The 72089-nt window shown below is 40.8% G+C and overlaps 4 protein-coding genes across 4 annotated transcripts in view; all 4 read right to left on the bottom strand.

The window, feature by feature from the left end:
• Positions 1 to 19522: 19522 nt before the first annotated feature.
• LOC145659193 (polymeric immunoglobulin receptor-like) lies at positions 19523 to 21195 on the bottom strand. The gene is made up of 3 exons (XM_081720338.1): positions 20889 to 21195; positions 20471 to 20779; positions 19523 to 19935 (listed from the first exon to the last, which is right to left on the bottom strand). The coding sequence occupies exons 1-3, from the start codon at positions 21193 to 21195 to the stop codon at positions 19523 to 19525; spliced, it is 1029 nt and encodes a 342-aa protein (XP_081576464.1).
• A 5556-nt stretch (positions 21196 to 26751) lies between these two features.
• LOC145659192 (protein NDRG1-like) lies at positions 26752 to 30917 on the bottom strand. The gene is made up of 12 exons (XM_081720337.1): positions 30813 to 30917; positions 30581 to 30701; positions 30092 to 30154; positions 29918 to 29978; positions 29478 to 29564; positions 28913 to 28969; positions 28270 to 28365; positions 27954 to 28001; positions 27781 to 27828; positions 27569 to 27604; positions 27429 to 27480; positions 26752 to 27196 (listed from the first exon to the last, which is right to left on the bottom strand). The coding sequence occupies exons 1-12, from the start codon at positions 30874 to 30876 to the stop codon at positions 27081 to 27083; spliced, it is 849 nt and encodes a 282-aa protein (XP_081576463.1). The 5' UTR covers positions 30877 to 30917; the 3' UTR covers positions 26752 to 27080.
• Positions 30918 to 37005: 6088 nt separating this feature from the next.
• On the bottom strand, positions 37006 to 41595 carry LOC145659191 (homeodomain-interacting protein kinase 1-like). The gene is made up of 10 exons (XM_081720336.1): positions 41547 to 41595; positions 40716 to 41188; positions 40012 to 40385; positions 39229 to 39352; positions 38682 to 38801; positions 38475 to 38561; positions 37993 to 38174; positions 37615 to 37845; positions 37232 to 37358; positions 37006 to 37104 (listed from the first exon to the last, which is right to left on the bottom strand). The coding sequence occupies exons 1-10, from the start codon at positions 41593 to 41595 to the stop codon at positions 37006 to 37008; spliced, it is 1866 nt and encodes a 621-aa protein (XP_081576462.1).
• Positions 41596 to 69260: 27665 nt separating this feature from the next.
• Positions 69261 to 72089, bottom strand: part of LOC145659190 (homeodomain-interacting protein kinase 1-like) — an 8421-nt gene continuing 5592 nt past the window's right edge. The window contains exon 9 of the mRNA XM_081720335.1: positions 69261 to 69539. Coding sequence (XP_081576461.1) covers positions 69334 to 69539 — 206 coding nt within the window. The 3' untranslated portion in view covers positions 69261 to 69333. The remainder of the gene's footprint in view (positions 69540 to 72089) is intronic.

The raw sequence follows: 72089 nt of genomic DNA, 5'->3' as shown, positions 1-72089 counted from the left end.
GTTTGTTTGTTTTTTTTCTGTGTACTTAGGGACAAGATTAGGACCTCTAGAAAGTTAGACTAGATATTAATTGCTTTTTTTTCCTCTTAAAATTGTCATTATTGTGGTGACCATTGTTGGCCAGAGAAGCATGGGCCCCCCTTTGAGTCTTGGTTCCTCTCAAGGTTTCTTCCTCATGTTCTAGGGAGTTTTTCCTTGCCACTGTTGCCCTTGTCTTGCTCACTGGAGGCTTGGACTTGGACATTTGTAAAGCTGCTTTGTGACAACTGTTGTAAAAAGTGCTATACAAATAAATTTTGATTTTGATTTGATTGACTTAGTTGAAGTGATATAGAAGTTGATAGGAAAGAGGATAAGCTATTGCACCACTAAACTATTTTCTGTAAAGAGAACCATGTTTACATGTGGAGTGACACAGAAGTAAGTGGCATATTTACTGATAGCATATGAGAATACTTCAGTGTAGTAGCCCAGTGATAACCAGTCAGAAGAGAATCTGCCACACTGAAGTGTCGTTAGAAGAACTTCAGGTAAAGCCAACATGTTAGAACTAAAAAAATGAAATACATGTGTTTTGAAAGCCAGTTTGCTCTGAGCAAAGCAGTAAGGGTACAACCTGTACTGTCTACCACAAAAAAAAAACAAAAAAACCCAGATTAATTATTAGAAAATTATTGTAATTATGGGCACAGGAAAATTCAAAAGGCTAAAACCTTGGCATTCACACACCCCTGTTGACCCTGACTATCCTGACCCAGAGAAGTCACCACTGCACTGGTACACTCATGTCCATGTCCAGAATTAAGCTTCCAGCAAGACAGTAAAGGGGAGTTTACACAGAAAAAAAGTAATATTGTCTGAAATTAAGTGCGACAATAGACAGCAGTGGTGGGTGTTATAACATAAAATGTCTCACCAACAGCAGCTGACACAACTAGTGTGTGCAATATTTTAATTTATTACCTCGCTATATGGGGGGCATTTTGAGCATATCTGAATATCTGGGGGTAATGTGTCTCTCACAATATAGACTGTGCCTATAGTCTAACATTAGTTTCTTTGCTATAATACGCTCGCCGTGATAGCAGCTAATTAGCGTGCAGACTCGCCCCCATTAAACGAGCCACAGAAACCAGCTAGCTAGCAAGCTAAAGAGTAAACCTAGCTAGCTAGTTCTGCTTCATACTGGCTCATTTGACATACGAGTTTATCTTTCGCTCATAATTCATTAATGACATTTACCATCTCCAGTTAACAATTTACTTCAGGTTTTGGTCTTTTTACACAGGTTTTTACCATAGCGTTTGTGTACTCAGTTTCGTCGAATAGTTAGCTAGCTAACCTAGTGCCTGTGTGTGTGATAGGTAGGACAATTCTTGATTTCTTCGATATCAAAGGTAGACCTAAAATTCTTCTTTATGTCTTTCTGTGTGCATCTATGTTTGTATGTATCTATCGCTCTATAGGTATGTATTGTTATGTATGTATCTGTTTATCCATCTACAGGTATGTATCAGTAACGTACCGATGGATAGACAGTGAGGGAAGCACATTGTAGGTATGTGACCTACAACCTTCACTTGTCTGTCTTTAAGTGGGTTTCCCCTAAGGCTGGATTTGAAGGCCCTGTTTTGGGTCTACACTGAACACCATCAGTCCATCCAACAGTCCATCATCTTAGCCATTCATCTCCCCACCTCTGCCCTGAAGTCATTCCCCTCAGTCCTAGCTTAGCTAGGTCCTCCCTCCTTGTTTGATCAATCTCCCTCTCTTTTTCTGTCTAGCTCTTTGTTTTTTCACATTGCACAAGAAACGTTTGTGCGCAATTAGACACGCACGCACGCACAAACACTCACGCACACACACTCGTGCTCACACGCACACACTCGCGCGCACACACACACATGCACATGTGTACACACACACACACATATGCTGTACTGACTCTGTAGTCTAACTCAGAGCATTTTAAATTTAAAAAATTCCATTGAGATTAAGCTGCAAAACCACATCTTTAATTTGAGAAATTAACATCAATAATGGATGAACTATACAGTAATAACTGCTCAGTTTGTTCTGAATCCTCTTATTTAACGGGACCATGAGTAACTGGCCCCATGGCTGCTTGTTTCTCAGCCAGCTGTTTGTCATTACGTTATTAGATCCTGCACTAGAGAGCTAGCAAAGGTCTAGAACAAACCCATTTAATACACAAAAAGGTCTGGAGTAAACGCCTTCACATCACTTAGAGTGTGGCCTCCTTACAGACTGTCTCGTAGGTGTAGTGATGGATGGAGAGAGAGTACCATCTCCCTCTCATTGACTGTAAACCTGGAATATATTTATGATGGCCAGTAACCTGAATTTCCAACACCCTAGACAATGCAGACTCAGTACGGTATGCTGCCTTCTCTATTCAATTGCCGTTAAGGGTTCTTATTGATGGGTTGGGATTATAGAATTATGGTGTATTAACAGATTATTGCTTCTGTGTGCTTTGGATGACATGCCCAAATCCACCTGAATATGTCAAAGCCAATCCAGGTGGTGTTTATATGAGTAAGGTTTATATGAGTAATCTTCGTCACTGCCCACTGGTTCTCTGGCAGCTCCAAGCGCAGACATGACGAGCGTGAAGAAGTGGGCGCCTTCGCCTCTCTGGGTCCTACACCTGTCCGCCAGGCTCTTCTCACACCCACGCGCTTCCAGTCAGTGGGGGCGGCCTCCCACGACCCCCGCCCACAGCACTTCTCGCGGACGTGCAATGCTGTGCACTTCCTGTGTCAAATGTATGGGTTCGGCGTGCCACTCTACAACGTGCGCTATCATACCAACACCAATGGCTTACTCTGTGTCAACTACAGCGTGCTGGTACCAGGGTTATCCGAATCGTTCTGCGGTGCTGCCGAAGTTCTCCCCTGCCCCAACAACAACAACATGGAGGAGGAGGCCCACCACACCGCTGCCGAACAGGTCCTCAAGGCCGTGGGTCATGCCTAGAGTTACTGCTGTTACTTTTCAATTTGAATAAGCTTGGTTCATTTTGTTGTTTGAATTCTCATATTTACCGATGTTTTATGTTTTATGTTATGTTTTTTCTTAAGTTGTATAATGTTTTAATTATGCAGTAAGAGTTTCCAGTTTGTAAATGCTTTTTGTGGTTTTTGCATGTAGATGAGTTCACAATTTTGACTGTGTTGCACATTAAAAAAGAAAGTTGTTGGATACATTTCTCCCTCTTTTCCCACAGATATTAAAAATGTTCTCATTGACTGGGGGGGGTTACACCTGTTAAAGCGTAATACAGGTGTCCTAATGTGAGCTCGGGCAGGACAGAAACCTCCCATGGAGCAGAACAGCAAAAACTCGTTTAATTTTCATTTTCAGTAGGTATACAGACCGTGAAAGTGAGGCTTCTGGCTTTTTGGGTTTTAAGCAGGAAGTGTCAGAAAAGTTACCACAGGGATAACTGACTTGTGGCGGCCAAGCGTTCATAGCGACGTCGCTTTTTGATCCTTCGATGTCGGCTCTTCCCATCATTGTGAAGCAGAATTCACCAAGCGTTGGATTGTTCACTCACTAACAGGGAACGTGAGGTGGGTTTAGACCGTCATGAGACAGGTTAGTTTTACCCTACTGATGATGTGGTGTTGCAACAGTAATCCTGCTCAGTATGAGAGGAACCGCAGGTTCAGACATTTGGTGCCTGTGGGATTATGACTGAACGCTTCCAAATCAGAATCCTCCCGGACCCCAGTGAGCAAAGACACGTGTGAACGGACCAGGGATTCAGCTGCAAAGCATGTTTGTGGAGAACCTGGTGCTAATTGACCTTAAATGACCTGATTCTGGGCCAGGTTCTTGTGAGTGGCAGAGCAGCTACGTTGCTGCGATCCATTGAAAATTAGCCCTTGATCCAATCTAAGAGGTTTAGCCCAAGGAGGGGGGCTTAAGTGTGGTCCCTAAAGGGTCGGCTGGTGCGCTGCAATCCTGGAGGTCTGGAGCTCCGGAATGTAGAGTGGGATATGGTGAGGAGTGTGTCCAGGTGAGTATGTGCTGTGCTGGGTATGAGTGATGGAGTGTAGCGCCCTGGAGGTATGGATGTTCCATAAGGGGAAATGATGCGGAGTGTGCCCAGGTGAGGATGCACTTAGTCAAAGCTTTCTCTCTCCTCCTGCCGTATACTCCCCAACTCGTTGCAGGGCCGACGTAGAGCATGTGGCCGCGCGTTTGCTTGCAGCGTCCAGTATTAGTATATCCTATACACACAAACCCCATTCAACCGCCCAGCACGGCTGTCAGAGGGGGTGTGTGACTGTCGATCTACAACAGGTGGTAGTAACACTGAAAGAACTTTTTTAAAGCCAGAATTTACCGAATTTATTTTTCACATTACATTCTATATTACATAAAGTCATTTACTTCAGATCTCAAGGCAGAGTTGTAATGGCAAATAGTAAATTGTTAATACAGATTTTTTTTTTGTATTATTAATAGGTTAATAATATTAGTTTATTCGATCAAGTAGGCTAACGCTGGGTATTGTTAAAACTATCAACTACAATGTGTTTATTTACTTACCTTTATTTACATTCTGAGTGTAAAATCTCATATTTACGTAAACATTCACATAAAAGATTCACAATCTTTTCATCATGACTGGGCATACAGAGAAACCGCTTTCCCAACGCCTCAGTCCGGCGGGATTCCAGAGTTTAGAGCATGGACCCCTTCAGTGCACTGGTAGCCTTTACCAGAGCTGGGTTGAGCTCCGGTCCTGGTGACCAGAACAATTTAATCAAATGTGTTGTGTTTTTTGTTCCTCTCCAAGATGTTTCAGATGCCGATATTCAGATTTGAGTCTGAGCAAGTTGAGAAACCCACTATGAGGGTTTCTGGGTGCTCTGGAGGAGCATTCAGAAGTACTTGTGACTAGAGAAACACAGCCAATCACATAAACAAGAAATAATGTCAGTAATGTTTGCAGCAGGTGTTTCAAATGTGCCCAGACTCATATTCAAAAATATCCATGTTTCAACAGTTTGAAGGTGGCCATGATGCTAACAGTCTGGTGGAAATTCCACAATATATCAAACTCCACACTCACACAAACTAGTCATTCTCCCATTTGGAACAATCCAGACTTTACCATGAACAAAAATATTAAACTTTACCTCTTGGATAGAAAAAGGCATTACACACCTTAAACATATTTATCATAAGACTTCTTTCATGTCACGCCCACAACTAGCCCCAAAATATGGTATAGAAAGCCCCTAGTTCCTACAATACCATCAGCTAAGATCACCTATGTGTTCAAAAATCAATTCCGATACCTACATCCATATCAGATTTTATAAACAAACATTCTTAATACAAAAAACCTATTATCTAAGATATACAAAACAATAGTGAAATCAAATCTCACAGTTACTCTCCCATCGAGACAATGGGAGGAAGATTTATTACTAGCCCCCGATACCACAGTTTGGATTAAAATGTGTAATAATAATTACCACATGACAGCAACACTAACCTACAATGCATTCAGTACAAAATAATACAGAGTACATTATACTACACATTGGATGTTTAAAATTGGTTTCACAAGCTCAGCAATCTGTACATATTTTACTCAAAACACAGCTGACGATTACATTCACGCCACGTGGCAGAGCACACCTATCAAGCAATTTTGGCAAGTCATCATCACCAACATATCCCATGCTTTAAATAACCATAGCCATCCAACACCATCTTTATTTCTCCTAGGAGACATATCATCAACCAATATGACAGGATACTATGTATAACATTATTATATTGATATAATAAAAATATTATTGCAAAAAAACAACAAACAAAAAAAACATACTCATGAACTGGAAAACAAAAAATAATATTAGTGTCACCCAATAGAAAAATCTATTGATAGACTATATATCAATAGAATAATTCTATTAATTATTAATCAATAACAGAACCAATCATCTAGACTGGAGACCATTGATAAAATCCATACAGAGCCAATCCATAAACGATAAATATCACACTCTAATACGTGTACATATACAATCCAACATACATGTACTCGCACGTAACCATATATATATATATATATATATATATATATATATATATATATATATATATATATACATACATACATACATACATAAACACACACACACACACACACACACACACATATCATTCCTATAATGGTGGAGATGGCGAATACTTAAAAATATTCTATAAACATTTTGCATTTTTCTGTTCATCTGTCTGTCTTTTTTTAATAATAAAGCTCTAAAGGTCCTCTAGGCTAGGTTTACATTCCAGGTGATTATTTTAGAATTCAAGGGGAGGAGCTGCAGGAGTTGGAAGAATGAATTAGGAAAAAATAAGTTATCAGAGCAATAGAGGAATGAAACCCACGCAAGAATCCTAGAGCCGATGGTTTACCTGCTGAATTTCATAAGGTGTGCGTTAGTGAAATTGCTGATCTTCTAGCTGATGTTTTTAATGAAGCATTAGATGGGGGGCAATTGCATGATTCATTTTATCATAGTGTGATATCATTAATATATAAAAAAAGGAGATCCTTGTAAGTTGGATAATTGGAGACAGGTCAGCCTATTAAACTTGGAGTACAAAAATTGTGCAAAAATAATTGTTAATAGGATGTCAGAAATATTGAATGATATCATAGAGTTGGAACAGATATGTGTGATAAGAGTAAGATACATGTGGGATAGTTTAGGGGTAATAAGGAGTTTGGTTATTGAAGGGTCTGAGAGGGATTTTTATATAATTGGACTGGATCAGAAAAAGGCCTTTGATTATATTTCTAGAGACTACTTATGGTGTACATTGGAACATTATGGATTTCCAGAGAGGTTTGTAAATATGATTAAATTATTGTATAGTAAATCAAAAGTCCAAATTAATGTTAATGGTGTGTTAACTGAAGATTTTGAAATACATAGAGGGGTTAAACAAGGATGCCCATTGAGTGCTGCATTATATGTCATCGCTATTAGCCCACTATTATATAAAATTAATAATGATCAGCAATTACAAGGTGTTCACATGTTAGGTATGGAAAGATGGAAAATATCTGCGTACGCAGATGATGTGACGGCTTATGTCAAGAATCAAAATGAGTTTCATATAGTTAAGAGGCACTTTGAAATGTATGAAGTTGTGGCTGGAGCAAAATTAAATGAAAGTAAAAGTGAAGGGGTATGGATAGGAGATGGGCAACCTGTACCAATAGATGTAGAAATAAAAACTGAAATAAAAATATTAGGTTTGATGGTAGTAAATGGTAGATGTAGCGAACGGAATTGGGAGAAAAAGGAGTGTGAAATTAAACTAGAATTGGGAAAATGGAGGGTGTCAAACTATAAGACTAGAATACAGGAGGTTAAGACCTTTATTTTTTCGAAATTGTTGTTTTTGGCTATGGTTTTCCCTCCGGATGAGAAATGTATTAAGAGGCTGAATAAAATGTGTGTTCGTTTTATTTGGGGAAATAACAGAAGTGACAAAAAGGGAAATTATGTACAAGTCAAAAAATAAAGGCGGATTAGGGGGAGTTGAGTTAGCTCAGAAATTAGAAAATGCCTTTTGCAAAAATGTAACGAAAGCTATATTTCGGAAAGCAATTTGGGTAGGAGATGTAAATCAGTGGAAAGAAAAGAGGCAAGTCAAGGAAACATGCTCCTTATTTTAAATTACTATATGGAGATTTTTTGTTTAAATATAGGCAGCTTAATATTGATTGGAATAAGTCCCCAAATAAAATGATAGATAAAACAATACAAGACTGTGATTTTGGGGGAATGTCAATTATAAGGGTCTGACAGTGACAGAATGTGAAACCTGTGTTAAAGATGTGCAGTCTAAAAGTATCTCGGAAAATGTTCGAGATACTGCATGGCTTATATCTGTTGGAAGATTGCCTGTACGATGTAAAATTGCATAGCCGATGAAATGATAGAACATATATTACTGCAGTGCACAAGGACTATTGAAATTTGGGAGAAAATGAAAGGTATTGGGTTTAAATGGGATCGTAACAGGAAAAGTATTATGTATGGAGTGTTTAATGAGAATTTGACTGAGAATGTGAAGGACCTTTGTTGGATGATTGTTTGTGTGCCAAATTCGAAGATTTGGAAAACACGATGTAAGATGATTATTGAGCAATGTATAATACCTGCAGAAATAGTTTTTAAACAGATTGTGTGTGAGTTAAAAAGGTTGAAGACGTTTGATATGAGAGGAAAAATTCCCTGGACTCTTTTGGACATATAAATGGATGTATACCTAATTTACAGATGTAAATTGTATTGTTAATTATTAATGTATAGAGTGAAGGTAGTCTGTGTCCTCTGGTAGATATTGTTTGTGAGGTTTTTGTGATGGAGTGTTTGTATTGAATTGAATTGAATTTTCTTAATAAAGTCAATTTAAAAATGGAGAAAGGCGGTCCTAGAAACATTATTTATTTACATGAGCTTTGAACGAGAGAGTGGGATCCATAACTCCAAGAGCTTTAACTGTTAGAGAAGATGTGATTGGGAAACCATTGAGGTTCATTGAGTAATTAGACAGTGGGGACCTAGCTAACTCTGGGCCTAATAGAAACACCTCTGAATGTCTCCGAATGTTAGAAATTAATTAAAAATACTAATGTCAATGTATTTACCACACATGCATTTAGGACATGTAATTTTTTCAATTATGCTTGCTACAGAATTAACAGTCAAACGTTCAGTGACTTTGCATGCAGAGTTGTAACTCTGCTTATTACTAGAACTGTGGCTAGAATCAAAATCAACGCTAGTGTCCTTCCTAAAGCCATTAGACTCCTGAACTCTGGCTAACTCCAATTCCAATTCAGATTCCAAAATGGGCACTTTTATACATGCATATAGACAGTCACACACACACACACACACACACACACACACACACACACACACACACACACACACATACATACGTACATACATACATATCTATACACACACTCACACATTGTTTTGCATCGGACTAGTGCTGAAGTCAAACATCACACAAATAAACTATGCACTCCTGTTGCAGTCTTGCACATTATCCTACTTGCTGCTAGAGTACTGTACTAAACCAGCACTGTACTCTGAACTGTTCTGGCTGCTACCGGTGACTGCTATGTTCAGGGTAGCATATCACTGATTGCTATGCACAACTCACTTAACATATGCCCAGTACTGTGTACTGTACTAAATTGCACTGTCTACTCATTTTGTATTTTGTATTTGTCCTGTCCTGTATTTATTATTGTTTATTTAATGTTTATTTAATGACATTTTGCAGTATATTGGACTGTTTGCACTTGTGTAGCATGTTGTCTGTTGCACTGTTGTTTTTATGTTGCACCATGGTCCTGGAGGAACATTGTCTTGTTTTTTTTGTGTACTTGTATATAGCTGAAATGACAATAAAACCTCTTGAACTTGAACTTTTTAACAAAATGTTTAATTAATAAAATATTTTATTGTTTAATCCTTTAATGAACCATCTTGTTCTTCAGGTCAGTGAAGACCTGCCAAAAATACTGCGGGTCATTGTTAATCTGCAGCATCTTGCCACTCATGCGGTTAGCAATGTCCAGGGATCGGGCCCAGAAGGCCCCTTTGTTTTCCTCCACCAGGAAAGCTTTGGCTGGGTAGCTGATCTCCTCACACATGTAGGAGCAAGACACATACAAGCATGTGAGCAGCACGGCCTGCAACTCCTCCTTGGTGGCCACCTCAGCTGAAATGATGTCACGGCACAGCATGTAGAGAAAGACCACGGTGCTTGGAATGAGGAAGCTTTGCTCCTGCCATTCTGTCAGTGTCACGTAGCGGTCCACAATGCGCAGCCACTGCACAGGCTCGTCAGCAGTCAGGTCCTTCAGCAGGCAGCAACGCCGGCACAAGAACACACCCAGGCATGTGAGCAGCTCGTTGGTGGAGGACAGCATGAGCAGTCTAGGCATGCTTTCAGTGCTGGCCTGGCCCAGCCTTTCAGGCTTACTCGCAGTGGGGGACTGGGTTAAAGAAACATCACAAAAGACAGTTCACAACTGAAACCGGATTATGAGTGATAACAGTGGGCTCCATTTAAACTCAACCCAAATTATCCCAGTGATTCCAGACTAGATCTTTTTTTTTGGTACAATCAAAAAGAATTGTGGTACAGCATTAAACAGATTTAGCCCCAGTATTTATAAATTGCTTCTTTGACACACTTACCATCGCTCGACCCAAGATAAATAGATGGTGTCCTGATAATGGAGGAAGACCCATGGATGGTGTCATCTGAACTGACTGACAGGTAACTTTTTTCTCACCATTGTAAGCAGTCTACAGTGCTTCAATCTCCTATGAAAATGAAAACAAGGAGTTAACCAGGATCTCACAAGTGCACAAAGCCATTCTTTTAAAACATAACATGAAAGTGCTAGCTAGCTGCAATGATAGTGTGTGTGTGTGTGTGTGTGTGTGTGTGTGTGTGTGTGTGTGTGTGTGTGTGTGTTTGAGAGAGAGTGAGTAATATATCCACTTTACCCTAAGCTGATGCAGGTTTTTCATCAGTCCCTCCATTCTTTGAAAGATTCCATCCACATTTTTTATCATGCGCTGCCGTATGATTGCTCGTGATTGGCAGGGCCTCGTTTCATGCCTCAGCATCTCCAGGTGTGAACGGCCTTTTGGTGACTGGCAAGGCATCTCCTGCCCTTCTTGCTGTGAGGACAATGATGTCACTTTCTGCTTCTGACTGGCAGCCTCTAAAGGATCCAAGGATCCAAGGATCAACAGTCTTAGTGTCCTGACTGGCAGAACACAAAGGGTGCAAAAAAGTTGGTAAATATCTGAGCCTGCTAAAATTCTATTTACAAAAACACCACCACCACCAGAAATATACTGTTTAACTATCATAGTGCAACAATGACTGTGTAATGGAGTGTAACAAATTCTTACCATCTTGAAAAGCAGCATCAGCCACTTTAGCTTGTCCTCCCACATAACCCTGCCCACCAGTATGCATGTAGGCTTCTGATTGGTCAGTTGGGATAGTAGGTGTGAGTACATTTTCATCTTCACTCTGTGAATCTCTCTCTATAGAACCAGACTCTTCTGTTAGGGAGCCATCTAGGGACCAAAGGCATCAGCCATAAGTACCAAAGAGAGCAAATCCTATGACATTGTATACAAACAAAAACAAACATGGGCTTACCTAGACGACCGACATGATTACCATGCAACCGTAGAACCGCAGACCTAGAGGAGATGTCAGGAGTCCAATCATTGTAAGTGCATCTTTGAAATTCTGCCTTCTCTTAACAGCATTACAGCAGCATTAGAAAACTTTAAAAATCCTGAGTACTTACGGAGCTGTTGATCCTTGCTCGGTGGCTTCAATGCCTCCAGAGGCCGAGGAGATGGTCTTTTCTAACAGGTTCTTCCATCTGTGGAAACATCGCTAAAGCCATCAGGTCCCAATTTCTACAACAGCACAATGTTGTTAAAATCATCTGAACATAAATGGCCTGACACCATAAATGTTATCACAAAACAGACACAGCAGTGCTGACTGGTTGACCTTGATGAGAAGATGGTGGGTCAGAGAGAGACAAAAAAACAAACTCACGTGTTTTTCTCAGAGGAAGTCCCAGCCACCAGCTCGTATATCTGTCTCTCTGATGTACTGATCACATACAAGGCCTTGTTATCTGATAGAGAAGAGCAGGCTGTCAAACAATGTATTCAAACTAACCCAAATGCAATTTGTAACTGGCTTCTTAATTTTTTAAAAATAAAATAAAGACTTAGTTATTCCAGACCCATTCATCTATTCTGGCTATTCATAGCTGTAAGAATAACTACAAATATACCTGTAGCCACAGATCTGACAAGAGATGAATCCAAGCGAACAACGGGGCAAAAGGGGGTTTTGAGGTCCGTGTTCCTACCCCAAACCCCACCCAGTGAGCGCGCAGGACATCGCAAGATCAAACGGTCACCTGAACCCCTTTGGAGTAGCACCAACAGGTCTGAGAGAAGCAGAGCATGAATGTCTGAAACACACACACACACACACACACACACACACAGAGTGAGAATGGACCTGTCAAGTAATCATTTGCAAGAGGAAAAACAAAAATGTGATTTGTTCAGCTGTGATGATCTCTTACCTATAGCTTTATCTTTACTAACTTTCCAAGTCAACGGTCCTTCGTGGATCATTTTCTTAGTGGTCAGGTCCAGATTCTACATAGAAAAAGAATATAGTTAATAATTCATACTCTGGATCAGGTGCTCCAAGACCAGAGAAGCTGTTTGGAAGGCAGATAGTGGATACATAGTAAGGCCGTACCTTGAACTGAGCAGCGACAGGACTGGCCTGCCTCTCCAGAGGGGACAAGTCTAGCCTGCGCTGATAACGGCTGAGCAGTCGCCGGTTCTCCGTCTCCCTGACGACCTCATTGACAGCTCGTAGTATCCCACGGCAGCACGCCTGTGCCCTCACCAATGTCTGCAGGTCTGGAGAACCAGCTGTTGTGGGGGCACATACTAGTGTTAATCCAGGAGAAAGGGTGTGTGTGCTTGCCTCCTTGGTAAACTGGTATGTGTGTGTATACTGAAGTGTTTTCATGGTTCAATACATTGTGTGTGAGTGTTTCTATACATGCCTTCTGTGTGTCTGATGATGTTATCCAGCAGCAAGGGGTATTTGGTGAGTCTCTGCATCTCAGACACTAGAAGGTCCTTTAATTGTAGTCGGCGGCAGTGAGGGCTGGCTTCACATTCCTAACACACACACACACACACGAATGAGCCAAGGACATCTAAGTCCAAATGTGGATTCTGTTGACTGCAACACCAATTTATACCTAAAACAGCATCACTAGAAGTTATGTGCTGCAATAAAAGTCAAATATAAAAGACTGGATAGTCTCCAATTCAAAGTATGGGTCAACCAATTCACAACCCAGCCCACTAACAAATATGGCAGAAGCTCTAGTGTTTGTAGGTTTGTCCAAAGGCTTTATACCTCTAAAAAGTGTTACCTGTATAAGGTGCGCGAAACGCGGGTCTTTGCATTTATTTTTAATGAGCTCCAGTGCCTGACTCTGCTGACTGCACAGGTGAGACACCTGCTCCTGGAACTCCTCTCCTGCAGCGTCTTCAAACTATCACGCACACACACAAACACATGAGCTACTGACATATCAAGTAAAGCAACAAGTATATCCCACACTACACAGAACAACCCCTTCATTTTAGACAGCACCAAAAGATGATGTGAACTAGAAAGGGAGTAACACTAGCCAGCTCTCACTCTAGACACCATGATGTCTCCGATGCCTTGAACTATAGAAGAGTCCCTCAGCCTCTTCATGGACTCACACAGATTCGCTGAAACACAAATGCAACACCACAAAACAGAATCTGTTTAAGCGAGCCAGTGTATATGTGGTTTGTTAGAAAGTTGTGTCAGTGGGCAACAGAACTCTACTTGTGTCATGAAGGCCACCGCAGAAACAACATGTACAGCCTCCAGTCCATACCTGCTCACAGTAATGGCATGGTGCCGATAGCTGATATTGTTCTGTCATTAAATTCTCAGTTTGGGTGGGTTTTACACTTCTTTAATCTTGATTATGATTTAGACACCAAGTAGGCTTCAGAAATTTAGGTTTGAAAACACATTAAGACAAATGGAGCGGATTTGCACGCACACACACACGCTCGCACACAGAGAGACTGACCATGAAGACTGTAGACCTGGGGCAGGTTGGGGAAGATACAGGAAAGTTCTTCGACGGTCAAAAGGTTCCTCATCTTCTGGAAGAACACCTGATCGAGAACCCTGAGAGTCCGCAAGTGAGATGCTTCCGTTGTGAACAGCTCTGAGGAAGAGGATATAGCAAAGTCACTACAATTTCTTACAAACGTTACACAATTCAGAATTCCACATTTTCATGAGTCAGGATAGAATTATCATATGTGCATAATAAATAGAATACTGTATGTTCAAAAGATTTAGTAGCTATTTAGTTTAAGTTAGATCAGTAAATAATTGTTTTCATTTTACATGTTAACTGTGTACTGGGAGTTGTCTTTTATAGTCAGTTGCTGTGCACCACATTTGCTGTTTTACCATATATGACAGCCTGCCGTTCGATCTCCCGGGAGCCGAGAGAGGCGAGTGTGTGCGGCTCCACTGTCTCCTGCCAGTTCTGACAGTGGACCGTGTCCTCTTCCAAAGGAGGTGCATCAGGCAACAACGCCATTGGTGTATCCACACTCCTACAGGAAGGGAAGGAGGCATGGGGAAAGAGAGAAAGAGAGACAGAGCTTCAGCAGCAACTTACTAAGATAAATCAAGGTGACGGATATGGATGTTAAAGAACTGGACGGCAGGTGTGCATGTGTGCTCATTAGCATCAGACTAATGAGGTGTATATAGTTATAATTACATCTCAGTCATGCTCATGGATCTCTGCGTCCTGGTGCAAGGCGGTGACATACCTGTCCAGAGTAGATGCTGGAGGCCGGACATTCATGGCTCAGGAACCTCAGCAGCTCTTCCACTAGTGTGTCTACTGAAATATCTTTAATGTTGGATGATCTCTTTAGTGTTCGTTTCAGTATCTGTTCAGTCAGCTGAAGAACACCTTTTCTGAACGGGTTATCAGACGCAACAATGGTCCTTAAAAATTCCACATTACCTATTATGATGTAATAAACCGAGGTGTGAGAGCTGCAGTAGTGATCTAAGCCAGTTAGCTAGCTAGCTATGTTCTTGTCCAGACACTTTAATGCCTCATGGCTGGTGCAATGACACAATATTCAACATTTCCTTCTGATTCTACTTTTAATTCTGTGACATTAGCTAAGCAACTATAAAGCTACTCTTGTCCAAAAATGCCAGTGTCGTTAGACGTATCAAAACGTATCAAACATAGCTTTAGCTAGGCTAGCTAATCAGACCTTCTATGAAACAATCACAACTTAGTAAATTCATAGTTGTTAATCACAGTAAAGTGTTTTTTCTTTTTGTTGTTTAAAAAGAGTTACCTTGTTACCTTGCTAGCTAACAGTTAGCTAGTAACAATGCCTTCAAAAGTAGTTCTCCACTGATACAAGATACCTAAGAGAAGTTTGGCTCGGAATGTGACTGATTGAAAAACAAAAATACATCACAAATAGCGTTATGCAATAATACCTAAAGTGCATGCATCAAATACAAACAGTCCCCAATGCAAACCTCTTTTACAAGGCAGCTATTTAGCATCTGCTACTTCTGCAAAACAAACCCAGTCTTGCATGTTAGTGTTAGCTATCCAGCTAGCTAGGCATTGCTCCAGGACAGGTTTTAGTATAGCCAAAATAATTTGATTGCCTGTTAATTTTTCTAAAAAGTTGATGTAGAGATGTGACGTTTTACTAAGCGTGCCCTGATAAAAAGCTAATAAAATAGCTAAGGGCCAGATTCTGTTATATCATTAGTTAGTGTCGTGTCCGTTGATGCAGGAAAGAAGAGACAGGAAACAGTGCGTTACCCTGTGGCCTTTTATTAATGCAGAGCTCTGGAGATGTCACTTCACAACACAGTGCGAGTGAGATCTAAAGCATAACTTTGCAACAGACAGACTTATATTTCTCTCGCCTTGTGCCACTTCTGCTTTTGTGTTTTTCCATCTCAGCCGTCACCTCTGTTTGACCGTCTCGTACACATGTCTTCTTGCATAATCACACATATGCACGTCTAGGGCATTTCCTGTTATGTCTGGACATACAGTAATTATTTTATTTATTCAAGCATTAGTCCTATTCCATTCTGCACATTATTCTCTACTAGTGTAAGCTTAGCATTCATTTAATTTCTGAAACTCCACAATTCCCCCTTTTGATCTCTACAAAGAGATCACCAATCACACTCCTTTATTCTGGCATCTCCTGTCTCTACGTCCCTTTCCCCCTGTATCAGTGGCATCATCGTGGTACCCTCATGCACATCTTTCCTTTCTATCATAGCTGAGATTAGTCTAACCATTAACGCCCTAATACATGGAATACAGCAGCACCCGCATGTCACAGCAATTCCCGTGAATGTGGCTAATGAAACCATCAATGACACAATTAAGTCTTTCCACTGACCGAACCGGCTCACCATCCAGGATTCCAACTGGTTGTTTATGCCTGAATTCTCATGCATTTCCTCTGATAGGGTCTTCAAACCATCCAATGCTCTACTAACCGACCCATCCGGAGCGGTATTATTAGGAATGAATGTACAACACACATCCTCAAGCATAGCGCAGACACCCCCCTTTTCCGCCAACAACATGTCTAATGCCATACGATTTTGCACCGCCATCAGTGAGGTTGGTCCCAGCTGATCTCTAAGTCCTTCCACTGCATCCCTAGTCAGGTTGGCTAGCCTGAGGACATTATAATGTACATAGTTAATCCGATCCACATTTTTATTTGGAGTAATGGGGAATAATGCAGAAAGTATCGGAATATTCTCAAATCCCCCTGCTATCTGGTCTGCTAACTTATATCTGTCCGGAACTCCGCGAGGTATTCCTATTGCATCTATGTATGTGGGGGTATTCCTTGTTAAATCAAAATGGTATGCCTCTCGCTACTGTCTTGCTGCATCAGTTACCGGGTCCCTGTGTAGTTTTTTGCCTATCAGTAATAAAGGAGCTGCTAACCTGACCATGGCGCATGTCCCCTCCGAGTTCTCTGGCATGTTAACAACCAAAGTCATCCTTCCACAATAATCATACAATCCTGCTCGTGCCCATGAACCCACAGACTCGTTCCCAGTGACCGTGCGGTTACACCATTCCGCTGGGATGTGCCCCAAGCGTACTTGAGGTGTGCTTGAACTTCTAACGAAGCACGTGTAGTTCCCCTCCCCCTTTTCGGGTGAAAATAGTCCTATCCTGGTTCTGTTACTGATGGGGGGGAAAATAACGCTCAAAGTGTCACAATTCTTAGGGTTTCTTTCCTTAGTCAGGCCAATCATGCACGCATAACCCTTGGGGTCTTTTTGTGGGAATAGGGGTGCCGGGGTGGTTATAAGTCTGGGTCTTGCGGCTGCACATGCTACACATCCACCAATCTCTACCCCCATTCTTCTTCACCGTCTTGTTGTTAATGTTTTAATCCTTTCCTACTGCCATGCTATTATTTAACCCAAGCGTGACCAAACTGTAAATGGAAACACACAACACAATACACCAACAAATAATCAAACAACACAATTGTCCAGAAGTCATCACTGGTGTTCTGTTCTTCTTACTTCGGGGTCTAAGGGTGGACTACCTTGACCCTTTTGCTCCCGGGGATTATTCTGCCCCTTCCGGGTCAGGTGAGTTAGGTGATGTTTCAGCAAGGTCCCTCGCTGTCTCTTGCAGACTCCTCTGCGGTGACTCTGCGGCGGCGCACTGGCTCAGATGAAACCACGTTTCCCCTGTACCGTTCTGGCGTACGGCGTGGCTGGTTCTTTCTGTCACCTGGAATGGACCTGTCCACCTCGGCTCACTCCATTTTCTCTTGATGACTCTCAGCAGCCCCCAGTCCGTAACGGGTATCGTCTGGGTTTGTCTGCTCCCCGTCCGGTCCCCCTCCTGCGTGGAGAAAGCTGAAACGATACTTTGCAATTCATTAAAGTATGATGTGTGTGTGAGATGTTTTTCTTTTCTCATTTATTGCCAAAGGTAAGGCATCAACCCAATTTAATTTTGTCTGTGCACAGATTTTGGCCACTTTGTTTTTCGCATTTAGATTCATCCTTTCCACCTTACCTTGAGACTGAGGATGATACACTGCCCCAAATGAATGTTTCAGACCCAGCATTTTCTCTAACTCCTGCAAATTGCGCGCTGTAAAATGAGTGCCATTATCTGATCTCACCTTTCTCTGAAACCCATGGTGAGGAATGTACTGGTTCACCAGGAACTTTACCACTGAAGCACTGTCTTCCCGTTTTGTTGGCCACGCTTCCGACCACCCTGTGTAGTTGTCTACGCACATCAATTCGTACGTGTACCCCTGTGCTGAGTCCACCATGTCTGTGTAGTCAATTACTATCTCTTCCCCTGGTGTTAATGACAACGGATACTTACCGGGTGCCACCTTAATTGTAGGTTTGGGATTGTACTGTTGACATACTCTACATGTCCCCTGCACTTTATGATAGCTACTCTTTCTGGTCCCTGCAAGGCCTTTGCCAGCTCCCTCATTTCTGCCTCATGTTTAATTGGTTTGTTTCCCGCTGTCCTAAACCCTGCTCTCATCCATTGTCTTAGCTCCACATGTGCTGCCCCTACCGTGTAAGCAGAGTCAGTATAAATATTCACTTCCTTACCCTTTGCTAACTTCAAGGCCTCCACTACTGCCATTACCTCAGCTCGCTGTGCTGATTGCTAACCTTTCAGCCTTTCTGCTTTCACCGTCCAAAATTCATCTACTTCTCCCTGTGTTTCTGCCACCACTGCATACCCTGCTTTTATATCCCCATCTGGTCCTCTAAATCCACACCCATCAGTGAACATGTTCCCTGCTCCTGGAATTGGTTCTCCTTCTAGGTCTGGTCTCACCTTCTCCTGCTTTTTGACTTCCTGTTCGCACTGATGAGGCTCTCCTCCTCCCATCATGTCTGCCATGTTGATTCCTTCATGTGTGTATGTGATGTGTGGTGCTTCCAAAATTTTGCTGATCCTCTGTTGCCTTAGTGCTGTCAAGGTGAAGGCTTGTGAGTTCACGTATGCTATTACACTGTGTGTGGTTAGTACCGTGATTGGATGTCCCATTACCAGATGCGTTGTTTTCTGTATGGCTTTAGCCACTCCTGCTGCATGTTGGGTGTCTTTTTTCCATGTTGTCAAGCTGTGTGCTCACATGCATGAGTACTTGTCTCTCTCCCCCTTTTCTTAGCTCACAATCTGATTTAAGTTTTCCAGTGCAAAATACAATCCTTGCTGTCGCGTAGGAGCCCAAACCAGGCGAAACTCTCTCTCCTGGGGGCTACGTGTCGACATACAAGCCGACAGCAGGGCCCAAACTTCGGGAATTAAACCTTAACAAGCTTGCCTGTCTAGCTAACTCAACCAGCGAGTAGGCTTAGTTAAAATAACAGCTTTAGTGAGCAAGGCTCCGATGAAAAACGCAAGTTATGATGGCCATTCACACTCCAGACACATTTTTTCGTAACTCAACAACGACTCCTAAGTTCTTTCAAACTTCTCAGTAAGGAATTCAAATCTGAAAAAGTACGTTCAAGAATAGTTTTGAGATGTCATTCACCATCAGGTGTTGGAGCAGACCCTGGTGACCCTGCCAGACCCCGGCAGAGCAGACCTCGGTGCCGCTGCCTTTTTACCTCCCCGAGACTTAGGCATAGGTCCTCGCCCTAGGGGGAGGAATGTCCTCCTCTGTTGATGATGCCATCTCTCCACCAGTCACCCAGGGCTGCTTGCTGACTCCAGAGCGCCTAGATTCCCCTGAGGTACCTCCTCCACCTCCATCGACGGGTCCTCCTCATGATCCGACCCCAAGTCTGACTCTAGGGTGACGTTACGGCACTCCCCTCGCTCGCCATACTCCGCATATCCCTCTGTAAGGTCCATGTAGGACTCTGCGGATTCCACCTCCAAGTACCTGTCCTCATAAATAGGTAGGTCTCCGTAGTACCCAGCAGGTCCCTGCTCTGTTGTGATCCCATGGAGCGAAGACAGGATGAGTGATGGCCTCACCCTGGTACAGGAAAAGTCCGCGGTGTCCGACTCCGAGGACTGGAAATAGTTATACCAGTCATTATGGTCAGACGTAATCCCGTGTGACTCCTCCACCTCTGCCCCCAGACCACGCTCTTCTGCAGCAGGAGTCAGGAGGGTACCCAAGAGCACGGAGGGATTGCAGGCACTATTTGGGGAAGTGCGTCTTTTCCCCTTCTTCCCCTTCTTCTTGCCCTTCCCAGGCATCCTTCTTTGGTTGGTGTTTCTGTGATGATTCGAGGCTAACAGTATGTGGAGTAGGGGCACGTTCAAACACACATTTTTATTTAACACAGACGACACATCTAACACCGCACACCTCACTAAACACCGTTCAAACACCAACAACACGTACTACAACACAAGAGACATATATACACACACACGAGGATTACACATAATACAGAACAGGTGGACGACACGAAAGGGCGCGGCGACATGGACGAACACACACACGTACACACCAAGACGTTTGAGGAGGGGCGGGGCTGCAACGTGACATAACCAAATCTAATAAGGCACCCTATGCATAGTTTTTTTTTTCTTTCTTTAATCACTGTTGTCATCTTTTAAAGGTTAAACAACATTAATAATTTTTACACCATTTAATTGATTAGATACAAAACAATATACCTGCAAGTGCATCAGTGACGTCAAAGTGAACAGGAACTTCTAGACCTCCAGTGGAGCACCAGTACCAGCCAGCATCAGTCTTCTTCAGTCCAGTCATCAACACCGTGAAGGTGCCTTTCCCATCATCACTGATCTGCACTGCTGAATTCTGGGATGTGTTGGTCCTCCCCACTGTGTAGCAGGTCCAGTCTATAGATCTGCACCACTTCTTCGCCTCTTTCTTATATGCAGCGCTGTAGAGACACTGGACACTGACGCTGCTCCCCTCCTCTCCACTCACTCTGCTCTTGGTCACAGACACAGCAGGAGCTGGAAACAAAGAAAGGCACTTTTGTATGAATATGTATGGATGAAATATATGCAATATGAGAAATGTCACTAAACTGAATATTCAATATTCATAAAGAATTTGTAATACCTGATTTCACAGTGATATATAGCTGTGTTTTGACATCTGGTTGAAACATTCCTGAAATCTCCACTGCACACCAATATGCTCCAGTGTTTCTCTCCTGTAGATCCCTCACAGTGACAGTAAAGAGACTCTGAGCTGGGTTATCAGTTACTGTCACTTTCTTGTTTGTATTGTTGGCATATGCCATAATCGTGCAGTAATTGAATGCTGTTACACGCTCACAGCACCAGTATTTCTTATGTTGTTTATATTTCAGATGTTGACAGATGCTCCACTCTGAAGACTTAACTGCTTCTGTGACCAATTCCATTTCTCAGTGCCTGCATATACAACCCAGCACCACTGTTACTGGAACACAAGAATTCTTGTTTCTGCTAAGGAATTAAAAAATGCTACATATGAAAAAAAAAACAAAAAAAACTAACAATGTATATATTGTAGTATTGCATAGAAAATAACTTACATCAAATGATGAAAACGAAAATGAAATTTCAATTCATGTTGAATAAAGTGAGAAGCTTATTTGAGAAGCCTCCTCACATATCTTTAGTCTTGTTGCCACTGTGGTTGAAGCAATCCAAACAGTTCCTGTTTGCTAAGTTTAAAGTCATGCTGTCACAGTGCGCTGGGCGCCCAGCAAGAGGGACAGGCCCACTGTAGTGGTTTGACACACTAATCAGTCCCATTAAATCATCTCAAATATTGAAATCACAATCTTTCATTTTTAACAAAGAAAGTAACATTAATGATTTGATCCCTGAAAGATTTAAATTACAGTCATTTGTTTGAGGATATTGGCAACAAGCACAATCTGAATGATATCAAGACAGACAACTTGGTGAGAATAAATGATACATTTATTAACACAACTACTCTAAATCACAAACAATAGCATAAACAATCTGTATATTTACAGAAAAACAAGCTAAAATATAGCGAGCATGTGTTTATGTGTGTGAGTATGTAAAAGGAGAGGAGAGCGAATGCTTTCATGCAGGTCAGTACACGCTCGCGAGAGCGAGAAGGAGGCGGACATGCTATTGTGCCAGCAATAAAATGGTGCAGAATTTAAACAGCAATGTGACTGTATGTTAATGAGCTCAGCTGGCTTGTTCTCACGTGATGTTAGAACAAAGGGTAATGGCAGGTTTACTAACTGAACAATAAGGTCAATGTGTCTGTGCCTATTGAAGTGACATGATGATACCTATGTTTGCTAGTAAAAAGCAAGACATAGAGAGATTGTATGCAAAGAGGAAAAAGAACTTCCAGTCTGTACAAATATTACTTAAGATTATCCAAACAAAATGGTATGTACACCAAGCCCAAATACTTTCAAGAAAGTACTAGGATCTTGATTAAACTTTACTGTTTAATTCAAGCAGTGGCAGCTGTTACTTGAGTTACTTGAGTTATAATCAGAAGGTTGCTGGATCAAGCTCCACTGTTGGGCATCGGAGCAAGGCCCTCAATTGCTCAAGTTGTACTCAGTTGCTTTGGATAAAAGCGTCAGCTAAATGTAACCTATATACTTTTGCCCAGATATGCCCGACTATAAACTATGCCCAGATGTAAAAGTCTCACATGTTGATGATTTTTGGTGATTATCTCAGTTGGTCATCCTCACTCAGTTTGTCTACAATTAGGAGGGAATTTCCACCCCTGGTTTCTTGTTGATAAAATGTGACGTCGTCAAGGTATGCTGGGAATATGAGTTCCATCCGCAGTTTAACAAGAGGGAACTGACCGCATTTGCAAGCTTGCTTGAAGAAATTTGGTGAACCTGTTGCTGTGGTAATGTTGATCAGATTTCTGTCTGTAAGCGTGTGTGTATGTGTTTCCTTTCTCTAGGTGTATCTCAGAATCCAGATCCGGTGCCAGGTTTCCTCACCTTTTCTGAACTTGACTCTGCTCTGTTCCTCCCCAGGTCTACCTGCCTGCTGGCCACTCCTGGCCACTCCTATATAAAAGCCCCTCCCGAAGGCAGAAGAGGAGGGAGGCAGTGGGGCTGTTGGAGGCAGTGAGGCAGCGGCGGCAGCGGGGGTGGCGGCAGTGGCAGCTAGTTCAGCAGTCGGTTTTGGCTTGTTTGTAATTGTATCATTTGTGTGTATGACCTTCTTTTCCCTGCTTGGACCTCAATTTTCTTTCGCTGGTGTGTGTCTTATTTATTGTTTTGGCCTGGGTCACTTCAGAAGAAATTGCACCAGTGTGTTTATTTGTAACTTCTGTATTATACAACAATACACTAAAAAGAGTCTACCATTTGTGCTTATGTTTCTTTCTGTTACTCTTTAACAGTTGCATGTTCCATTCCTTTAGCCGTTTATCATTCTTTTTCCTTGGTATGGTGCCTAGACGGGGTGGTAACAAGACGTTAGTCTAGATTCCACCATCTCTTGGATCAATTAAATGGAGAAATATGATTCTCAGCTGTTTGCTGTTAACTGTCCACATGGTGCTGAGTGAAGAAAGTATCTGAGAGAGAGATGACAAAGCCCCTCTTTTAGGTCTAACCTTGATGGAGGAAAAACCAGGGAGAGAGTAAAGGTCTGTTGATCAGGGTATTTAAGACACCTGAATTCCACCTGCTTTTAGGCACACCCTCTTTCTTCCATTTGATGCAAGTTTGCTCAATGCGGTGATGATGGTGCTGCTATCTGCTGGATTGGCATGGTACCTAAATTTCCCCCCTTGGTCTTCAGGCTGGGGCTGATGTCATAGTCCTGAAGAGCACAAACGGTTATCCATGCAGTCCAGGTTTACTGTAATATCCACTTGCAGGTGATCAATTCCACAAGTCAACTTGTCCATCCGGTTCATAGTGTAATCCTTGAGATGTCCTGACATCATGATTACATATGTGCAGCTCTTTGGTAGTAACCAAGGCTGATTAACCAAACTACCTAAAGCAATGTAAGTGTACTATTGTAAGTCTTAGATTTTCACTTGATTTTAAAATGATGATACAAAGAAAACAAACTGGGTATCACAAATCATTGACAGGATTAAACGGCCTTTTGTTAGAAAGGAGGAAGTACATCAGGCCTGAGAAAAGAGGACATTAGTAAGTGTTAGCATTAGCTTGTGTAGCTGGAGTAAACCCATCATCAGTGTTTAAGATGCTAGATTAAAGGAATGACATTATGTGAAGTAATGTCCCTCCAGAAAGTTGTCCCTTGTGAGATGTAGGAAGATGTGCAATTACAAGGGTTGGTTGAGCCCAGTAAATTTTACTAGGTATGGTGGTTTCGAATACAATTGTCAAACATGGTGTCTCAATCTAAGTCTACCCTGTGATAGACAAGCATTTAAAATTGTACCAAATTACAATTTCTAATGTGGCTATTGGAGGATCTGGATTTCTTATATGCTACTGAAGATTATAAATAGGGTTATTCAATCTATACCAAATTTGCACCATGGAGGAAGCAGAATTGCTTACCTACATTCTATACACATTTGAGATATCTTATATGGATATGGCAAAAAACAGTTTTAATAGTTTTGTAAGAGAGTGCTGGAATGCCTTGCAGGATTCTACCAATATCCTGCCCCTGCTGTGCAGCTAACAAAGATGATAAAGGGTAGAAACCGAAAGGTATGAGAAGGGATGAAAAGTAGTAATGAAGTTTGGAAAGTAATGTCGTTCCTAAATACCCAGTCAGTTAGTTTTAAAGTTAAACATTCAAACATAACATGAAGAGTCAGCCTTCAGAATTAGTTAAAGAGAATAGCTGGTCCCATCCTTTATTGCCGGTTAACCTTAACAAGCATTATTGAGGCACCCTTCGTGAAGGTCTAACTGTCAAACAGAGAACCCATATTTTTATACACTTTTCAGAAGTGGTTATGTATTCACCCCACCTTCCTTTACATATTAGTGTTTGCATTCACCACCATTACATCTGAACCACACAGTAGTCAATATATGCAAACTGCTATTCAATACCCACACCAGTTGGAAGCCATTACCACTACATTCCAAGAGAAGATTTGTATTAGCCTTGTCCTAAAGAAGATTGTTTTTCTATATGGTCCTGAGCCTGGTGGAGAGTTCATATATCTTACCCTGAGGTCCACCAAAAGCCTACGCAGGATCCTTTACTGAAGCCTGAAGCCCTGTATGCAAGTCATTCTGAAAGGACACAGAATCTCTAAACTCCCTTATGTTTTATGTTATTAATCTGTCCAATGCACTGTTAGGCCTCTTTTCCCTGTAAACACGCATGTTATTACCTCAGTAATAACAGGGACCACCTCTTGTAAAGAATTTATTGCATTTGAAAGTATGGAAATGTGGTCAAAGGTGATGCTAGAAACATCTCCCTTTAAAGGTTAGAAAAGGATATGGAAAGGTGGCTACATGCTTAAAAGCTAAAATGTTACATGTAACTAAACTGTGAGAGATGCCTTTATAAAGAACAGTGTGTGAATCTACAGGGGATGCAGTGGCTGATGTGATCGTGCGTCTGCTATGATAGCGAGGCGAGGTTATTATATTGTGGCTTGTATGTAGTTCAAATGAAATTAAGGAATGGTCTGAGATGGCATCCGACTGGGGTAGTCTGACTATGTTCTCCGTGTCCACCGTATGTCAATAGTAAGTCAAGCGCATGTCCATCAGAGTGTGTGGGTTCTCTTATACATTGGATGAAACCAATTGATTCTGATATACAGCTAAAGGCCAATCTCAAAGGGTCTTGGGCATTATCAAGGTGAATATTGAAATCACAAAAAATAATGGCTCTTTCTACAAAAGTGACTAGATTAGAAAGGAAATCTGAAAATTCCTTAATAAATTCTGAGTAGGGCCGTGGTGGCCTATAGATACCAAATAGTGAAACAGGCTGGGTGGGCTTCATATCGCTGGCTACATCATTCATTTTAGAAAAAAAAACAAAATTTCCCCTTTTTTCCTCAATTATCCTGTTATCTTCAATTCCCTGCTCTAGAGCGATTACTCACGTAATACTAGTCAGAGTTTTAGGGTGCCCCAAAAGGGTGCATTAGGTGCATTAAAGTTACTAATAAAGACTTCAGAATATTCCCTGTCTTTCAAGTAGAAAATAAATCAGAATACCACAGAAATGTATTTGCTATTAAGTAACCTAGAGCCTTAAAGATTATTTTGGACTTCAGTGGACGTAAGAACAATAGCAGGTAAATAAACTTTATTTATTTATTTATTCCTTAATATGGCATTCTCTAAAATGATGTAAATACATTGAAAATATGCAGTACAAGTGCAGTAAAATAATTCAATGTTGTACTTCTTCTTCTTCAAAGCAGAGCATTGGGTACTTAATACAGTAATGTAAATAATGTGATACAAAAAGTTAATGAAGTACAAATTCATGAAACTCATGCTGCTAGTATGTTAAAAGTTATAAATGTAAATGACAATTAATTATTCATACTGTTGTTGGTGGGGAATTCAGTAGATTGACTGATTTAAACTACTCCCAAAGTATTTGCATAACCTGAAACACACATTCGAGTCATGTGGTTTGGCCTGCCACGTTCAGTGGGAGGGCTGTGTTTGCAACCACACCTGCACCTTGTTCGTCTCAATGTATATAAACCCGTGTTAAAGTGTACAGGGTGTTGGTCATTGTCGGTGTAATGTCTGAATGTAACGTGTTTATGTTAGATGTATTCTTGTGTATTATGTTTGTTTAACTTCATTTGTTTCAGGTCCATGTTTATTGTTTCTAATACGTGAGTGCCGCTGTCATTTATGTTAATAAATGTTCGTCCCAGTCGGTGGAGTCTGTGCGTCCTGCCCCTCGCCCTACGGCACTCGGGCCGCCACACATAATCACAGTGCATTATTTCTTTATTATATTAAACTTTTGTACTGGTGTTAAAGCAGTCCAAATATTATACATTGATTCATATACTAAGTACTAAAAGTGTTATACATTGATTGATGTACTATACATCAACTTTTTTATGGCTACTAAATAAAGGTACAACACTGAGCCTGATAAGTATAAACATTTTAAACAGCTTTTTATCATTTAGGTTTTTTTTTTCCTTTTGTGCAAGTCTAAATTAGTCCACTGGGACAATGACACACAAACACTAACACCAACACATCAATGGTCCCTCAATTTAGAGTATTTTTTATTTGAAATGGAGCCCAACTGAGCATGACAACACTGGGATGGAGCAGCGGGTAGGAGAGCCTCATCTTCAGCGTTGCTTGGAGGTGCTCTCCATGGAAGTGATGGCCCAGGGGTGGAAGAATGCCATTCTGGTGGAGAAGGCGGGGTGCCAATGAGACAGGTGTGTCATGCCTGCAGAAGACACTGTCAGAGGCAGATAAGCAGAAGGACAAGGTGAAGTAACATAGCTCAAGGTCCCTACTTAACTGCACCATTTAGAAAGCATGCATAACTTAAAGATAGTTGTGAAAGCCTGAAGGTCTACAACAGGCAGTAATGAACTTTTCTAAACTGGATTTATGGGTTTTACATTGCGCAGAGGCTGAACGATTTTTAATTTCGACCTTTTGACAGTGTGTTTACAGTATTTACTTACTGTAGCCCAGTCCTTGAATGAAGTATTTCAAGGCTTCTGCCAGCTTGCCAGGCTATAAGGTAAGAACAGGACACAATAGATTACACAGTGCATCACTCAGTTTGAATGCAAGAGCATTATTTTAATGGGTAACGACAGACCTGATCAAGCTGTGGTAGACCTCCACAGTCAGCCATCTTCATGAGGGACAACATGAAGGACAATGTTATTCACCACAAGTTCATCACAACGTTCATGATTTATAAGCCCCCAGTGACATATAATGACTTCTGCATTTATAATGAGAGTCAAATAAAAAAAGCAAAACATAACATTTTAAGTATCGCTTTGCTGAGGTTTGAAGGTCACTAACTTTGAGGAGGGTTGTCTTTGAGGGATTCATTTTGGAATTGCAGTCAACCTATGACGGAAAACACAAACATTTGCACGCAGGCTCCCAGGTACATATAGAAGTTTGATTTGAATGCTGGGTTGGATTTTGAATGTTGTTTTTAAACGTCTGCATGTAAAACAAGCTGTACATACCACAGCATCCACCACAGGAGAGTCATCTCCTACCACCAGAAGAGTGTGACACCTACAGCAACAAAACCTTTCAGGCATGTGGTGGCACAGGGGCATTTTACATCAAAAAATAACATGGAATAAGGATAAAAGAGAAACAGTTTCTCACTTACTTTAGAGTCTTTCTACCCAGAGAAGTTCTCTTAATGTTCAGTTTACTTCGGCTGAAAATTGATCAGATCTAATAAGACTGGGAGCTGTTCATATGACAAACAAGTCTAGAAGCAGAGAGCTCAGAAGATTCCATAGAATGCAGATGTCAGTCATACCTGTTGTAGGACTTCATAAAATGCAGAAGGTTTGTCTGGTTAATCCTTTTGCTGATGTTGTGATGGAAGGTCTTTACAAATTCTGCCTTCTTCTTAATCTCCTCCTGCCACGGTGCCATAAAGGAGTCAGTCCAAGACGCAATCAGTCACAAAACATCAAAACTTGATGTGAATATGAATTTAAATGTCTCTTCCTCTATATGCACAGTCTGCACAGGCACTCGAGACAGAAATGTATAATAAAAAGAATATGTAAAAAAAAAAAAAAACATTGTTGACCTTTTGATGGACAATAATGTAGGCATCTGGTTCTTTAGTTACGAAAAGGACACAGTCTAAATTCAGGACAGCTCATTTGGAACACTCATCTTTAGTAATAAGGCATTTAACTTTTAAATATTCTAGTTCAGTGTTTAGTGACCCAGTCCACAGTACACATGAAATGGCCCACATGTTTATTCTAACCCAGCCCAGTACACCTGTACCAGGTGTTCATTTTCCTAATGGCTTGGTTTAGGAGCTAGGATGATGTTGTCAGGAGCTGGGATAGAGGGAAAATGTGGGATGTCAGATGTATCACAAGGACTGGGTTGACAAGTACTGCTCAATAATACATACAATATACATTTCATTTTAGGCGTTATTTCGTACCTGACCGAACAGGTGGGAGATGACAACACTGGGGGGACCAAGGGCCAAGCTGGAAATCTGTGGAAAGTGTGGGTTGATCTTTAGTGGCTGGAGTACACATAAGCTTTGATCAAATACATTACTTTATTAAAAGAGGCTTGACACTGTTCTAAGGATCCTAAAAGAATAAAAATATAGGGTCGATTGTCACCATATGATTGGCATGAAAGGTTAACTGGAAACTGCAGAAAACTAAGAGTAATATGCTGAGAACTATTTGTTATCACATTGAAAGTTATATGGATTCAGTGAACAGCCAAGACACAGGGAACAAGACGGTTTAAATACATGAATTAATAAGAGTTAAACAAGACAGGTGCAAATAATAAGGAGCAAAGAAAATGAAACTAAGCAACGGAACCACAACAAGGAAGTAAAGCAAAACAAAAGACATGAGACAGGGAAACCATAGACATGGACGCTAGGTGGGACCAGCTAAATGACATAATTGTAGAGATACAGGGATCGTGATGTTTAAGCAGGGTGTTAACAGAATGATAATTACTATTGCATTAGACTGTGATACCTTGGATGCTGCCCGGTCTGCCCAGCCCTTTGCCTGAGCATTAATGTTCATCAGGACAAGGCCCTCAACCAAGTCTGGGTACTTCAACTGCAAGACATTTATGCATGAGCAGTCAAAGGGAGATAAACCTTCAGGGCAAAATTACTTACTATATGTCAAACTGTTGTAGTTAAATGAGCAATTAAGAGTCTCCATATTTGGCATTCTTGCACTTTACATTGCACTTAGAAAAAGGTTTGTTTACATGTGCAAGCAGAGGAACAATAGTGAAGTGTCAGTATTCTGGAGAGTTGATGTCTAGCTATCTTGACAGTGTAATGATTAGGATTATGCTGCAAGTATCAACACTTTGTTACAAAGCAAGAATTTCACCAAGGAGTAATCCTTGTTTGATCATTGTGTTAAAATCTATTGGGAAGAAAGACAGTGCTACAACTCACAGCGAACCGTGTGAGGATGTTTGCTCCTGCTCCAACACCCATTCCAATAACACTCTTAATTCTGTGGAGAGAAAAAAATGTACATAACTTTAAACCATTAAAGCGCAAGGTTTCAGATTAGAACAAGGATTGACAGTTTAATCTCAGAGTAAATGGCTAATCTGCTTCACTCACTTAAAATGCTTGAGCACAATTGGGAGGGTCTCGGAGAGCTTGTCCATTGAGCGATATGTGAATCTACAGGAAAAAATTGCACTGAGTGAGTTATAATTCTAAGGGACGCCACTGATTCTTCAGGATTTGAACCTGCTAAACCTAGCTATGATGTACTGGGAGCCACAGCCATCAATGTAGCATATGAACGCTAAGAAAAAAGTTCATGAAAGAAACCCTGGTGCATGACAAGCCGGTGCCAGCTAGACATGCTGACAGTCAGGGCCTCCAGCTGTTAGTTTAGGTGGGCACCAACACCATGGCATAGAGTCGTCCTGTCTGACTGCCAGGAAGGAGTGGTCTGAGGGCTATGGAGTAGGTTCTGATAAATATACATTCTGGAAAAAATTGTATGGGGTAGCTGAAGGTCACATTTTAGATTAGATTTAACCTTGGAATATCTTTCAGCCCCTGAAAGAACATTGTGGTATATGGTGCACTCACGCTCACCCTGCAGGGAAGATGCTGGCACCCTCATGTTGCCCAGGAGCGTTGACCTGACACACGGCAAAGTGTCGCATGATTTCCTGCATGTCCTCATCATAGAAAAGAACGTCGAAGCAAGTTTTGTCCTCAGACATGCATTCCAGGGTCATTACAACACAATAAATGACGCTTATGCTAAGTTTTAGACTTTAGAGCAATCAGCTACGTGCCACAAGCAACAGTATCAGAGTCTTACGGTTCATTCCGATGTCATGGTAGGTGAGGATGACCGGTCGGTTATCCCTGGGGATACCTGCCATGGTGCAGCATACAGTGCCAAAGGGGGTCTCCACATTGTCCTCCTATAAGACCCAGGCGGAGTATAAAGGTCTAGGTCTAGATGTATAAGAAAAACCTCTAAAAAGAGGTCTGATTCCACTGCAGTGGTTTTGTGTGTCAGGACATTACTCTGTCACACTTAGAACTACTTCTGTGGAATGAGCCTCTTATCATGAGGAATGTCAATCATTTATTATTTATCATTAACCCCATAATGCACCCCGCCCCCTAGCGGGCACGCGGGCATCCCCAAACGGGCATACTCAAATAAATTACTTGATAAAATCGAATATTCTTAAAGTACAGTACATTTATCAACATAACATTTCTTAGGACTAATACAAGTACCTGCTTACCGATTTTCAGCCATCTACATGCATCCGTTCGCCACAAATCCCATGCTGAATACATAATGTTTTTCGGCTAGATTTCCACAAACACGTGCCTGCCCTTTTAAGTTGCCTTTTAAAACTTTCTTCCGGTATAAGAGAAATTCAGATTTTGTCATAGAAAATTCAATTACCATCAAATAAACACAGTGACATGTTTAAAAAGTTTATAGAATGCTAATAAAGCTCTTTATTATCTTGCTCACTTCTTTCGTAACCTAACAAAAAAAAACGCAAACCTTTAGTTACATCAAACTGCACGTTACTATCCTAAAACTGTTCCTGAATAGAGCATTGTACCCTCCTTTCTTAGAATCCGTGTTTGTTATTCGTCCATCGAATAAATATTCTCTTTGAATGCTTTGTTTTTCTACCTATGGCAAGATTCCGTATTTCGTTGCTGTTCATGGTTGGCCTATCAAAAGAGCTTATAGTAATGGACCGTTGAAACCAAAATGATTGAAACCACTTTCAGCAATTAGTATTCTGTCAGAAGAAAACATCGACACCTCATTTGCCTTGAATACTACACTACAGAGGTGGGGCGGGCCACAATATAAGGTCCTGTTGCGCACTAACATCCTCCATTTGGAATTGCATCGTATACGCAAGTTACTCCATTTTGGCTAGTTCGCTTTGTTTTTGTAACACATTCCGCTTTTGGTAAAAATGTGTTATTTTTATCACAGTAATGGAGAGGAAAAGGCGATTTACAGTTTCTGATGTCCATGAGGAGCTATTTAGATTTAGCGAGGTGAGAGCGATGACGGTTCCATGGCTGCTAGCATGGATTCTGCTGAGCAAGACGCTTTTGAGCTTGGAATCGACGCCGTGCTCGATGTACCGTAAGTATGAAATGCATATAGCATACGTGATTCTTTATTGTAAAAGTTCAGTGTTGATTGTGTAATATTTAAATGTCCATTGAATTTGCTGCTATGTTGACTGAAACTCTTGTACTTGTTGTGTTGTTTATCGCAACTCCCTCTGGATAAGCGCGTCTGCTACATGCCCTAAATGTAAATGTATTGTTGTTTGAGATGGAGCTTATGTATTTTGCACTAGGCATTAGTATTAGCATTGATTAGCATTAGCATTGATCATCATTCTAGTTAATTGGTATCTTGGTTAAATAATTGTAAAGCGTCCTTCATCATGCAAAGGCACTATAGTGATATAATTGTAAATGTAATAATAATTATTGTCTTATTTAGCATGACAATTTGCAATTTGTATTTATTTTCATCTTCATATCTTACTCATTTGGCTGTTATCCTGTCTTTGTCTATCAGTGAAGAAAATTCACCCTCCCCTACCCCATCTGAGAGATTTCACACAGAGATTTCTTCTGGCCCACCCCCAGAGCCATCAGCTTCTACCCCCTGCCAATCTGTGGACACCCCTCACACCTCAAGACTGCATAGTCAGAGGCCCGAGGAGGACACATTGGAGACGCCAGATGAGACTAAGTAGAAAATACTGTGTAGCTTCTTGAATACTTTATTGTAATCGCCCTAAACATTGTTTCAGGGCAAGAGATTGTGTTTTAGACTAAAATGTAATGCAATGTAAAGATTCCATTTATAATGCTACTCTGTTCTTTACCTTTTAAATACATTGAAACAGCGTTTCAAAGCATTGTATTCGCCCTAAACACTGTTTCAGGACAAGAGATTGTGTTTTAGACTAAAATGTAATGCATTATAAATGGAATCTTTACATTGCTACTCTGTTCTTTACCTTTTAAACATATTGAAACAGCATTGTAATCGCCCTAAACACTGTTTCAGCGCAAGAGATTGTTTTAGACTAAAATGTAATGCATTATATTTGGAATCTTTACATTGCTACTCTGTTCTTTGACTTTTAAACACATTGAAACAGCGTTTCAAAGCATTGTATTCGCCCTAAACACTGTTTCAGGGCAAGAGATTGTGTTTTAAATGGCCCCCTCAGCCATTCAGAACACATCAGAACCTCACGCAGTACCCTGCAGGAACTGCACACGGCCACCTTTGTTTTCTCACCGTGCTGCTGTTGAAGTCCAGGAGCAAATCCTCCTCTGATGTTCTCCTGTGCTGTCCTCCACAGGATGCTCATGAGTTCCTGATGCTCTGCTTACTGCAGCTGAAAGAGGAGGGAGAGAGACTCAGGGCCTCTTTCTTCTCTTACATCTGCCCTGTGGCAAACTTTGAGTTTCATATCAAGTCTGTGCTCACATGCACCAGGTAATTAGGTATCACTGTTGCATATCTCCTTTGTGTTAATGGACTGGTCTTAACCAGTCTTAACGTGTTTGTTTAAAGTACATTTTCTCACCGAGAGTAGGCGCTTTCTCCGGACATCTCTGTTTAAAGTATTCATGAAAGTTTCATAACATACATAACTTAAATATGAACATGTAAAATGCTCACAAGTTCAGCTTGTATTCATCACATAGCTTTCAAATCTGAGTGTGTGTGAATTTGGGAAAACATAACAGGAGAGAGGAGAGAGAGAGACCAAAAAGAAGAGAGATGCAAGCTGAGAGAGACACAGAGACAGAATGAGAGAGAATGAAAGAGGCCTGTTAATACAGAGATGGCGTTCGATCCGTGATGCGTTTTCAGTTAATCATATGAAAAAAAAGATGTATTTGTTTGTTGCAGGAATGTGCACCCACTGGCACCTACAGACTCCAGGCGGTGGTTTCTCATTTAGGTGACAGCATGGACCATGGTGAGTAATCTGACATTATTTATACACGTGCAGTGGAAACTATTAAATGACTAAGGACCACCGACTACTCCGACAGGCCACTATATCAGTGACACAGCTGAGGGAGAAGGACAGAGCTGGTTGTCATTCAGTGACTTAAAAGTATCAAGAAGCACTGAGCCAGCCATCCTGAAGAGCAGGACAAAAACAGCCTACCTGATTTTCTACGTGCACAGGTAGAATCTCACCTTTCAGACTTGGGAATGTAGGTACCTCAGTCTAGGAGCACTCTAACAGAAACAAGTTTTACAAGCTTATATATGTAGGGAGTAAATTAGCCTTTACTGTGCCCTGGGACTGCAGGTCTCTTGTGCATGACAGGTGAGTGAGGCCTACTCCCAGCACCGGTTGGCAGGTGCTAACCTTCTTTCTCAGTCCTTTCACCCTTCCCTCTCTGTAAAAGAATTTAAAAAAATTTAACCCATTAAAATGAGCCATTTTTTATTCTCCACAAAATAGTAAATGCCCCCTCTGGCGTTCTTGTTAAAACACTTTTTCCATATTTTTATGCCATAGATTTATAACATGAATAATACTATACTTGTCAAGTCAACATATTTAGATGAGGTGTCCTAGTGTCAGCTATTGTCTTCTAATTGCTATTGGAGATGTACAAGTCCCCATTCTTTATCCCCAACATTGTTCATACTAAAAGATTAATTTCTTTTCCAAGTAGCACATGGCAGGGATTAAACACCTATTTACATGGACGTCACTTCCATCGCCACATATGAGAACACTACCAGGGTGCTTCACTGACAGAGGAAGAGCTTCAGTCCTTTTTGAGAAATAACCAACTTGTATTTTAATTTGCAGATGTTAGGAGTGAACCAGCATCTGTCTATAGTTCTTTTAATTGTGAGCACACATATTTAAACCCTTGTTTTGTTGTTGCTTGTCAGTGTTTGACCCCATGTATGCTGCTTTGCTGTGTTTTAAGACTGCCTGTTATGTTCTAAGTAGTGTTAATGCTTAATGCTCTTCGTGTTTGGTTTTGTCTTGTTCTGTATGATAATAAACGTCTGTGGCATCTGAACCGCAGCTCATCTTTGCATCCGGCTTCACGTCACAGGAACACCGACCGTTGAAGGTTGCCTCGAGCCAAGGGAAAGAAGAAAAAGGGGAAGAAGCAGTGTAGCTGCTTCTACCCAACCCATGCAGGAGAATCCTCCATACTTGTGGGAACACTCCCTGTCATCACATCAGGGGAGAGTATCTCTGGAGGATTTTGGGGGGGCCCTGGTGGTGGTCCAGGATCAGATGCTGCAGAGTCCTGCCTACCTTCACTGGATTACCGGGACCCGTACGATTACTACTACCAATATCCAGGGACAGACTCTGCAGGGTCCTACTATCCCCCCACGGACTACCAGGAGGATTACAGCAGGAATGAGGAGTATGTTGACGTCGGCCTCAGGTCGGACACCGAATCTGACCGCTCTGAGGATCCATCAGTGGAGGTGGAGGAGGCCCGCCATGAGGATCCTTCCTGTGGTTTATAGACCGGGTCAGAGGACTCTGAAAGCGACGAGCCTCCGATGTTAGTGCTTAATGTTCTTCGTGTTTGGTTTCATTTTGTTTTGTGTGTTAATAAACATCTGTCCCATGTGAACCACGGCTCGTCTTTGCATCCTGCCTTGTCTCCCACGTCACAGAACAGCAATTCATCTACACTTCTCACAGATAAAACTATCGCTAACGGCGAAGAATAAACATGTTGCAAAAAAGCAGTAAGAGCTAGTATGCAGAAACAGTGGTGTTAGCGCGAAACAGTTTCAAAAACAGGAGTCTCCTTATGAAGGAAGGAGGTTCTTATGAACCTCTGTATTTTGACAGCAAGTATTGACCATGTGCCATTAAAACCATGCCAGGTATGGTATTAATCCACAAAATAGCACATCAAATCTAATTATTTGGCTAGTACAGGGTTATGCAATATTCCCTCAACTCAGCAAAATGCAACAGCTTGAATTACTTAACTGATTAATAATAATAAAAAATCTTTCCGGACTATAAAAACATAGCTGACCCATTCGAAAGATTAAACATCCAGTGAGTGTGTATCCTGGCATGTTAAGGTAAAAGGCATCTCCGACTGGAATACATTTAAGCGGTTTCGGGCGCCATCTGGTGGCGACTTGGAGTCCTTATCACGCTCTCATTTCTTTTGTATGTCGGGACAAATGTTTTGTTATCCTACCTATCGAGCAGTCCTACCTAGATTTAATGCATTTATGTACATTAGCATTAGTCCAGGCTTCTGGTGTTTATTTTGGATGCATATATTATAATTAGGCTACTGTGGACATTTGTATTTTGTATAGCTACAGCACCTGTACTTCACACACGTGTAGTAATCGGATCTAGAAAGTTGCCAGCCCTATTAAAATATTAGATTTATAGTATAATAGTTTCATTAAACAGACAAAGCGTTAATCACAATAATTTGCATGATGATTAATCTTGAACCAAAAATCTCGCCGGGAGCTGTAGTTCTCTTTCCAGACACACACCCAATAAAACTGTGCTTGATCATTTCTTATTGATAGCCACTGACTATAGGATCAATAGAATAGTACAACCAAATAACCTTTAATGTTTTGCTTTACTGTAATACAATTTAGAATTGTGATGTTACCCTTTTAAGAAGAACTGAACACATTGTGACAAGAGCAACTGGATGAAGCTTTATTGACATGCTGGTCAAGGACTCACATCCAATATGTTTAAAATACATTAATTGAGGCCAAGTGCAGCATAAAAAAATATTTTAACTTCACACAGAACCAAAACCATCAACATCAAAATATAAATGTATAAAAATATGGGTATTGTTAAAAAAAATGTTAAAAATGGGGCCTCCCACAGAAAGGCATGGCACAGTCAGCGACTTCAATTCAAAGTTTTTTATTCAAAGTAAAAAAAAACAAAAACAAAAAAACACTTGGGCAGGTTGGTGGCGCTCTACACGAACTTGGGCAGACGCTTGGGGCTGAGCGGGATGTATGTGGACATGTCGGAGTGCTGCGCCGTCACGCAGCTCATGACGTTCGCCCGCCGCAGCTGGGAGTTGGGGCCAAGGAAGGGAAGGAAGGGTTAAACAACAAGATGAGTGACAGCAAGGAAAGTGTTAGGAAGGATTTCATAATGGCTTTAAAAAGACGAGGCGAGGGCACCTGGTGGGCTGGACTTTGGTGTCATCTTCGTCCTCCGAGTCGCTGGAGATGATGATGACGCTCATAGCTGGGCTGGGCGTGTCAGAGATGATAATGGGCTCCGATGCGTCGCCCATGCCATGCACGGGGGAGGACACAGGTCTGGCACAGGGTCAGAGGAGCACGTCAACACTCTCAACACACACTGCACACTCGAGTGAACACACACAACCTATCACCAAAGTGTGATGCCACAGAGCCATCCAGCACTTGTTACAACAGTTGTACCCACAATGCAGACCCACACACTAGACCAGTAGGTCTCGAGTCCTGTTCTAGGGTTCCCTTGCACTGAATTAGTGTGGAGTTTTAGCGTTAATGCCAGCCAATATAAAGTGCAATAAGAAGCAGGGAGTACCTAGCCCGGCTCTCTGCTTGGCGATCTTTTGACCTCTTGAACCCGCCCTGCTGTGCCGGTTGTCCCACCTGGCTGTGCTGGGCGAGCCAGCTGCTGAAGGTGTCATTGAGGTTGGCAGCTGTGCTGGCCCCGCCCCCCGCCCCACCCCCACTGCCAAACAGGCTCTTGCTGCCATCACACCCTGTGCACTGCCGATTGCAGATCTCCATTTTCTGGAAGCAAGATTTCACACTGCAGCGAGAGAGAGAGAGAGAGAGAGAGAGACACGGGCGGGGGGCAAGTTACAGTACTACCATTTGGATTTGTAAATTAAGATGGTGTTCCTTAATTTTTTTTAAAAACTGTGACATGTAGATTGGAAGGCCTGGAACAACTCACTGGGCACTTTGAGGGAACTGGAGGAGGTGGCTCATGGTGACAAACGGGTGCTTCAGGGCCTTCATCGGCGTGATCCGTTTGTCAGCGTCCAGCGTGAGCATCTTGTTCAGCAGGTCGATGAACTCCCGCCGGTCTGCCTTCTCCGCCGAGACGTCTGCGCCTTCCAGACTGGTCGCATTGACCTGCGTGAGAGACCCAGGGGTGAGTCATATTAAACACCAGCAGAGGGCACCGATCCACCTAAGACGCAGCAAGTTCTGCAGCAAGTTACTATGCATTGCTCTGCCTTTCGTAGACGCCGTTCTCCAGAGCGATTCATGTGCGTTCCTCATTATAACGGCACGAACGCTCGACCTTTGAGCTAGCACCTTGCTCAACCTGCTCTACAACGTGAGCCGTGGAAGCTGTTTCTCACGTTCTTCAAATTCACATCACAACAGTAAAGCAATGCGTACAGTTATGTGCACAAAAGCCAAAATAACCTGCATCATGTCGTCAAGACAGGTGAAAATGTACTTCCGTGTCTCTTTGGACTTGATGCCATGCTCTGCCTCATGCTCTGAAGGCGTCTGGAGAAAGGAAAGAAAAAAAATCAACCATTCAGCTCCACCATAAAGTTACATGACATCATTAAGTTACATCCCTTATGAAACAAACACATGGTATTTGGCATTTAAAGACTGGCAAACCTTGAGTCTCCACAGGGGGCAGCTGGAGTCAGGGCTCCTGTGGAAATAATAGTTGCTCTTGGTCCCTGCGCTCAGCAGGTACTCTGCTGGTAGGCCCTGCGTCTGGGAGATGTAACGGATCTGCAGAGACACCACACGGCAAGAGGATTACGACTTTATTTTGTGTTCATCCTTCCATTTTCAAAATGCATGTATAAAAAAAAAAAGAAAAGAAAAACAGGCCATAGAAACTCTTATTTATATTATTCCTAAAAATAAGCTAGCCAAAGCAGTAGCTAAAAGCTCAAACCATACATTCACTCTCTTCCTTGCTAGCCATTATGGACTCCCTAACAAACTGCATAGTTAGAAGAACGGCCATTTCCATTAGCAACACTACGCCACTCTTTTCACAAACAAGATTTACGTCTTCATCACACAGTGAGAAAAGTGTGAAAAGAAAGTGAAAGAACCGACCCCAAATCAGCGAAATTCTACAGAGCTCCGTGAATCCAAGCCCAAGATGCGTGAAAAAGACTAGGCACAGCTCAAAGGCCCGTGTGCTTACCTGATCATATTCAGAGGCTCCCGGATACAGGGGGGAGCCCAGAAACAGCTCGGCGATGACACAGCCCAGCGACCACATATCCACGGCCTCGCAGAAAGGGAGACCCAGGATGATCTCAGGTGACCTAGACCAAAAACACAGATATCGCCATCATGAAATAAGTCTCGGCTGATTCCGTAGTTTGTGGTGATTCGGCGGCAATTGCTTTAACACAAACGGTGCTGAATTCATTCATGAAAATGTAAAAGGTTTAAATAGTATTTTGTTGATGAGTCCAGGTTTTTTTTTCCCCCCTACACACCACTTTACATTACACACCCACTATTCTAACATGGAACTATATGCAAAAATGCACTGACACTACAATGATGTTCTGTTTTCCATTAAGTAAATACAGAGTATCAATGCAGTTAAACACTGTTACTCGGTAAACAACACGGTTAATTAACGGTATAGCTACAATGCAACAGCAGTTTTGTACAGACATGACCAATACTAATATTACCAAAGCCTGCAACTCGGAGCATCTTAACTAATCTCAGACATTGAAGAGGGTTCATCAGGTATTTTGCTAAATAACAGCACTCACATGAATCACTAAAATTAAACCACTTATAAATCAAATATGAATCAGTCGTGCTCCAGTTAACTGTAATGCTTATCACGATTTTAATGTGTAGCAGGGTCATCGCAACTGCCAAAATGTGCAGCTCTACTCTAAAGCACACTCGAGTGCAACAAGTGCACACTTATTTCTAACACGCCTCAGCACGTGTCCCTCACCGGTAGTATCTGGTCTGCAGGTAGCTGGAGCACACGGCCTCGGAGACGTGGCTAGCCGAGCCGAAGTCGATGACTTTGACCCTGTACGGCTGCCTGACGGGGTCCACCAGCATGATGTTTTCAGGCTTGAGGTCGGTGTGGATCAGGCCCAGGCTCTTCAGCTTCATGAGCGCCGTGGCGACCTGCTGCAGCACGGGCCGGACGCACTTCAACAGAAGCGGGCTGAACATGCTGTCCTTCAGGAAGTCGTAGAGGCTCTGCCCCAGCATCTCGAACACCAGGCACATGTGCTTCTTGTGCTGGAAGCACTCATACGCACGCACGAAGTTGAACTCGTCTGCGTTCTCCCTGCTCAGCCGTCTCAGGATGCTCACCTGAGGAGGAGCAAATGAGGAAAGACAGATTTAATTTTTCTGCACTTTTTTTTTTAATACACATCCAAACAGGTATGGCTTATGCAATTGTAGCTAAGCCTTCTTTTTATAGTAAGCTTCAAGCTGTCGATGTGTTATCTGAACTAGTTCCTACTGATGCTTTGAAAATTAGAACTAGTGTGCTGATACCAAACACAAGTGTTTTTGTGCTACCCTGGCTGTATACAGATTCCACAGAGTGAGTTAGCACATCTGATACCAACAAACAGAATCGGGGCTACAGCTGATTCCATATCAAAAGCTCTAAAAAAGCAGGCAAAACTTTCCCACCTCGATCTGACCCTGTCGAGCAAAGAATGGATGGTTTTTCAGGATCTTGATGGCAACCATTTCATTGGTGTCCTTCTTGGAGCATTTGGCCACATGGCCAAAACTTCCACAACCAAGGAAGTGCAGCACCTCGTAGCTGTTGGAGGCAGAGCAGAGGATCTCATTCTGCACCAGCTGGTATTTACAATCACCTATCGATTTACTGCTATCTGCGGTACAACCGGAGTACGCAATGGACTGGGTGGAAGAGGTGGTTGTTCCGCTCCTGGCCACGCGCTTGGACAACGAAGGGGTGTAGAGATCCTCCAGGATCTGTACGCTGTCGCTGCTGTGTTCCCCTTCTCTCTTCCTCTTCAGGCTGCATCGCTTCTGACGGGCGTCTTCTCCCCGCTGGCTGGACGACGACGCAGCCTTGTCTGAGGCTCCAGAGGGGGAAAAGACCAGGGCAGGTAAGCCATCGGTTGAACTGAACCCTGGATCCGAGGGCCAGGGCGTCCCCGGCCGAATCCGAGGACCAGGACTCCGCAGGTAGTAATTGCTCTCGAATTTTACTTTCTTGGCGATCCCACTGGAGGAATCTGAAGGGGAAGAGAATATTCCTTTAGGGAAAGATGAAAACAGGGCCACTAACCAAAGGAATGCTATGCAGATCTAGTTAGGGGCTATATTCAAAATTAAAACTAAAACAGCAGATTAAAAAACAACAACAACAACAACAACAAAACACGATCTATGATTTAGCTAACGCTAGCTAGCTAACGCTAAAGCTAACCGCTAGTTAACTTCATAACTTACCCTCAGTGTTGATTATTTTCCCACCTTTAACCTTACGGAAAGAAGGCTCAAGAAAACCGAACGGATATAATTCATGATCATCCATGTTGTTCTGTGGTTCTTAATTTAAAGAATTGAAATTATTAGCACGCTATATCGACCGGAGTGAGAAGATTTCCACCAAATATCAATTCGCTACTCTACGGACTCTTCGTTCCATGGCAACAAGGTGACATGGACAGGTGTAACGTCATAAAATGGAATTTCAAGTGCACGTATTGAACCTCGCCAGTGGACAAGATAAAAGCTCACATTTATTTTACTCTTTGTCCAGACATAATCAAAACTGTAGTGTCTGCTTGTCCGCCTGCTGCACCTACAGGCCCAAACTGGCAGACTCATATAAATCACTTGATAGCATCGAATATTAAGTACTACATTTATCAACATAACATTTCTTAGAACTAATACATGTACCTGCTTACCGATTTCAGCCGTCTACATGCATCCGTTCTCCAGAATCCCACGCTAAATATTTCGTGCTTTGCTGGTAAATTTCCACAACAATCGTGCCTGTCATTTTAAATGGCATTTTAAAACATGCTTCCAGTATAAGATAACTTCAGATTTTGTCAAAGAAAATTCAATTACATAAAAAGTGGGGTGGGTGACTATTATTTACTTCATATGTTTCCTGGGCAAGTGGCGTGATTGGCAGGTGTTTCAACAAATGGAGGAGGTATAGATGAAAACGTAGACCCTTCACTTGTCTTATTTAGTTCTCCTTTTAACCGTTTAAAGGTCCGCGTGCTGTCAATCAGCTTCCCATTTATTATAAGAATGATTTGAACGCCAATACGTTTGGACATCATGGAAAGGAAGAGGCTTATTTGAGCTGAAGTTTATGTGGAGTTGTTTGGGAGCTTCTAGCATGGACTAGCTACAATGTATAAAGTATACTATTTCTTTACAGTATTATGGTATAGATTCTGTGAATTCCATATATACATTAAATGTAAAATGTTGCCCAGTTATGTCAGAAATAGCAAAGCAAAAACCATATGCTCCAAGTTATTGAAAGAGAAGTATTCAATGAGGTCCTGGTAGAGCATACATGCAGGTTTGTCAGACATGTTCATGAGGAGTTTAACTGAAGCAAAATCCTCATCACACACCCAAGGAGTCAAAGCCTGCAAAATCCCCAAGTAGCAAGACTGCATCCAGGTAGCACTTGCTGATGGAAAGCAAAAAATAGTGCTGTATCCTGCTCTGTGCCTCATCCACTGTACCAGTCTCTTAGTATTGGACTTAGTGTGGTTAATCAATCTTTGACTGTGCTGATTACATTTATGTCATTTAGCTGACACTTTTATTCAAAGCGACAATTATGACTGAGTACGATTTGAGCAATTGAGGGTTAAGGGTTTTGCGCGGGGGCCCAACAGTGGCAACGTGGCAGTGAACCAGCAATCTTCCGAGAACAAGTCAAGTACCTTAACCGTTGAACTACCACTGCCTGTGTTTATATATTGTACTATTTAAAGATTTTGCAGTTACTTGGATTTTGTCAATATAGCAACATGCCCTCAGTCCAGCAGAACAGGAAATCTGAAACCTGATAAATTACCTGTTTCAATTTTTGTTTTCTATTTTAAACACACACAATCCCAAAAAGATTTCTCTGTAGTAATACAGTTCACTACTATAGTTATAGAATTAGCTCCAATTAGCCCACAATATCCCTTTAAATTAAGCCAAAATTCAAAGTCTGAGGTGAAGATCCTATAAAGGTTACATAAGAGCTTGATGTTACATGTGTTTTGAACAAATACTGCCACTAAGTGCCAAAGAACTATTTTTTATAGTTACACCTCCCATGGAATTCAAAATACAACAATCAACTTGTTAAACACATTAATCACACATTGCATTTGAGATACATTTAATACAGTTTGTTAGTCTGTTTGTAAAAAACACTATTTTTTAAAAAAAATGAAGGCATTAAAACAAACAATAAGCCCAGAAACTACAATAATCAAGTTCAATAATCGAGCTGATGTTCAATGTCCGAATCCCTCATGTCTCTCCGTGTTCCTCTTCCTCTCACAGGTAAGGATACAGGCTTTCCTCTGGCCGAGCGAGTAGGCCACGGGCCAATGGTAGGGCTGGTCAGGGAGCTGGTGACGAAGGAAGCTGCTTCCTGATCTATCGTGGGATGACATCACAGACTGCTGGACCTGTAGGAGGAGCCAAAAAAAAAAAAGGGCACCAAGATATCGATAGGTATGTCAATATTCCCAGGCCCCAGCTAAACTACTGCCCAACATTGGAAACCTATTATAGCGTGTAATTATTATGAACCTATTATAGCGTCTAGATTCCACTATTACTGCCTCGTAGTAGCAGGGCTCTGCTGTACTATAAATGTGTTTCTGTCTTCTACTAAAAGTCTCTTTTGGCAGTGTAATTTATTTTGGTCAAATGGCTGCATGACCGTTTTCAAAACAAATTTATAGGGGTGTTGGTGAGGTGATCCTTCCTGAGTTCCCCGGCCAGCAGAGCATGAATGACCTGAGTGGGCGAGCAGCTCTGCACCATGGCACCGAGCGCAAGGTCCTTGTCCTCCCTGATGAAGAGGTTGCCTTCGCCCGCCTTGTGCGGCAGCATGCAGGCAACCAACTCCGCCTTGGCGTCCATGGCCCTCCACAGGTCGGTGGACATGTGCGCCAGTGTTGTCATGGAAGCACGCGACACCATGGAGCTCAGATTCTTCAACTGAGACAGTGGACATGGGGCTCAGGTGTTCAGGCACTCCATGGGGATGTGCCTGTTTAAACACGCCGATCGGACTCATCCGATATGTGGCAGATTTACTTGGTGTGTCAGAGAAGGAAAAGCATCAGTTTGTACTACCTACCATGTTTAAGGACAAGATATTCCTCGCTAGAACATTCCAAATTGACTCTTCATCAGGTTAGAACCATTTTGGTCACAAAACAGAGCAATTCCAGCTCGGACAGCAAAATGCGAAGCTCCTTTTTGGGCCATTGTTTATATGATTTGATTAGAGAATCTTTTGTCCCTGAGAGGGCCCCTCTGGACCACAGTCAGGCACACATCGTGGAGCTTGGGAAGCAGGATGTCGGTGTGGTTCTGGGCCAGAGACTGCACCAGAGTCAAGCTCCCCTTCTTCTTCTCCCTAAAACAGCGTTAGAACACGGTGTACATACCTGGTGTTATGATATCGGTAATGCTAAACAGGTTTCATTAATAAAATCAACTTTTAAAAACACAGAAACAAATGTATTCGCTGTCAGGGTGACCCTCACTAATTTTTATATTTATTTTTCCAAAGCATGCCATTTGTGTATTTTTAGGTATGCTCTGTAATTATAGCTCTTTGCCACCTGCCTGAAGTGGGGCCGCTCTTCTCTGACAGCAGCCTGTGGGCCGCGGATCCTTCGCTCTCTCTGGGGCTCATCCAGTGGTGGGAAATGGCTCACAGAGGAAGCATCTGCCTCAGAGTGGGAGCTACTCTGGCTTTTCCTCAGGGGATCAAATCAAAAATCAAAATCAAAAGTTATTTATATAGCGCTTTTTAGAACAGATGTCACAAAGCACCTTTACAAATGTCCAAGTCCAAGCCACCAGTGAGCAAGCCAAGGCTGACAGTGGCAAGAAAAAACCCCACTAGAGCATGAGGAAGAAACCTTGAGAGGAACTAAAACTAAACGGTGGGCCCATCCTCCTCTGGCCGACAACAGTCACCACAATAATAACAATTTAAAGAGAAAAATATAATTATAAAATGAAAAAACAAGTAAAGTGTCTTGGTACAAGTAAAGAACCTGCACCTTTCGATCTAAGCAGACATGGTGGTTTATAATGAACTAAGAGTTCTCTAAGGAACTGTGGGGCAAGACCATTCAATGCTTTGTAGGTAATTAGAAGTATTTTATAACCAATATGAAATTTTATTGGGAGCCAATGTAAAGTATCTTAGATAGCCGTGATGGATTCAGATTTTGTCGTTCTAGTGAGCACTCTGCCTGCTGCATTTTGAACTAGCTGGAGCTTGTTTAACCACTTAGTAGTACAGCCTAATAGTAGGGCATTACAATAGTCCAATCTTGAAGTAATAAATGCATGGACTAGCTTTTCTGCATCATGTGAGGAGAGCATGTTTCTAATCTTAGAAATGTTCCTAAGGTGGAGAAAGGCCTTCCTAGAAATATTATTTACATGAGCTTCGAACGAGAGACTGGGATCCATGATACCTCCAAGATCTTTATCTGTTAGGGAAGATGTGACTGTGATTTCACTGAGGTTCATTGAGTAATTAGAGGATCTAGCTGTCTCTGTGTCTAATAGAAGCACCTCTGTTTTGTCAGGATTAAGTGAGAGAAAGTTTCTCAACATCCTTTATGCATTCGGTTCTGATTCAGATATGCGCTTAGCTGCTGAACTACAGCTTTTTCTAGGATCTTGGAAATAAATGGTAGGTTTGAGATCGGTCTGTAGTTTGACAGCTGACATGGGTTGAGGTTAGATTTTTTGAGAAGTGGTCTGATTACTTCAAATTTGAATGATTTAGTAACGTAGCCAATATTTAAGGATTAGTTTATTAAATTTAGTAAAGGTTCAATTACTTCAGGTAGAATTTCTTTAAGAAAGTGTGTGGGCAGTGAATCTAGTAAGCACTGGAGGACTTTGAGCGCGACATCAGATATGCAATTTCTGGCTCTTGGATAGGTGTAAAGGATTCAAAAGTCATTTTTGGCTTGGTTGTTCGTGGTTGTACCTAAGTAGTTGCCCGATGTCATATTAATGCTCTTAACGTTATCTGTAATGTGCTTTATTTTCTCATTGTAGAAATTCATGAACTCCTTACTACTATGGTGGTGATGTAATCTGAGCATTGGTGTCAATCTTATTCTTAGTTAGATGGGCAATTGTACTAAAAAGAAATCTAGGATTATTTTTTTCTTTTTCTATTAGGTTTGAGAGATAAGCTGTTCGAGCGGTAATAAGTGCTTTTCTAAACTTGAGAAGGTTCTCCTTCCATGCAAGCCGGAAGACTACAAGCTGTGTGGCGCCATTTACGTTCAATTTTTTATTTAAAATGTGAAAGTGTTTTGATTTAAATTGCAAATGTGGTCATTATACCAAGGTACCAATTTTTTGTCCCTAATGTTTTTATTCTTAAGTGGGGCAACATCATTAAGTGTGCAGCAGAATACTGATTCTAAGCATTCAGTTATTTGACCAAGTTCTGTAGGGTCTGAGGGCATCCTAGTCGCAAATGATATGTCTGGTAGATTGCCAATAAAACCAGGTGCAGTGGCTGATGTGATTGTGCGTACATAGTTCATATGAAATTAAGGAATGGTCTGAGATGGAGTAGTATAACTACATCTACAACATAGCTCAGTACTAAGTCAGGCGTATGTCCACCAGAGTGTATGGGTTCTGTTATACATTGGGTAAAACGAACTGATTCTAATATAGAACTAAAGGCCCATCAGAGGGTCTTGACCACTATCAAAGTGAATATTGTTGAAATCACCAACAAAAATGTAAAGGAAATCTGCAAATTCCTTAATAAATTCTGAGTAGCGTCCTGGTGGCCTGTAGATGCCAATTACTGGAAGAGGCTGGGTGGGCTTTTTATCGCTGGCTACATGATTTATGCTAGTAAAAATAATTTTAAAGGCTTTCTGGTTTATGCTTAATGTGTCAATAGAAATAACTGCAATGTCACCTCCACGGCTAGTTAGACGAGGGTGGTGTACATAGCTGTAGCCAGAAGGACACGCTGCATTTAAAGCTATGTACTCGTTTGGCTTGATCCAGGTTTCTGTTAGGAAAAGTACATTACATCTATGATCTGTTAGTATTTCAGTTATCATGAGCATTTTAGACGCTGATGATCTAACATTTAGTAAACCCAGCTTTAGATAAAAGGAGTTTTCTGTGAATCAGTTACTTTAATACTAATTATGTTATTAAGCGCATACTACAGCATCGGACATCGCCTTCGCTAATTGACACACCTCTTCAATATTATTTTCAGTAATCTCTGACTGACGAAGGCGTATATCGTTAGCTCCTACGTGAATAACTATCTTAGAAAACCCATGCTTGCCTAAAACCTTAACACTACCTGCAACATCCGGCGCCCTGGCACCTGCTATACAGCTAACTGTTGCTGCTGGTCTCCCTAAAGGCCTGCTAATTTCACGTGTCGCAAAATAAAGTCCCCTATAACCAGAGCACTTCTAGCGCTTGAGTCTTCTCCGTCAGACTAGCAATTCAACTACACTTCTCACAGATAAAACTATCGCTAGCGACGAAGAACAAACATGTTGCAAAAAGCAAAATGTTAACGTTACTTACGTTTCTGGTAGTTCCTTAGATGTAGTTTGTGATGATAAAGTAGTTTTCGATGGAAGTTGCCACCATACCTGGTATGGTATTATTCCACAAAATAGCACATCAAATCGAATTATTTGGCCAGTACAGGGTTATGCAATATTCCCTCACCTCAGAAAAATGCAACAGCTTGAATTCCTTAACTGATTAATAATTAAAAAAATATTTTATAACTATAAAAATATAGCTTACCCATTAGAAAGATTAAACATCCAGTGTGTGTACCCTGGCATGTTAATGTAAAAGGCAGCTCCGACTGGAATACGTTTAAGCGGTCTCGGGCGCCATCTGGTGGCGACTTGGAGTCCTTATCACGCTCTCATTTCTTTTATATGGCGGGACAAGTGTTTTGTTATCCTACCTATCGAGCAGTCCTACCTAGATTTAATGCACTTATGTACATTAGTATTCGTCCAGGCTTCTGGTGTTTATTTTGGATGTATATATTATAATTAGGCTACTGTGGACATTTTCTATTTTGTAAAGCTACAGCACCTGTACTTCACACACGTGTAATAATCGGATCTAGAAAGTTGCCAGCCCTGTTAAAATATTAGGTTTATAGTATAATAGTTTAATTAAACAGACAAAGCGTTAATCACAATCATTTGCATGATGATTAATCTTGAACCAAAAATCTCACCGGGAACTGTAGTTCTCTTTCCAGACACACACCCAATAAAACTGTGCTTGATCATTTCTTGTTGATAGCCACTGACTATAGGATCAATAGAATAGTACAACCAAATAATCTTTAATCTTTGGTTTACTGTAATACAATTTAGAATTGCGATGTTACCCTTTCAAGAAGAACTGAACACACTGTAATAAGAGCAACTGGATGTAGCTTTATTGACATGCTGGTCAAGGACTCACATCTAATATGTTTAAAATACATTAATTGAGGCCAAATGCAGCATAAAAACTTTTTTAATTTATACAGAACCAAAACAATCAACATTAAAATATATAAAATATATAATGTATAAAAATATGGGTATTGTTAAAAAAAAAACAAACAAAAAAAAAACTACCCTAACCAAACCCTAATCCTAACCCTAAACCAGTAGCACAGACGTGTGTCCCAATTTGTCTGGGACAGCAAGAGAGAGGGAGAATGATAGATAGATAGATAGATAGATAGATAGATAGATAGATAGATAGATAGATAGATAGATAGATAGATAGATAGAGAGAGAGATAGAGAGATAGAGAGATAGAGAGAGAGATAGAGAGATAGAGAGAGAGAGAGCTACTTGAAAAGAAATGTGAGCTATGTCCTATTTTCCTTTCTTTACTGCAACACTGTCATGGGACCCAATGTTAATGCCTTTCTTTTGTTCCACTTTCCCACTGTTCACTTTACTATGTTATGAGATGCTATGAAAGGAAAAATTAAACATGCCACAACTACTGTACGCATAATAAAGCACAAATAGAACATGAAAGTCCAAGCTATTGTGATCTTTGGCGTCCAAGAGCTCGTCTGCGACTGCCTCTTGCCGTAGTAGTGACAAGTCACCACAAGAGGTCTCTGTTAAAGCAAACACACAAAAAAGACAGGTCTTATGTGACCCACGGCATTAATTCTGCTTACTCCAGATACAAAAACAAGTATACAATTTTGCAAAAGGTGCAGTCTTGTATGTGAGATTTGTTTATAGATCTGGGAAATGTCAAAGTATATGTATCCATACCCTGCCTGTTCAGACACAGAACAAATGTGTAAATATAATAGATACATGCATTTATTATAATAATTTTAACAGAATTCAATACATATATTTTGCATAATTGATGAGAGAAACATTATCAAATAAAACCAAGACAAACAGCTGGAAAAGAATCGCGAGGATCCCTTTTTTAAGTGCACACTGTTCAAGTTCAAGTTTGGTTTATTCGTCACATACATAGTCATACACAGTATAACTGTTTGCACAGACAGCAGTGCGAGCCACTGCTAACCAGACTGGATCTGCTTCTCCAGAAAGTTGGTTATTTCATTGATCAGTAACATATCATTTTCTAATTTAAGGCATATGTTTTGAACAGTTTGCATACTTTTAGGGCACGCACACTTTGAAAATTACGTGAACTGGCTTTGATGTGGTATGAATGAACAAACAGAAATAAAATGGATCATTAACAATGGATTGGTCAAGGAATGTGCAGTCATGCAACCCGCAGTCCCTCGCTCGCCCTTGGCCAAAACTAGTCGAGGAATAGCAAACCCATTCCTGATACGGTAGGCTTGAACAAAACTCCAGTTGTTTCTGCACAGTCCGAGTTCGCTACGTCTCAGCGCCACCGAACCAGAGACAGTAAATCCCCTGGCACTGCAGGTACACGGGCATCTCGTCGTTCACGGAAAAAGCAGGATGTGGTTACTTTACAAGTTTTATCACACTAGGTTCTTGTCCGTTATCACACTTTGGGCCCTTAACACTTTTCAGTGCATTCCACATCTGAGAGTGGTGTTGGGGAGGGGTGGATTGTAATTTACAGCTTTTATCTGAAAACCATTTCTTTTTTTCCCACCTACACTTCTTTCTTAAAGCCGTGTTTTACGGTACTTCACTCCTTTAGTTCACAGTCGTAATTGTAAGCGATACATCTAAAAACTTTTGTGAACACCTCTGAATGAACATGGACATGGCTCATCCGTTTTGAACAGGTAAGCAATTCAGTAATGCTTAACTAATTCATGCTATACTTTATATTAGTATAAGTTACTAAAAAGGCTAAAGTGTATCTAGTTATTTATTTAGCTAATGGTTGAAATAATTTATCATGCACTGTATGATTTAACTCGGTAGGGCTTAGCGTCATAATTAATTTTTAGGTCTAGATAAAACATACATCTTAACAAACGATCATTACATATTATGTACATTATGTACGTATCTATTCTTTTTGCGAGCTAGGAAAGGATATTATCTTTATTCTGATTATTTTTGATCAATATCAAATATGACCATTGTGTTTTAGAGTACGTGAAACATTTTGATTGACTGAAACTCGATGGCTATTCTTATTCTCATGGCTAGCTATACAGAAAAACTTGAACTTCGAAGTAGGTAATTCTATTTACTTAAATGAATCATTAAATGATGTAACATCTATTTGTTCTGGTAAAGAAGATACCATCATGATGATCTTTTTATGCTCACGGTTTATAATTCTATTTTATGTATCTCCGTAGGTTCACACGATCACGAGTTCCTTGTTCCTGATAACATTGTATGGTGTTATACATGTTGGCAACCTCTGTATGATGAGCTGATGAACAAAATAAACCCGAGTTACAATTTTTTTCAGTTTTAAAGGCCACTAAAGTCTTTTGCAGCTCCTCTTCATAAAAGATCCCATCTATATTTTCCCCATCAAAATCCCGTAATTTGTATACAGGAGGGTCTCTCCTTAGACATTCAGAAACGGTAAAATATTCATCCATAAAGTGATTCATCCTGCTCGTACCCTTTCTCAAAATGTCTTTTTAATCGTGACATTCTGATGGTATCACCGACTTTAAACTTCAATCTTAGTTTTTCCACCTTTTTCGGTTGAAACAACCCATACAAGGTTTTAAACACCGTGAAGGAATTTCCTTCGTTCACTTCAACGGGTTTCATTTGAATTCTTCTGTGAAAGCTGTTGTTATAAGCATGAACCAAGTCTTGTACCACATCGATGTATTTTCTCGTATTGATGGCTGTGAAGTATCTCCACATTCTGGTTTTCAACATCCTGTTGAACCGTTCACACACTGATGCTTTTTGTCCCGTCCCAGTAGCAAATTGATTGACGTTGTTTTTTTCATTAATGTTTTGAAACCTTTATTAAAAAATTCTTTCCCTTCATCAGTCTGAAGTTTTTTAGGAACTCTGCCTTCTTTTAGAATTGAAACAAAGGCTTTGGTAACCTGTCTTGTTTTTCATCATGCATACCCAAGCATACTTGGAAAGTATATCTATACACGTTAGCATAAATTTCATGTTCCCGTTATGTTGGTCATGTCCACGAAATCGGCCTGCCATTGTTCATCTGTGTTTTTTTACAATGACTCTGTTTCTTTTAAATTTCACAGAGATTGGTTTATGTAGCATGTATGCATCCTGAGCTGCTAACCAGTTTTTGATTTCCTTATCATCAATCCGTTTACCGATTTCATCCACCACGGACCTTTGCATACTCTTGACCCCTCCATAGGATCCTGGGTTTGAAGGAGTGTAGTAAATATTTTTCAGCAGACGTTCAGTCATGGCGAAATGATTGAAACACCATGAAAAGAGTGCTAGATTGGATTATGGTTTTATTAGCATCTTTTTGGCAAAAGAGGTTATGTTTACGTTACATTCAATTAAAAATGAAAGCATGCAATCAAAGGTTTTATATACATCAACCTTTTCATCGTTACTTAGTTTCAAAACACATACATCTATTACATATGTGAATATATATATAATATATGCCCGTTTTTACATTCATCGGGTTTTCAAACATATGTGAAATAACATGACATATATATATATACATATACATATGTGTAAAGGATAACATGTATTATTGGCTTCCGATACTAGAGAACTCCACTGACTAGACTCACATACTACACACATCAGCTTTTCCAAATTATATGCGGATTTGATATTATCGGTTTACGGTTCTGACTCTATTTTCAAGGGTTTTACAGAACAGCGTGATCAACTTCGTCCTCAGCACTCTTTTTTTTTTCTCGGTTAAAGGACCAGCGCTGGTGTCCATGCAGATTCCCATTTGGCTCAAGCACCAGGGTTCAGGCTTTTGTGCAGCTTCCAGTAGTACTCGACATCGCCGTGTACCTGCTCCCCGCACGCTATCGTTTTCATTGTTCAGGTTTTCATGCAGCTTCCAGTAGTCCATGACGTCGTCATGTACCTGCTCCATGCACATGCTATCGTTTTTTTCATTCAGGTTTTCGTGCAGCTTCTAATAGTCCACAACGGCGTCTTGTACCTGCTCCCCGCAAACGCTATTGTTTTTTACTATGAACTCTTTGAGAGTGGATTTGATATTCTGTTCTTCCTGCAGGTCGGTTACCACTACCTCAGCGATTGCCTGAATCTTGCTAGAGGATGGAGGTATCTGAATACCGCACAGCTTCAAAGCTCTGGCTAGAGTATGTATGAGCCACGGCTTGAACAGTTTATTGTATCAGCTTAGGTGCGTTGAGGCTGAAATAGGATTCATCCGGAACGTACAGGCATGTGTGCTGACGCTGACTAGGATGGCCAATAGCACACTTTGGGCCCTTAACACTTTTCAGTGCATTCCACATCTGAGAGTGGTGTTGGGGAGGGGTGGATTGTAATTTACAGCTTTTCTTTTTTCCAACTACACTTCTTCCTTAAAGCTGTGTTTTACGGTATTTCACTACTTTAGTTCACAGTCGTAATTGTACTGAGTAGTGTCCTCGTTGCCTGTAGATTGGCAATTAGTGGAAGAGGCTGGGTGGACTACATTATGCTAGTAAAAATAATTTCAAAGGACTCGAAAATCATAACCAGCTTTCTGGTTTTCCTTAGTCACTTAATGGTTTCTACTGCACATGTATGAATAATATCAGATTACTCTCCATGGTCAAGGCTGTCACCTAAATGAGAAACCACAGCCAGGAGTCTGTGGGTGCCGGTGGGTGCACATTCCTGCAACCAACAACTACATCTGTTTTTTTCATACGATTAACTGAAAATGCATCATGGATCGTTGAAACCCCATCTCTGTATTAACAGGCCTCTTTCATTGTCTCTCATTCTGTCTCTGTGTCTCTCTCAGCCTGTATCTCTCTTCTTTTTGGTCTCTCTCTCCTCACCGGTGGGCTTACGTGCTGTCCTCTAGCTCCCTGTCCTTCTCCTCTCTCATTTACTACTGATGGGTTAAAAGAACTTAGTCATTATGGCAGATACTTATACACAGCTGTATTATCACTCCACTGAAAGAAAATGGCACAACTCTACCTGGCTGGGGACTGGAGTTTTCCCCCAGTTTATCGTTTTGCTTTTCTTTTCATTCAGTCAGCATTTTGTAGCTAAAGGGGAATGGGTGGACAGAGAAGTATGTGGGCACGGGTTGATGGTACGAGCTCACCTCGACTGCTGCCTGAGAGAAGCCACCCCAGGAAGGGCAGAGAGATCCAGCTCGGACGGGACGTCCATCACGTCTGAGAGCTTTTGGCCCAGCATGTCAAACCGCTTAATGTGGAGGATGTGAATACTGTTCCAAGAGGAAAAGTGACTTAAGGACTGGAAGTGTGTTTGAGTGGAGGAGGGTGTGTGTGTTGGACTGGTTTAAAACTCATTCTTTAAGGTCATCTACGTCAGACGAGACTCACTGTGGCAGTGTGAAAAACTCCACCTCTTCAGTTGCCTTGCAGCCTACTTCACACACAAAAACGCTCAAGTAGTGTTGGCTGAAAAAAGAAAGAGACCCTTTCATTGAGAGTGATAAAATCAAAATGGCAGCATGTCATAACTGTATTCTCTCCTTTACAACACAGTAATGAAGCGTTATCCAAAGAGGGTGTGTGACGTGACAGACCTTAAAGTAAGTGTGTAGACTGTCGGTCATAGTAGGGCTCAGATTAACAGAGAGGTAGTTGTAGACATCCACTCTGCAGCTCTGCTGTCCACAGCTTTCACAAAATGGAGAACAGAAATATTAAAACATTTGCACAGAAATAACTTGCTGCATCCCTTATACAGTGTGTGAGTTATCACATGCTAATATGCTTGTGTATGTTTTACTAGTAGATAACAGCTTATCTAATGTGGAGCATCAAAACAGTAAACATGTACACTAATGCAAAGCCAGCAGAGCACGTAGAATGCTCAGTCCATGTCAGTTATGTTTTCCCAAACTCACACACTCTGGGATTTGAAAGTTATGTGATGAATAGAAGCTGAACTGGTGAGCATTTTAAATGTTCACATTTAAGTTATGTATGTTATGAAACTTTCATGAACACTTTAAACAGATGTCCGGAGAAAGCGCCTGCTCTCGGTGAGAAAATGTACACTTTAAACAAACACGTTAAGACTGGTTAAGACCAGTCCATTAACACAAATGAGATATGGAACAGTGATACATAATTACCTGGTGCATGTGAGCACAGACTTGATATGAAACTCAAAAGTTTTCCGCAGGGCAGATGTAAGAGAAGAAAGAGGCCCCGAGCCTCTCTTCCTCCTCTTTCAGCTGCAGTAACTCAGGAACTCATGGGCATCCTTTGGAGGACAGCACAGGAGAACATCAGAGGAGGCTTTGCTCCTGGACTTCAACAGCAGTGAAAAAACAAAGGTGCCCGTGTTCAGTTCCTGCAGGGTACTGCGTGAGGTTCTGAGGTGTTCTGAATGGCTGAGGGGGCCGTTTAACTGGACATGATCATAATCTTCTTCAAATGCAGGGCAGCGGGCTGAAACACACTCAAGCAGGGCTCCCAGGAGCTGAACCTTCTGCTTTGTGCTCCGACTGGTGAGGCGGGCCTGCTGCAGATCTGCAAAACATCTACACCCAGCAACAGGGAGACCAAGTGGTTTATATCTCTGAGCTTCACAGCACCTCCTTAAGCACTCATGATTAAACTGTTCATTTAGACCCATGTGAAGCCTCTGGTTCTGAACGGACATGTGTGCTGGTGTGTGTAGACATGCCTGGAAGAGCAGGATGTTCAAATATATGGCACAGAAATCCAACCGGAGGGCTCTCGATTGGAAGAATGTGGTTGGACCAAATCCATATAAGAGTCTGAAAGTGTGTGAGTAAAGCGCACTTTTGCGGCAATTAAAGTGTGTAAGGCTCACTCTAGCAATGATGAAAGTGTGTAAAGTGCACTCTAGTGACGATGGTGCGCTTTAGCAGGCCCGTCCAGAGCGCTCTGTATTTGTCCATGACGTCTGCAGTGTGGATCAGCGCTCAAGGAACAGCTCACATCACACCTAACCTCAGCAGAAAACACCAGACTCCACATGCTGATTGCCTTGCGAAAGCACAGACTGCCTGCATGATCCCAGCAATGTTCCTCTTTAGGACTTTGGGAGCAAGTCCCTCCTACCACACAGTAAGTCCAGTGCTCCCAAATTATATAATCATTTCTGCATTAACCTTTGAGTTTTAATTGGGTTTTTCAGCAAAACATATTTACTGAGCTTTTGCTGAAATTTAGGATATTCTATTAGTCATATAATGCTAATGTTCTTCTTGCTGTCCTGGGTGCCATGCTGGTTGCCATGCTGGTTGCTCTTCTTGTTGCCATGCTGTTGGCCGTTCTTGTTGCCATGCTGGTTGCTTTTCTTGTTGCCATGCTTGGCGCTGTTCTTGTTGCTGTGCTGGTCGATGTGCTGGTTGCCATTCCTGTTGCCGTGCTGGTTGCCATTGTTGTTGCTGTCCTGGTTGGAGTGCTGGTTGCCGTGCTGGTTGTGGTTCTGCAGAACTGAGTCTTTGCTCCTCCATTTCCTGTACCATGTAGGTATGCTCAGAGATTGCCCTGTATGCACTCTCAACATCATTTGGTCTTTGCAGCCTTACAGCTACTTCCAATTCATTCCTCATGATTGGTGTTGTGTATTTTGAATACGCTATGTCTGCTTTTTCCCTGGCAATTTTCTTCATTTCCTGCAACAAAATGCTGTTGGTTGTCTCAGAGAGGAGTGTATCGTAGTGCTGCTTGTAGCTGTTCCATTCACAATTGCATTTAAAGCAAACCTAAAGGCAAAATGAGTCGTGAGTAACACCACAGCTGCTTAAGAGGTACCATAGAAACAATCCACCAGCCATGAGGATCAAGCCATACGTCTACATTTTCTCTTTCATGAGCATCATTTCTTTCTCTGTTTATAAACAGTATAATTACAGGAGGTAAAAGCAGATACAGTACTCCATTTACATGTACACCAGGTTTGCAGGAGCAATGAAATTCCATTTCAAAGATGCTCTGGAGGATGTAGAAACTATGAAGATGAGAAAAGCGTTGGCAGCCGTTGAGAGGAGGCTGAATAGTTTCTGTGGTACATCAGGTTACTTCACTCAATTCACTCAGTTCAACTTCAGATGAAGAAAAATTGTGAGAATAAGTTGATGTCCAGCTGCCCAAAAGCCCTGCATCCCGTCTTTAACTTGTGTGATCGGTTTAGAGGTGTCAGCAGTCCAAACAGAGTCTGATTCCAAAGGCGAATCCCTCGGAATGCTTCAATTATGGAATGTATCATGAGGAGGACATTGGGTATCCACAGGTTCCTCTTGGAAATATTTCCAACCACATTAGCAAGTTTCAGTATAAGTAACATATGTTAGAGACTTATTGTTAATTTCATATTGATGTGTAAAATTTCTTTTTGTTTTCAGTACCTATGAAAGATTTTGTCTGTTTTCTTGCTTTTTTTTTACCAAGTTTATTTTTTTGTATGTCATGTTGTTATTAATTCCATTCTTTTCTAGGCTTATTTACATTTCCATTCACGATATTTAGCAGATTTTTTTTATCCAGAGTGACTTACAAAAGTGCTTTATCATTTACTCAAGGAATGAATACATCCTAGCCAGTGCAGTAAGTTAGAGTCCAAGATACCATTGAACTAGAATACTGTTGAAATACAGGGATCAGTGCTGATGCCTAGAAGTGCAAAATACTCTATAACAGATATCGATAAGTTCGGAAAACAATACTCTAGAATAAGTACCAGAGGTTCAGTTACTCAACATAGGTGTAGGATCAGTGCTCATTTAAATATTCCACAAATAGATGGGTCTTCAGTCTGCATTTGAAGACCACAAGGGACTCTGCTGTCCAGACAGTAAGCAGACATTTGTTCCACCATCTAGGATCCAAGATAGAGAATACTCTCGATACTTGTCTTCCATGAGACTTGAAGCATGGTGTTTCAAGCCAAGCCATACTTGAGGTTCGACGTACTCAAGGTACAGATCGGGCTTTTACCATTGACATCAAATATTGAGGGACATTTTTGGCTTTGTAGGCAAACATTCAGGTTTTAATCTGATGTGTGCAGCTATTGGAAGCCAATAAAGGGAAACCAGTCGAGACCAGTCTTGCTGATGTGTTTTGGACAAATTGTAGAGGTCTGATGTCTCGGAGGAAGACCAGCAAGTAGCGAGTTGCATTAGTCTAGCCTTGAGATTACAAGAGACTGCACAAGCACCTGGGTAGCTTCCTGTGAGAGAACGGGCCGAATCCTTCGTATGTTACAAAGGAGAAATCTGCAAGACCGTGTTAGATTAGAGAAGAATGTCAAAGGCTGCTGAAAGGACTAGAAGAATCAAAACACATGACAGTTTGGCAGCTTTAGCAGCAAGTTTTTCCGTCACATGCTATGAGGGCCATTTCTGTAGAATGTGCCGGTTTGTAGCCAGACCGATTGATCACTTTATGCAAGTGCATGTACAACCAATGTTTCAGGAACTGCTTAAATATTAGGTTTCATACCTCAAATGTTAATCAAAATGAAGATTTTGAGGAAAATAAGTTTAATATGTAACTTTTCTCTGAAATATACCACCACTTTACTGGATAATATTGTTACTGACTTGTTCACAAACAGTAAATGTCATTCTTTGCAGTACAAATCTTTGTAAACTTTGCAGAGAATTAATTTATTATGATTATTCTTTATGTCTTTGGTTTGGACTTTTTGGGGGCAAATATTGTTCGAAACTGGATGTTTGACAAATCACATTATTTTTTGTTACACACAAAAGGGTCTCTATACGAAAAAAAAGTTGAAAGTCATATAAGGCTTCTTTTGAAGAAAGATGTACCCATCTATCAGTACCCATCTATCAGCTACTTACTCGGCTGCTGCTAAAAATAGGGATTTCAAATATTTTTTGAACTATTGACTTATTTTCCCAATAACCAAAATGTCAGTGCAGCATTCTAGAAATGTCACAATTGTCACAATGTCACAATGATTATTCTTTATGTCTTTGGTTTGGCCTTTTTTGGGGCAAATATTGTTTGAAACTGGATGTTTGACAAATCACATTATTTTTTGTTACACACAAAAGGGTCTCTATACGAAAAAAAAGTTGAAAGTCATATAAGGGTTCTTTTGAAGAAAGATGTACCCATCTACCAGTACCCATCTATCAGCTACTTACTCGGCTGCTGCTAAAAATAGGGATTTCAAATATTTTTTGAACTATTGACTTATTTTCCCAATAACCAAAATGTCAGTGCAGCATTCTAGAAATGTCACAATGCATATGACATCACAACAGCTTTGACGTCACTACAAGTATATAAAGGTGAGCGCAAGCATTTATATGTCATTTCACTTGACAGATTTCAGCAGTTATAAAGTTGGAAGACAATAGAGTGAATTAAACCTAATCGTAGGTCAACTTTCCAGAACAAGGTACGGTTGAATAAGTCAATTTTGTAATTACAGAAGGCTATTTTCCATCTAATTGTATGTGTATGTATCTGTCTGTCTGTCTAAATGTCCGCTTAGCTACTATAGCTAGAGCTTTTCTAATTTTATGATGAACGGTCTGTCTGCTGTAGTTTTATATAGTTATGGAATGCATTGACGTTCCACCTGTTTTCTCACACAAGGCTTTATGTCAAGCATAAGCGACTGCTTTTTATGCTATTTAGATTTTGCTGTTTTAAAGGTACAAGACAAGTAATATAAGTGATTAAACCAAATTTCATCACCATACCTGCCCTTTCTCGTCTGCCCACAATTGGTGACGAATTTCGTTGTGATACGTCCACACTGCAGGTGCGGTCTGTCTGCTGTAGTTTTATATAGTTATGGAATGCATTGACGTTCCACCTGTTTTCTCACACAAGGCTTTATGTCAAGCATAAGCGACTGCTTTTTATGCTATTTAGATTTTGCTGTTTTAAAGGTACAAGACAAGTAATATAAGTGATTAAACCAAATTTCATCACCATACCCGCCCTTTCTCGTCTGCCCACAATTGGTGACGTATTTCGATGTGGTACGTCCACGCTGCAGGTGCGTATAACGTTCCTAAGTGCGGGCAGTTTGAGACGAACAGCTCTACTTAGCAGAGAAGAGTCGGTCCACAGTAGCGCCCCTCTCTCTGCGTCTACCTCTGTTCACTCACTAGAGAGAATCTGCTTAATATAAACAATTTAATTTGATAATTTTGACCATTACCACTTTGTGCGCTGTGTGAGCAAAAACAATGTATGTATTCTTTGCTTTCTAACTTTCACAGCAGTTGTCGGTTATGTGTTGATTTTGTCAGATGCCCTCACGGTTATAAAATCATTTTAGCGTGGCCGAGCCACAGGTTGAATATTTGGAAGTGACTGTTGGTTAACACGTAAGCTAGTGTTAATGGGTGCGTTTCAGTCGCTGTCATACTCGTCCCGTTGTCTGAAACGGAAAAAAATATATGTAATAGAATTATCAAAAAAAAAGGACTTATTGCTTGAAGCAGTGAAGCGAAAACGGGTTTTATGTTATGAGCAAATTTTTGGCCCTTAACTCAAAAGAGAGTTCCATTTGAGAGTTCCAAAGTCTAGAGTTTAAAAGTACCTTGTTAATGGCTATAAATGAACAGTTTAAATGCGTAAAAATAGCAGCTGACCTGTTGCTTGCCATATGGGCTAGTTAGCTCACCTTCATATGTACTGCTAACCTGACTGGTTACTTATCTTAGTTGGCCTTCTCCAACAGTCACCATTACGTGGGGTCAGATATTTGTTAGCTAATAAGTTACTTCCATATACCCACCAACACATTCTACAGGTCAACACATTCCTGCTGCCCCTTTTGTGTATGTGTCATGACTGTTTACTTAATGATGTTTAAGTTGTTTGTGACCTAATTATTAACCACTAATAAAATCAGTTTAAACCATTCATAAACTTTTTGTATTCAATGCAGTAAGATTTAGCCTTTGGAACTAATGGTTTAGGGATATGCATACCCAGCTGCTTGCCTGTTGAAATTTGCCTGTAAAGGTGTGCTGCCATTCTGATTGCTTTCTTGCCTGTTTTCTGTCCTCCATGAGTGTTGGTCTGCATACTGACAGTCTTTCTGAACTGACTGCCATTCACATGTATAACTGTCTGCCTTCTGATCCTCAAGCCTGCCTGCTTACATGTTAGATTGCTGTCTGTCCACCAAACTGTAAAAATGATTTATGCTTTTGACTTCATATTGCCTTTTCAGAACAAAGTATTCCAGGAGAGTCCTAAGAAAACTTGGACCAGGACAAATGGAGAAACAGAAGCGTCTTTTTGGCAGGAAGATGTAAGGCCTTTGCACTACAATGTTAAAAAATCTTAGAACAACAATATTAATTTAAAATGATTCTTATTTATATAGCATATTCCTTATAGAACCCAAAATCTCAAGGTGCTTTACACTGCAATGAACGAACAGTATTCAGTAATAAAACATTGATCAAATAAAACAGTTAAAAGTCACAAAATATAAATGTAGAAAATGAAATTAATTGAAACAGAATTTAAATTAAACCGGCTAAACAAGCTGAACAATTAGATCAAGCTAAACAAGCCACTATTTAATCTGTATTAAACACCAATAGAGCTTGCACTCTAAATACTTTCTGGACTATTCCAAAGTATCGGAACGATGAAACATGAAACAGATGAAACATGTTTCATCAGCCTTGTTATTTTAAAAGATTAGGAAGTAATGTTAAAGGAATTAGTCTTATTTTCCTTATAATGTGCTAAAGTAGAATAAAATAATTTTGATTGTATTGTGCAATTAACAAAATACAACATGGACCTGAGCTCTATGAGTGATTCATCCATTAAATAGAGAATAAGAATAACAATCTATAAACTTAGACACAAGCTCTCTCAAAATAATTTGATCATGGATTTTAGTTCAGGCTGTTGATGTTTGAAGAATGACAAACAAACAACATTTCCTTATATATTTTTTTTGTTTCCATAGTAAAATTCCTTCACCTCCAAAAGTGGCACGGGCTTCTTCAGTATTTAAAAAGGTGAGTTTAAAATGACCAAATTTGTTATTCATCATAAAATCGAATTGTTGCTAATAAGTGAGATGTCAGCACAGTTGTTATGTTATCCTGATATTTAATTTCTTTTTATTCAACCTCTTCTATGGTTCTCAAAACAAGAGCAAGTCAAAAAGCACAAGACAAGACGAGAATAAACCTGTGAGGAATGACAGCAAAATGCTCCTTGATAGAGCCAAAAAAATCATCCCAGACTTGGAGAAGCTCGATATTGCACCAATCTTGACCCATTTTGTGATGGATCTGACTAATGAGTATGCCATTTTTAAACCTTTTCTTCTTCTTCTTCTTCTTCTTCTTCTTCTTCTTCTTCTTCTTCTTCTTCTTCTTCTTCTTCTTCTTCTTCTTCTTCTTCTGCTTTTTCAATTTATCATTTTTATTTTTGGTATACTTTTGAATGTATGAGATTTTTAGAATAAATATTAATTATAGTTCTAAAGAATGCTTTTATTCACATTCTTTTAGGCAGTGGACATCTATCCGGAAAGCAATCCCTAGTCCAGTAAGTCATACTACATTGCTTACACATCAACATATTTTAAATGGGATTCATATTAATTCTAAACCAAACAACCAAAACCATTTTGGAGCAATTTTCAATGTTCGCCTTTCTATGTTATCTCTCCTTTCTTTCACAGGAGACAAAGGTCATGATCTCTCATATGGGTTCATTCATTGCGGACATTGTCACTGAAGTAACTGTGATGGGTCTTCTTTCATCTCTGGAAGAAATGTTAGATGTTGATCTAAAATCAGTGTTGCTTTCAAATTCCAAGAAGGAAACTGCAGATTTGCTGAATGCTTTCCGTACCAGATCTTGTGAGATAAATCATTCAGCTTCAGTCCACGTGAAGGAGGGGACAGCTCATATAGACTCTCTAAGCAGAGATGTTAGGACTGCAGTTATTGATACGCATCGCAGTTGCCTGGATGACCATGAGAGAGACCAAATTGTGATGAAATTCCACTCGACTATGGAAGATACAAATTCAGAAGCAATGAGTGAGCTTCTGATAGGAGATACTGAGAGTTTGACATCGTTATCCTCAGATGTCCATGACGATGGTACATCTAGACCTATAAGTACCATTCCTATAGCTGGCTCTCCGGTTTCGGATATGCTTCAGCGCTTTGATGATGAGATGGAGGAATTTGCTGAACTGTCGCAAGACATCAATCCCCACATAAAAGGAAGGACACATTTTTTGTCCCGTCATTTAATAAATCCTGACCTTGAAGGGGTCTCATCTTGTGAGCTCTGTGGTATGGTCATACCAATCTACCTAGAGCAGGATGACTTGAAATCATCACAGGCATCATCAGAGCTATGCACAGATAGTAGGAACACCTCCTCCGACGTCATGGCAAGCCAAGTTATGGAGTTGGTTGTCCCACCCTCTGTGAAGAAGGCTCAAGAGTCCCCCAGTGTACACAATGACTGGTCTTCCCTGTTCAGCATCGATATACATAGCTCTCCATCACTACAGTCTGAGATGTCTGCTAGGTCACCATGTACTGAGCCTGCTCTGGACAATCAGAGCAAAACCATGAAAGCCCAGAAGGGGAGATTGCATTTCCTATTCCCCTTCAGTAAGGTCTCAAAGAACTTAAAGGTAAAACATTTGACTTATTTCTTATTTAGATTTTGTTACATTATTAATTTTTAAAGTAGTGCATATTTGAATTTCATTTCACACTGAATGTGTATATATCACTTTGCATAAATGACATAATTTGTTCTAAATTATATTCTGTTGCATTATTACTGGTTTGTATCTGTACTTTTAGTTATAAATTTACTTATGCTCTGATATTTTTCTACTAAATCATTGTTTTGTTTTTGTTAGAAACTCAAAAAGAAAAGCAAGGAGCACCCTAACACTGTAGCTGCTGCTGCAACTACAGGTAAGAACATATTGCTAGAAACACATATGACAATTTAGTTGTTAGACAGAATATCACAGTTATATCCATTTTTTAAAAATCAATAACTTTTTTGTCTTATGATAGGTAGTGAAGATGTTTCCCCCATCTCGTCACGTTTCACGAGGATGTTATCGTTCTTTACAAGGCAACGCTCAAATCATCAATAAAGCCTGAAACATCAATTTGCTGAAAATGTGCAAAAATGGCTGGTTTTTGATTACATTTACATTTACATTTACAGCATTTAGCAGATGCTCTTATCCAGAGCGTCTTACAAAAGTGCTTTGTCCTTTACTCAAAGAATATATCCTAGTACAGTACAGTAGGTTAGAGTCCAACATACCAGTGAACTAGAATATGTAAAAGTAGATTTGGTGAATACATTGTAACATTGGTAGTGGGATGGACAATTCTTTGTGCAAGAATGATGTTATTGGTTCATTTTTCTGCGGTTGCATTTAATATCACTATCCTTATGTATTTATATATCGCTTTTTACTGCAGATGTTGTCACAAAGCAGTTTTACAAATGTCCAAGTCCAAGCCCCCAGTGAGCAAGCCAAGGGCGACAGTGGCGAGGAAGAACTCCCTAGAGCATGAGGAAGAAACCTTGAGAGCAACCAAGACCCAAAGGGGAAGCCCATCCTCCTTTGCCTGGCAACGCTCACCACAATAATATCAATTTTAAGAGAGAAATAAATAAATAAATGAAAAAATAAGCAGTTAATGTCCAGTCCAATTTGCTAGAGGCCCTAGTCTTGACGCGATGGTGTGCATGTGTCCAAAGCCCATCCCACAAGAGAGCATCCATTAAGAGCAAGGGAGAAGCAGTTGGCTAGGGTGGAGCTGTGGTGGCCTACAGCAGGGCACATCAGGGGGTGGTGGGAAGAGCCATGGCAGCTGAGACGGGCTGAGGCTCAGTAACATCATGACATCAGGAGTAGGTGTACCTCGGCAGAAAGAGAGACTAGATTATTAGGCATGTCCAGGTACAAGGGTGTGTAAATTAGGGAACTATAATGTGCAAAGATGGGCTCCGGCAGATCTAGCTATGGCAGCACAGCTAAAAGGAAAGAGCCAGAAGGAAACACAGGCACGAGGGCACCCTGGAACATCAGCACTCCGCCGCTCTCAGTCAACACACTCGAGTGACAAAAGAGAGGTGAAGTGACAGCATCATAACATCCCAGTTTATCATAACTCTCAAAACCCATGGACCCCCAAGATGGGAAGTAGTTAATAAAATACCTGACTGTACAGATACTAAAAAGAAATCTAGGATTATTTTTGTTATTTTCTATTGGGCTCAAGAGATAAGATGTTCGAGCAGTAATAAGTGTTTTTCTATAGGTGAGTAGGCTCTCCTTCCATGCAAGCTGGAAGACTACGGGCTTAGTGCGGTGCCATTTATGTTCTATTCTTTGAGTGTTTTGTTTTAAATTGCGAATGAGATCATTATACCAAGGTACTACATTTTTGTAGCTAATTTTTTTATTCTTAAATGGAGCAACATCATTAGGTGCACAGCAGAATACTGATTCTAAGCATTCAGTAATTTGATCAAGTTCCGTTGGGTTTGAGGGAATCCTAGGCGCAAATTATTAGTCTGGGAGATTCCCAATAAATCCAGGTGCAGTGGACGATGTGATCGTGTGTCTGGTATGATAGCGAGGCGAGGTTACGATAGTGTGGCTCATGCATAGTTTAAATGAAATTAGGGAATGGCCTGAGATGGCACCTGACTGGGGTAGTATAACTACCTTCTCCATGTCTACACCGTATGGCAGTACTAAGTCAAGCGTATGTTTACATTTACATTTACAGCATTTAGCAGTACGCTGTTATCCAGAGCGACTTACAAAAGTGCTTTGTCATTTACTCATAGAATATATCCTACTACAGTACAGTAGGTTAGAGTCCAACATACCAGTGAACTAGAATACTGTAGAATACTGGGATCAATGCTGATACCTAGAAGTACAAAACACATAAGGTCTATCTTAAACAATGATAAGTGCAATAAACAATAAGTGATAGAGTTTGTTAATCAACATCATTGTAATAAACAATACCCTACAATAAGTACTAATTTAGTCAGTCAATATGAGAGCAGGGTAAGTATGTCCACCAGAGTGTGTGGGTTCTCTTTGTACATTGAAACCAATTGATTCTAATATAGAACTAAAGGCCAAGTTCAGAGGGTGTTGGGCACTATCAAAGTGAATATTGAAATCACCAACAATAATGGCACTTTCTACTAGAGCAGATCCCTCTCAGTATCTACAGCTAGACAAAACGCACCTGCCACCTTGTGGTCAGTTGAAGTATTTGCTAGTGATTCTAGACAGGTTTTCCAAGTGGACTGAGGCGTTTCCTTGTTCTAAGGAAGATGCCCGCGCTGTGGTTAAAATCCTAGCCAAGGAGATAATACCGAGGTACGGTGCGCCTCGGGTAATAGATTCAGATCAGGGACCCTGTTTCATTTCTATGGTAACTCAGAAACTATGCACCTACCTAACTATTGACTGGAAGTTTCACATCCCTTACCATCCTCAGTCATCTGGCATTGTTGACAAAATGAATTATACATTGAAACAAAGGCCATGATGGAAAACAGGAAAGAAATGGATAGATCTTGTCCTTCCTAGGTCTTCCTAAGTTCAAGACTGTTAACTCAATACACACTTTAAAACACTCAATACACAATTTAATTTTTTAATAATACTTGTTCAGGTTCCACTATTGTTCTCCAAACCATACATTATTCAATGTATGCATATTAATATTCAATACTTACACCAACCGGTTCTTGGTACCATTATGTTCAACCTGAGCTACTTGCATTTTATTTAAAAGGCGATCCTCTTCCATATCACCGGATGCCCATATTGCTTTTATTACCTCAATCTACTGCCAGCAGTGTTGTGTGAGATCAGAATGATGCCCAGTGCCACCACCAAATTGTCACTATTTGAGGTCGTTTTTGGTAGACCATTTACCACCCCATGGGTCAGAGGTAACCCAGGTGTTTCTCAGTCAGGTGACACAGCCATAGCTGATGACTGACAGACAAATCCTCTAAGACTTGGCTTGCGTTGCTTTGGTGTTACAGGAAAGGTTTGAAGCCCTTGTTTTTGTCTGTCTGGCATTCAGATTTCCTGAGCAGCCATGTTGTGGTTCCTAATTAGGAACATGTTCCAGCCTGCTCCATGCAAGCTGGAGCACTGGATCCACTCTTTAAATGTGCCTTTTTAAGGTGACAGCTTATAAAAGTCATCTCTGATTATTTTTTTTGTTGTTAGCTTTTTAATCTGTCAAGTCTGTAATTTTCCAGATTTATATCCATTAAAAAAACAGATGCTCTAAAGGGAGGGGGTGGACTCCGTCAGTGGTACAGCAGAAGTTGATAACTTCAAAATCATTTACAGCAGCTTCAACCTTGTACTAACAGAACAAATACGGACACAGCATTAACTGAACTATGGCCTGAGTGATTTAAGTAATTAGTGAAACTGGCACAGCACCACCAACCGTTTATTAAAGAAAACGTGTATGACACATGATTATCTTAATTCTTTTAATTAAAATAGTCCCTTGCAAGGCATATTATTCAATTATGTTCAAAGAGGTACATAGAGCATGCTGGCAAAACCGAACCGTTGAAGATACTACAGGAAATAAGAAATTTCCATAATGTGAATGAAACATTTATTTAAATGTATTGAATATTGCACATCTCAGAGCCTCCAGAGGTGGAAAAGACCAGGCCAGGTGAGCCATAGGTTGAATTGGACCCCGAATCCGAGGGCCAGGGTGTCCCCACCCGAATCCGAGGGCCAGGGCTCCCGCCAGACGCATGACGCTCGAATTTGATCTTCTTGAAGTAATTAACTAGAGTTAATTGAAAGCGGAAGAGGATGCCTGGAGCTGCGATGCCATACCTTTAGGGAAAGATGAAAAAAGGAACACGAATCAAATAAATGAGACTGTTTGTTCTTCGAGGCTGAATGGGATGTGCCATAATAACCTTCAATTACTATATTGGTGTCCAAGCTGAAATTCAACTTGATTACAATAGCCGCAAGCCATGCAGATCTAGTTATGGGCTTTATTCAAAATTAAAACTAAAACAGAAGTAGATTTTAAAAAACACAACCACAATTCTGTGATTTATCTAATGCCAGCTAGTTAACTTCATAACTTATTCTCTGTTGATTTTCCCACCCTTAATCTTGCAGAAAGAAGGCTCAAGAAAATCAAGCGGATGTAAATCACAATCATCCATGTTGTTTTGCCTCCACATCACCCTGACAGCGCTTTATTTAAATAATCTAGCTGTGCTGTATCGACAGGTATGAGAAGATTCCCACAGAATATCAATTTACTACTCTATGGATTCTTCATGACTTGGCAGTAAGGTAATAATAACAGGCAGGTGTAGCATCTAAAAGTGGAAAGTCCAAGTGCACGTGTTATTAGCTAGCCAGTAGACAAGATCAAATACAAGGTCACAAATTTTAACCTGCCCTTTATATGGAAAATCTGCAATATTTTATATTTGCCACATCGTTAGTGGATAGGTAGCTAGCTATAGTAATTAACCTGCAAAATGTGTTCTTAATCTGTTGATTGCAACTGTCAAACATTTTTTAAAAATGTGTTGAATATTACCCACTCACAGCCTACAGAGGTGGAAAAGACCAGGCCAGGTGAACCATAGAACAAGTTGAACCCTGAATCCGAGGGCCAGGGCGACCCCGCCCGAACCCGAGGGCCAGGGCTCCCGCCAGACGCATGACGCTCGAATTTGACCCTCTTGAAGCAGACGAGCCCACTAGAGGTAACTGAAGCGGAAGAGGATGCCTGGAGCTGCGATGCCATACCTTTCGGGAAAGATGAAAAAAGGAACACGAATCAAATAAATGAGACTGTTTGTTTTTCGAGGCTGAATGGGATGTGCCATAATAACCTTCAATTACTATACTGGTGTCCAAGCTGAAATTCAACTTGATTACAACAGCCCCAAGCCATGCAGATCTAGTTATGGGCTTTATTCAAAATTAAAACTAAAACAGAAGTAGATTTTAAAAAACACAACCACAATTCTGTGATTTATCTAATGCCAGCTAGTTAAATTCATCACTTACTCTCTGTTGATTTTCCCACCCTTAATCTTGCAGAAAGAAGGCTCAAGAAAATCAAGCGGATGTAAATCACAATCTTCCATGTTGTTTTGCCTCCACATCACCCTGAAAGCGCTTTATTTAAATAATTTAGCTCTGCTCAATTTCAGCTTGATTACAATAGCTGCAAGCCATGCAGATCTAGTTATGGGCTTTATTCAAAATTAAAGCTAAAATAGAAGTAGATTTTAAAAAACACAACCACTATAGTAATTAACCTGCAAAATGTGTTCTTAATCTGTTGATTGCAACTGTCAAACATTTTTAAAAATGTGTTGAATATTACCCAAGTCACAGCCTACAGAGGTGGAAAAGACCAGGCCAGGTGAACCATAGAACAAGTTGAACCCTGAATCCGAGGGCCAGGGCGACCCCGCCCGAACCCGAGGGCCAGGGCTCCCGCCAGACGCGTGATTCTCAAATTTGACCTTCTTGGAGAGGGAGATCCCACTGGAAGAAACTGAAGGGGAAGAGAATATAACTTTAGCGAAAGATGAAAACTGACCACTAACCAAACGAATGAGAGAGATTGTTCTTTGAGGCTGAATATGATGTGTCATAATAACCATCAATTACTATAAAGGTGTCCAAGCTGAAATTCAACTTAATTACAATAGCTAGCCAGCAGCCAAGATAAAAGGTCACATGCCACACAATTTTAAGCTTCCCTTTATACGAAAGAACTGCAGTATTTTAAATTTGCCACATCGTTGGCGGACAGGTACCTAGCCATAGTAGCTAATTATCCTAGCTAGTTCACACTTCATTCTCCCCCAAATGATCCCATTATCGACAGGTATCCGTGCTTAGACATGAAGACAGTTCAGCGACCGAGGACTGACATGCAGCTGTCACAGCTCTTTTAGAGCAATCCGACGGTTAGCGAGCCAATGCTAGATAATAACGTTAATTGCAGCTACAGCAAATAGTTGGCAGTTAATCTGCAAGTTAACTAACGTGCTCCATCGCCATGAAAATTAGAATCTGTTGCCGCAAGAGATGTGCATAAGTAATGTGTGAACTAGCTAAGTTAACCATCTCAAATAGACAGCTTGTCTGTTAGCTAACCTAGCTAGAGAGCCCAATGTTACCTGAGTCGTTGAATTCAAGTCCGACTTGACACTTTAGCCTTTCCCATTAGGCCTCATCGTCTTTTTAAACAAAATTAACATACTATTCATAAAATCCATATAGAGCAAGTTTTATGGATGATCTGCTCAGTGAAGCTGCATTATTTCTGTTATAATACGGACACGGCAGCATTTTCACGGCATGTTTTCTTAATCTGTTTATTGCAACTGTCAACACATACGAATGATTAATAATTAATGTAAACTGTTATGCAGCGAATTAAAGATACTATATTTTCCTGTTTCCCTAGAAATAATCCAAACTGCAGTGTCTGCTTATTTATGCTGAAGCACACTTAAGTGGGTATATTTTTTGTGGATTCCACATATACATTAAAAGGAAAATGTTGCCCAATCATGTCAGAAATAGCAAAACAAAAAAACACAGGCTCCGAGTTACTGAAAGAGAAGTACGCGATGAGGTCCTGGTAGAGCATAGGCACAGGTTGGTCATACGTGTTTATGAGGAGTTTAATTTAAGCAAAATCCTCATCACACACCCAAGAAGTCAAAGCCTGCAAAATCCCCAAGCAGCAAGACTGCATCAAGTTAGCACTGGCTGAAGCAAAAATAGTGCTGTGTCCTGCTCTGTGGCTCATCCACTCTACCAGTCTCTTAGTATTGGGCTTAGTGTGCTTAATTCATCTTGATGTCCTAACTGACATTCAAAAAGAAATGGATGTGAGAAGACAGTGTAGGAGTTCAAATTTGAATTGGCTTGAAATGTAGGTTGAAGTGCTCTTCTGCAGCTGAGCAGCTCATTTTCTGCTGAGCATCTTCACAGCCCTTACAAGGAGAGCATGAAAATGATGGAGGGGACAAGAAAAATCAGAATAATGCTTTAAGGACTGGACACATTTACAGCTTCTCACACTAAACAAAGTACTCCAAGGTAAAAAGTTCATCAAAGTAAAACATGTTTCATCCATCTTTCTGTGAACTGATATTTTAATGACTGACAGACAAATCCTCCAAGACTTGGCTTGGGATGCTTTGGTGTACAGGAGAGGTTTGAACCCCTTTCATTAAAGAAAACGTGTATGACTCAGGTGCTAGGGTATTATCAGAATGTAATTTATTCCAAATGTAAACACATGATTCTCTTAATTAGAGATTCCCTTATAAGGCATATTATTCAATAATGTTCATAGAGGTACAAAAAACAAAACAAAACAAAACAACAAAACCCTACTGAGTCTGGAAAAGAACATCTTTATCAATAAAAAGTATCAAATGACCTGAACACAGTTGTACCACCATTACAAACTCCTTGCTTGAGTCTGCATGTATACATGTATGATAGTAACATATCAGCCAATGAATGATGGACTCGAGTTTGTACTCGAGGAAAGAAAGAAATTTTCATAATGTCATAAAGAATCAAGTGTTTGGAAAACGTCTAGGAAAAGAAAGAAACATTTATTTAAATGTGCTGAATATTGCACAAGTCGCAACCCTTGAAAAACCAAGAAGAGTTCTCGGTCTGCTTAAGTACTGTGTACTGCAAAAACACAAGTAGAATTGAATTTTCCACAAATACACATACAAGAACCATAGAAGAAAGCATAGTGTTGGTCTTATAGAACGAGAGACACAAAAACCTCAGCTACAATGATCAACAATTACACAATGAAGTTTGGATTCAACGGAATTTCGTTTTGAACTACGGTAGAGGGGCCTCTTTATCGGCTACTCGAATACTAGGCAACAACCTGATTCACCATTTGTGGATCACATTTGAGCAGTAACATGATTTGGTAGAACACTTGCATTTGAAACCATTTTTGTCTTCTTTTATAGGTGGAATCGGAGGCCAGTTTGGTGATGTTTTAAATCTACTTGAAGAATAACAAACAAACAAAAAGCCAACCCTAATGTAA

Source organism: Electrophorus electricus, chromosome 9, assembly GCF_041902795.1.
Source record: "Electrophorus electricus isolate QZ-2024a chromosome 9, ASM4190279v1, whole genome shotgun sequence".
In the NCBI taxonomy this organism is placed as follows: Eukaryota; Metazoa; Chordata; class Actinopteri; order Gymnotiformes; family Gymnotidae; genus Electrophorus; species Electrophorus electricus.
This window is presented reverse-complemented; position numbering and strand designations above follow the sequence as displayed.

What these genes read in the sequence shown, in the direction of transcription:
- LOC145659193 (XM_081720338.1), bottom strand. Translation starts at nt 21,195, where the DNA reads ATGGAATTGGTCACAGAAGCAGTTAAGTCTTCAGAGTGGAGCATCTGT. An exon ending in ATATATCACTGTGAAATCAG is followed by an intron (nt 20,780 to 20,888) that starts GTATTACAAATT and finishes CTTTGTTTCCAG; the next exon opens with CTCCTGCTGTGTCTGTGACC. An exon ending in CGTCACTGATGCACTTGCAG is followed by an intron (nt 19,936 to 20,470) that starts GTATATTGTTTT and finishes CTCCTGCTGCAG; the next exon opens with AAGAGCGTGGTCTGGGGGCA.
- LOC145659192 (XM_081720337.1), bottom strand. Translation starts at nt 30,876, where the DNA reads ATGGCAGGTATCCCCAGGGATAACCGACCGGTCATCCTCACCTACCAT. An exon ending in TCTCCCACCTGTTCGGTCAG is followed by an intron (nt 28,366 to 28,912) that starts GTACGAAATAAC and finishes GCACCGTGGCAG; the next exon opens with GAGGAGATTAAGAAGAAGGC. An exon ending in CAAAGACAACCCTCCTCAAA is followed by an intron (nt 27,605 to 27,780) that starts GTTAGTGACCTT and finishes TCCCTCATGAAG; the next exon opens with ATGGCTGACTGTGGAGGTCT.
- LOC145659191 (XM_081720336.1), bottom strand. Translation starts at nt 41,595, where the DNA reads ATGGATGATCATGAATTATATCCGTTCGGTTTTCTTGAGCCTTCTTTC. An exon ending in CTCGACAGGGTCAGATCGAG is followed by an intron (nt 40,386 to 40,715) that starts GTGGGAAAGTTT and finishes GCTCCTCCTCAG; the next exon opens with GTGAGCATCCTGAGACGGCT. An exon ending in GAGCCTCTGAATATGATCAG is followed by an intron (nt 38,802 to 39,228) that starts GTAAGCACACGG and finishes GTGTCTCTGCAG; the next exon opens with ATCCGTTACATCTCCCAGAC.